General features: G+C 33.0%; 6 protein-coding genes and 2 long non-coding RNA genes across 13 annotated transcripts in view; 5 read left to right on the plus strand and 3 right to left on the minus strand.

Moving 5' to 3' along the window:
* The first annotated feature begins 1195 nt into the window (after positions 1-1195).
* LOC133688871 (uncharacterized) lies at positions 1196-1898 on the plus strand. Its single transcript, XR_009841216.1, has 2 exons — positions 1196-1376; positions 1503-1898. It is a non-coding gene; the product is annotated as an uncharacterized LOC133688871 (long non-coding RNA).
* Positions 1899-2977: 1079 nt separating this feature from the next.
* Positions 2978-6075, minus strand: LOC133688166 (putative leucine-rich repeat receptor-like serine/threonine-protein kinase At2g24130). The gene is made up of 2 exons (XM_062107566.1): positions 3531-6075; positions 2978-3378 (listed from the first exon to the last, which is right to left on the minus strand). The coding sequence occupies exons 1-2, from the start codon at positions 6073-6075 to the stop codon at positions 2978-2980; spliced, it is 2946 nt and encodes a 981-aa protein (XP_061963550.1).
* Positions 6076-24646: 18571 nt separating this feature from the next.
* LOC133690132 (DNA-directed RNA polymerase 3, chloroplastic-like) lies at positions 24647-36279 on the plus strand. Of its 3 annotated transcripts, none has more exons than XM_062110328.1 (19): positions 24647-25627; positions 26228-26431; positions 26604-26737; positions 27110-27179; positions 27671-27729; positions 28003-28120; positions 28831-28944; positions 29301-29432; positions 29743-30159; positions 31020-31070; positions 32129-32199; positions 32350-32434; positions 32619-32771; positions 33045-33119; positions 33230-33319; positions 33761-33808; positions 33903-34017; positions 35003-35106; positions 35497-36279. In XM_062110328.1, the coding sequence occupies exons 1-19, from the start codon at positions 24830-24832 to the stop codon at positions 35605-35607; spliced, it is 2949 nt and encodes a 982-aa protein (XP_061966312.1). In that variant the 5' UTR covers positions 24647-24829; the 3' UTR covers positions 35608-36279. The 3 variants fall into 3 exon arrangements, 2 of the variants coding, with proteins under 2 accessions (XP_061966312.1, XP_061966313.1); XM_062110329.1 differs by having other exon boundaries at positions 32350-32419; XR_009841395.1 differs by lacking the exons at positions 35003-35106; positions 35497-36279 and having other exon boundaries at positions 33243-33319; positions 33903-33996.
* A 2322-nt stretch (positions 36280-38601) lies between these two features.
* Positions 38602-39630, minus strand: LOC133688544 (mitogen-activated protein kinase kinase kinase 20-like). The gene has a single exon (XM_062108053.1). The coding sequence runs from the start codon at positions 39628-39630 to the stop codon at positions 38602-38604; it is 1029 nt and encodes a 342-aa protein (XP_061964037.1).
* A 1279-nt stretch (positions 39631-40909) lies between these two features.
* LOC133688534 (uncharacterized) lies at positions 40910-44926 on the minus strand. 3 transcript variants are annotated; one of them, XM_062108042.1, is made up of 5 exons: positions 44498-44926; positions 44067-44140; positions 43874-43989; positions 43663-43731; positions 40910-41495 (listed from the first exon to the last, which is right to left on the minus strand). In XM_062108042.1, the coding sequence occupies exons 2-5, from the start codon at positions 44068-44070 to the stop codon at positions 41250-41252; spliced, it is 435 nt and encodes a 144-aa protein (XP_061964026.1). In that variant the 5' UTR covers positions 44071-44140; positions 44498-44926; the 3' UTR covers positions 40910-41249. The 3 variants fall into 3 exon arrangements, with proteins under 3 accessions (XP_061964026.1, XP_061964023.1, XP_061964025.1); XM_062108039.1 differs by having other exon boundaries at positions 44436-44926; XM_062108041.1 differs by having other exon boundaries at positions 43874-43977; positions 44436-44925.
* A 1659-nt stretch (positions 44927-46585) lies between these two features.
* LOC133689222 (uncharacterized) lies at positions 46586-48036 on the plus strand. 2 transcript variants are annotated; one of them, XR_009841276.1, is made up of 3 exons: positions 46586-46866; positions 47195-47275; positions 47499-48036. It is a non-coding gene; the product is annotated as an uncharacterized LOC133689222 (long non-coding RNA). The 2 variants fall into 2 exon arrangements; XR_009841275.1 differs by lacking the exon at positions 47195-47275.
* A 3673-nt stretch (positions 48037-51709) lies between these two features.
* LOC133689580 (autophagy-related protein 11-like) lies at positions 51710-58483 on the plus strand. The gene is made up of 5 exons (XM_062109490.1): positions 51710-53557; positions 54672-56349; positions 56767-56987; positions 57390-57603; positions 57832-58483. The coding sequence occupies exons 1-5, from the start codon at positions 52614-52616 to the stop codon at positions 58246-58248; spliced, it is 3474 nt and encodes a 1157-aa protein (XP_061965474.1). The 5' UTR covers positions 51710-52613; the 3' UTR covers positions 58249-58483.
* Positions 58484-69552: 11069 nt separating this feature from the next.
* Positions 69553-71395, plus strand: part of LOC133689035 (uncharacterized) — a 3003-nt gene continuing 1160 nt past the window's right edge. Inside the window, exons 1-3 of the mRNA XM_062108741.1 lie at positions 69553-69783; positions 70267-70648; positions 70903-71395. The exon at positions 70903-71395 is cut by the window's right edge and continues 224 nt beyond it. Coding sequence (XP_061964725.1) covers positions 70282-70648; positions 70903-71395 — 860 coding nt within the window. The 5' untranslated portion in view covers positions 69553-69783; positions 70267-70281. The remainder of the gene's footprint in view (positions 69784-70266; positions 70649-70902) is intronic.

The raw sequence follows: 71395 nt of genomic DNA on the forward strand, positions 1-71395 counted from the left end.
TGTTTTTTTTTTTAAATTAACTTTTTTTTTAATTTTATCATTTTATATTGGGTTATTGGACTTTGAGTTTTGTGGTTTTTTTTTTTGCTTTCCATTCTACGAGGTATCCCAATCTCATATTATACCATGTTTTTATCAAGTTAATCCAAGTTAATTTAAATTATTATTATTTGAATATTTTTTTTATGTTAAAATAATTTAACTCGACTTGTAGAATGACGTGCAAACAACATATATATATATATATATAGATGTTTTACATGTTTGTTTAATAGCCCAAGTTTCTCTGTTAATTAAACATCTATAGATAGATAGAGACCTATGAATAATGTTAGTTATGGCAATCACTATCATGGAGCACCATGTCACATTCGCCTTCCTCTTTCATGCACAAGGAGTATTTTATGTAGTCTTTTTTGTAGCTAGTGGGTTATCATTTGCAACTGCTTTAGAACTACTTATTCGACCCGCCTCTACAATGTGATATGACCAAGAATAGTGAATGAGCTTTGCAGTTTGTGGAAGACTTCTTTTTATGTGGAAGAAGGTAGTCCAAGTGAGGAAGCAGAAATCATGAAAGCTTTTGCTTTTTCTTTCTCCTTTTTCTCTCATCTTCTTTGGGAGGTTGGTTTTGTTTATGTCTGAAAGTTTCTCATTTTTAGCAGTAGAGTTTCAATATTCAGACGACCCGTGCATTATAATTTCAATGGTAAAATTGTCTATGAACTTCCAAATTCAGGCCAGAATTTCAGTTCATCTCAAAGACTTTGTGAGGATTGGGATAGATTTGCTTCAATCTTTGACTAGACATGTTATACTTCAGAAAACATGTCTTGTAGCCTTTGCATGATAGCAATCTCCGTTGCTTATTTCTGCAACCGCAGTTCATTCCCGGCTGTCTGTCTGTAGATGTTTTAATAGCTACCTAACCCCATGTCATTATTGCACTAATGCTCTACAAGGACTTCAGTTTCAGTAGGTCATCTCCTGGGATATTTTATCTTGGACTAACAATTTCTCCTGTGGATGGTTCACAACATGTGTCCATGAATGAGTAAAGAGACCTTTTATTTACTGAAACTTAAGGATACAAATATATTTACAAATTAAGACCACATGTGCAGAAGATACAAGTGAGGTTTTTTTTTAAAAAAAAAATTATTTGTATGGAAGAACTGCCTCGTTCTCAGGAAAATTCTGATGTCAAATACCATCTGGCATTAATTATGTGAAGTTGTTGAAGGAAGGATTGAAATGGGAGGTGTAAGGAACCCAGTCAGACTAACTGGTAAATTACCAGTCAAGATAAGCTGCAAACCGAGTGGAATATTTGATTTGATAAAATTATGCTCCAGCTTTTCAAAATCTTTTTCGAGGTATGGTCTATGAGATTATGTGGAAAACTTCAAAGAAAGAAACACACTAGTTTCACCTTGATATTTATTTATGACTCCTTCCAGTATGTGCTCCCATGTGTAATGGTGTTTCAGCAAATTTTGCAGAAAATGAATTCATAGCATACGCAACGGGGACAGCTAACTGGCACCTGAGATTTACTAGGCATGGTTGCACCAGACAACGATACCAGGTTTATATTGCAGTTTCAGAAATGACCATTATTAATTTTCAGGCCATAATGGTGGTTCTGGCTAGGACTTTTAGTGCCCAACTATGAAGTTGCAGCTTTCACCCGTCACCTTTGGCCATCATACGAATATAGAGTTCGAGATAATCATAGGCCTTTGGAGATAGAATTCTAAACTCAATAGTGCTCCAAAGATTGTCATTTTTTCCAAGTTCTGCAAATATCTGTTTCATTGGTAACAGTTCTAAGTTACTAACTAGTATCAGCAGACTCTGCACCAACATCTGCAACTTTTTTGGTTGCTTTGCTAGTACTGAGAGGGAAGAGAATCATTGGCCTGCTGAAGTCATGTTAAAAAAATTGTTTATGCCCACCTATGGTTTTTCCCATAGATCTCATTATAATAATATGGAAATAGAGGGAGAAAAAGGATAGAGGAGGTGATGGTAGGTGCATGAATTATGATGGATGGTTAGCCAATTTACCTATTAGAGAAAACTATAGCAAGATATTGGAAGTTTGTGCAGGCACACAACTTAGTTTATTAGAGATTAGGACGGTGGCCTAATTCATATCACATTGCACATAAATTCGGTCTCCAGGACAGTCTTGGATGTTTACGCCCTTATGTGGCATCCCTATTTGACTTTGTTATTGATTTGAGTTTCTTTGTTAATATTTTCCCAGAGACAATCTAACCTACTGCAGCAAGCATTGTGGTCTAGGGACTCTCTCCCTGTTCTCACGTTGAAGTGATAAAAAGGTCCCGAGTGCTTTTTATGATTAATATGGAGGTGAGTAATAGGCTTATTATAATCTTCCACTTACTTCTCAGTTAAGGCAAATCCATATCATAGGTAGGCTAAAAGGGACCCTAGTGCATTTTCTTGATTATAGAAATCACTGTATTGCTCACCACAAAAAGAAATGCTGATATTTTAACAGAGAAATAGACCAGCAGAACAAAGACAAAGGTTGAAGCATCAATGTCTGGTTCATAGTTGAACTATGATTCAGAGTTCACAATCGAGTGAAATCTATTAAGAAATTAACAAATCAAGGAGGTTTTTCGTTGGTTGTGATTAAAATATGACTGACAAAAGCAAGGAATATTTTTCCAGCTTAAAGAATCCATTGGACGGTGAAAAGAAGATGTTCTTTATGCTTTGACAAATCTGTCTGATCTTTTCACCTCACCACGAACACTATAGTTATCAGTATTGAAAATGATCCTACAATACACAGTTGCGAGAAGGTCAAAACTTCGGCAAATTGCTGATCAAGATAGCTATTGTATTGAATTAAAATCAGACTTGGTTACCATGAAAATAATCAAACAAATGAATACAATGATTAACAGTTTCAGAGGCTACTTTCAATGCTGTTGCATAATTAAGCACTGGCCTTAGGATATGCTTCGTCAATCAGCAGGGGGGGAGGACTAGAGAGATACTGCTTTAGGCTGCCCATTTCGTTGGCTACTTCTAGCATGCTTGGTCTGGTTGAAGGATTGTTTTGAGTGCAAATAAGACCAAGCTCAATCAATTCCAATATTACATCACTCCATATTTTGTTATAGTATACCGGCATGCCAGATGGAGCAAACCTAACCACTGCTTGATCAACTATGGGCTTGACCTTGTGGGGATAGTGGCTCTTAATCCATCCATGCAAGCTAGAACCTTCATGAAATAGAACATCTGTGGGGCGCCTTCCAGTTATAATTTCTAGCAGGAGGACTCCAAAACTGTAAACATCTCCTTGCGTTGAAGCTCGCTTTCCCATTCCGTATTCTGCGTTAGATCAAGTTGACAAGGAAATTAATATACATAACACGGTCTTCAAAAATGTTCTCTCTTTCCATGAGGAACATTATAAATCATTTCGTAATTAGAAATAATGAAATAATACTAATACTACGTTGTTGCAGAAACTAAGTACATACCAGGGGCAATGTAGCCGACAGATCCACACAGCAATCCATCAGTTGAGCTAAAGGACACTGAATCATCTGTTGGATTACTGTCATCAGCACCTTTAATCAATCTTGCGATTCCAAAATCAGTTACCAAAGCTGTCATGTCTTCATCTAGAAGAATATTGCTTGGCTTGAGATCACAGTGAACTACTCTAACAGGAGAATAATGGTGCAAATAGGCCACCCCTTCAGCCACATCATTACATATGCACACCAACTGAATCAAATCCAACCCTGTATTTAGTCCATGACTTGGGTATAAATGCCTTTCCAGGCTCCCATTTGACATGAGAGGAAGGACAAGAGCCTTAAAATCTGGCTTGCTGCATATTGTGATGATCTTGATCAAATTTCTGTGTTTGGCTCTTTTTAGGACTTGGCATTCTCTTTTGAAGCTCCCTGAAATTTCTCCTGCTGTCTTTGTATCCAATACCTTAACAGCTATCCTTGTGTTGTCTTGAAGAACTCCCTTGTAGACATGGCCAAATTGGCCTGAACCTATCAGGCTTGAAGCGCTAAACCCCCCTGTAGCTTCAATGAGCTGTCGATATGAGATTCTTGGATGCTTGAGGTCTTTCGTTTCTTTGTCCTCATCTTCCAAGTCACCTCGATTGAATATCACCATTTGCCTTCTGAATTTTGACCTGAGAGCGAGGGGGTATGCAAATATGCATAATAAGGTAGTAACAAACAAAGACAGGAGGACAGGTAAAACAAGTGAATGATGAGCATGTTTCCTCCGGCAGTTGGGCATGCCCTTAATTTCACCGCAAAGGCCTTCATTGCCTAGGAAAGAATCTATCGTCAGAGAAGAAAATGCCCCCTTGTTTGATGTGTTTCCAGAGAACTTGTTGAAAGAGAAGTTGAGATGCTTGAGAGTTGGTGATGCCTCCAGAGAATGTGGTATATTGCCACTCAATTGATTTGAAGATACATCCAGTTCCTTAAGATAGGGTAACTGTCCTATTGTAGCTGGAAGAAGACCTTCTAAGACGTTCCCTGAAAGGTTCAGATGCTCTAGTGCAATGCAGCTTCCAAGTTGTGGCGGGATCGAGCCAGAGAGATTGTTGGAAGATAGATCGATTGCTAGCACCATGTCCATTTTACTTAGCTCTAGTGGTAAAGGACCATGCAAGTGATTGCTTGACAGATTCAAATACAACTTCAAGCTCTTGAGTCCTGCAACTTCACTAGGAATTATCCCAGAAATCTTATTTCTAGAAAGGTCTAGGATCTCCAAATTGACACATTGTCCCAAGCTTTGTGGTATGGTTCCTGAGAGCTGATTTTCATAAAGTAAGAGTCTCCGTAGCTGTGAAAGGTTGGCAAAACTGTCTGGGATGGGGCCCGTGAGTTTGTTTTTTGACAAGTCAAGAAGCCCCAAGTGGGAAATGTTAGCAAGAGCTGCTGGAATTTCACCAGATAGTGAATTGTTTGACAAATAAACCCTCTCTAGTTTTCCCATACGACAGAGTTCTAGGGGGATGGTACCATTCAAAAGGTTACTAGACAAGTTTAAGAGGGTGAGATTGACAAGGTTTGAAATGTGAGGAGGGATAGAGCCATAAAGAAGATTCTCATCTAGATGAATCTGTACAAAATTGGTAGAAAGATTACCGATAATAGGAGGTATCTCTCCGCGAAGGTTATTTCCGGCTAATTCAAGTTCTTGAAGGTCAGAAGAATTCACTAAAGAAGCAAAAAAGGGCTCAAGATTGGTGTTACCATCATGGCTAACGAAGTCATTGTAAGACAAATAGAGGAACTGTAACTTTGGCATTTTACGTACAATCTCTGATGGCAATTCCCCAGTCAGCATATTTGACTCCAAATCGAGCCATTTAAGATTGGTGGACTTAGAAAGGGCTCGAGGGACCCGACCAACTAGTCTATTCGACCAAAGCAAAAGAAACCTCAAAGCACTAAGTTCACATTCATTCTTCAAAGGGATTTTTCCAGTTAAAGAATTGTTAGAAAGGTCCATATACTCCAAAGAAGAGGACCCATTGCAGAAAAGTGGCGCAGGAATATCACCAGCAAGCCTGTTACTTCCCAAATCAAGATATACTAATTGGTGAAGAAATCCCAACTCCTCGGGAATGTTTCCTCCGAGAAGATTCCATGATAAACTGAGCTGTCTTAACTGGAAAAGATAGCCCAACTCTGCTGGAATATGGCCTTCAAAGAAGTTCCTTGACAAATCAAGAACCAGCAAAGAAGAAAGATTCGCAAGAATCGGAGAAATCCTGCCGTGAAGTGACAGGCCACTAAGGTCAAGCTGTATGACACGATCACTAGCATTGTCGCACCTGACTCCTGTCCAGTGGCAAACGTGATTGCTTGAAGAGTTCCAGCTCTCAAGTGCACCTTCAGGGTCTAATACAATACCTGACCTGAAAGAAAGCAATGAAATTCTATCCTTAACAAACTGGGGACTTTCTTCCCCAGATACCACTACCAAAATAATGATCAGACAAAGGAAACTAAACATGGAGAATTTACAAGAACCCATATTGATTCTTTTATCTCTTCGATCTAGAGAGAGTCAGAAGACAATGGTTTCAAAGGTAGGAGGAAGCAAAGAGAGGGAGTTAGTGGAAAATGAGCAATCCACAACCATGGCCTTAAGATGTTATATAGCTTTGACATGTTCAGTATAAAGGAGCTTTAGGCTTTGCTGGCTAGATAAATTTCTTTGTGCCTAACTGCCGTCGAAGGTGTGAAACGTACGTTTGGAGCCTGTACAGTTGACTATGAACGCAGCGAATAGCGTACAAACATGTGTCCACGTGAGAAATGACACATAAGCAATGTTACAAGGTGTATAGTGTTGGTGCTGTACGTGTCAGCTATATGCCTAACATCGTAACACCTTGTACTTCGCTCAAATTAGTGGATTATTGGTTGTAATAAGAGAGAGAGAGAGAGAGATAATCTTAGGTTAATAGAGCATGCTAAAGGGATGGTGTGGCCTTTGGGGTGATTAGGATTTTGGTACATTTGTCGGCTAGATAATGGATTTGAGACAGAATGGAATGTGGACACCAAGATTAAAAGAAGCATGATATGTCGTTTATGTGTCTTTGATTGGGTAATATAGCAGTAATTGATGTAATTTACAAACTTTTAAGGATAGCACAACATGCAGGTAGATAACCCTGAAGGAAAACAATGATGCTTCTGTATGGTATTTGAAAGTTATAAACTCAAATTCAATGTGTTTAAAAACTTACTTAAAGGTCTAAAAATCTATTGTTTTTAGCAATATGTCCTAGCCTAGTTTTAATAGACTCAACCTAGAAAAAAAACTCAATTGTCATGGGCTCGGTCTTGGAAAAGAATTCAGTTTTTATAGACTCAACTAAATTTTGGATCTTACTATCCCTACACTTCTAGTTGTATAAAAATTTTCTAAAAAGCCTACCACATTTTTATCGCATTAATGATTATATTAGAAATATTTATCTCTCATTAATACATATGTCAAATATATTTTCTCTCATTAATGCATGCGTAAGGAATATTTATCCCTCATTAAAAATATCAGGGTAAAATTACACTCTAGTTCCTTCTCTCCATAAACAGACAAGACTTATAGGCTATAGATACCTTATGAATCCTTCAAGCTCTAAGTTTACAATCTTCATTCTCTGCTGCATGCATATTTTCAGAACATCTTTATCTAAAATATCATTTCCTTCTCTCTCTAAAAAAATATTTAAGCATCTGAGAGTCCCCAAATCTATCAAAAATAACCTTTTGCAGGTACCATCCAATAGCCACTTTGGCTTATCAGGCACCAAGTACCGGCTGTCAACCATCTTAACCAGAGAGAATGGATCAGATTGCTAGAATCAAGAGATTAACCGATTATCCAACATATAAGCCTTACTCCGAAGTTACTTGAATTATTTTGGATATTATTATTAGCGTCGTCTGAGGTAAATTGAACAAAAAGTTATTTCATTCATGTTTCTTAAAAGCTATTTTCATAACTAATGAAACCCTAACACAACAGTAGCAATACCAACAACTATGTTTATGGCAATACCAACGACATGTTAGTGGCTAAGCCAACAATTATGCCTAAGCTACACCCCGCGTGGCTATGCCAGAGGTTCCATCCATAGCTACGCTTACGTGACTATGCCAACAGCTATACACAACTACACTCAGAGCGACACCCATAACTATGTCTATAGTTATGCTTATGACTACGTCCATGGCTACGGTCCACGACTATGCCCCAAGACTACGCCCACAAATAATTTTTATGACGGCTTGTACACTCTAAAAGATGTCACCAGGACTTGAGGGCTTTGATGATACACAAATGGTAACATTATCCATTGTAAATATATTCTCCCTCACTATTGTTAGGCCACAAACCTCTCACACTTTACCCATAACCTTTTAAGGATGGGATTGACTCAATCTTTGTAGTGCGATAACACAACTCTTCTAAGAAATGATGGATCTGAAGCCTTTCTAGTGTAATAGCATAACTCTTATTGAAAGGGATAGATATGAAGTTTTCCTAGTACGATTGCACAAATATCCTTGGAAGGATGGATCTTAAGCCTTCCTAGTACGATAGCACAACTCTTATTATAAATGATGGATCTAAAACATTTCTAGTGTGATTGCACAACTCTTCTTAGAAGGGATGAATTTGAAGTCTCCCTAATGCGACTGTATAAGCCTTTTTAATGTGATAACACAACTCTCATTAGAAAAGATGAATTTAAAGCCTATCTAGTGTGATTGTATAACTCTTTTTAGAAGGGATAAATCTGAAGCCTTCATAGTGCTATTATATAACTCTCATTGGGTCTATCCTCTATGCCCTTTATATATTTTTCTAAATATAGATATCGATATGGGTTTGTCGCCTCTGTCCCTTAGAAATATTTCTAAGTATAGGCGTCATCATGGGTTTCTCCTGGCCACTTAGAAATCTTCTAAGTATAAGACTCACCCTTTTTTGATCCCCCCCAATCACTTATAAATTTTTGAAGTATAAGGCTCACCCTTCTCGGGTTTATCTTAGTCTCTTAGAAAATTTTTTAAGTATAGACTCACTATTCTTAGCTTTTCCCTCTGTCCCTTTGAAATTTTTCTAAGTTTGAGCATCGATATGGGTTCATCCTCTCCCCCTCTTAAAAATCTTTCTAAGTACGAGCTCCTCCTCTATGGGTTTCTCCATCTATTAGAAAAACTTTTCTTAACATTGGTTCCTCTATAATTCCCCTCTATAGAAATTCCTTTTCAACTATGGTGTATATACATATGTGCTCTCTAGTATATTACCTAGGGTTTCCACTTCTCTTCTTATATGAAGAAAATTCAACAAACTCATTATACCACGTATTTTTACAAAGTCTTTGGGTATAAATATCACAAAGACTTTGGGGTTACTGATAAACCCCAATTTAGCAGGCCTAAAAACCCCCTCGAAAGCCCAAAAACCCACAACCTCAGGCAACGTGCTCGGGCTCAGCCTAGGAGAAAAGACCAACCCTCATAAGTTCAGCCTTGAAGAAGAACTCAATGTCATTAGCTTAGCTTAAAGGAAGAGCTCAATGTCATACACTCAGCCTAGGATAAGAGCCAAATGTCATACGCTTGATTAGGAAAAAAGCCCAGCCCTCATGGGCTCAGCCTTGGGGAAGAGCCCGATGACATGGGCTCAATCTAAAAGAAGATTCCAATGCCATGAGCTAAGCTCAAGGGAAAAGCCTAACCCTCATGTGCTCAGCCTTCATGAGCTCAGCTACATTTTGGATCCTATTTTCCCTACACCTCTAGATGTATAAAAAATCTCTCAAGGGGCCTACCTTATTTTCATTGCATTAATGATTGTGTAAGGGATATTTATCTCTCATTAATGCATATGTTAGGGATAGTTTTTCTCATTAATGCTTGTAAAAGAGATATTTATCCTCCATTAAAACTATCAAGGCAAAATTACACTCTAACTCATCCTATTCATAAAAGGATAAGGCTTATAAGCTATAAATACCATATAAATCCTTAAAACTATATATTTTTAGAACATCTCTCTCTAAAATATCACTTCATTCTCTCTTTAAAAAAATACTTAAGCATCTGAGAGTCCCTAAATTTATCAAATGAGATCTTTTACAAGTATCATCTACCAACTATTTTAGCTTATTAGCTTTTTTAAAAAAAATACTTAAGCCTAGGTACCGGCTATCAACCACCTTGTCTAGAGAAAATGGATCAGATTGCTAGAATCAAGAGATTAACTGATTATTCAACATATATATCTTGCTTGTAGTCTACTTGGATTTTTAGGGATATCATTAGGAAATGAAATTTACGTATTATATTTTTATCTGCAAATGTTATTTAGTGTATCTATTGAACTTTTCATCACTTCTAAAGGAATAACATACTGATTAGACTTTTTTGTCTTTTGATTTGGTTAACGAAGAAAAACATGAAGAAAAGTAATTGCTCATTTATATAAAATTAAAAGTATTGGCATGAAATAATTAAAGTGGATGGATTCTAGTTCTTAGAGCTTATCCTTGTTTTAGACAAATCTGTTATGTTGTGTTTTGAACTTAACGATTAAAGATATCATATAATGTTATAGAACAACTTCTTTGTCTCTTGTTTTAATCCTAGACTATATATAGGAACTTATGTCCTATTTACTAAGTTAAAAAAAAAAAAAAACTAATATGCATCAAGGTTTCACTGTAGTCCTAAACTCATTGTATTATGGATTGAAATGTGGAATGACCAATTTGTCATTCATAAAAAAATCATTTGATTGTCAATTAGGAGTAATACAGTTATTTCACACGGTACATTAATCATCATCAGATTGATTAAGGACAACTAGATCTTTTCACATTTTAAAGCATAATAAAATAACTAAATTACTCTTTAAAGCAAAAACTATTTAACTACCGTCTAAGGTTTTTTTTTTTCATTTGTTAAAAGCATAATAAAATCACTAAATTACCTTTAAAAGCAAAAACAATTTAACTAACGTCCATGGTTATCTTATATTTTCATTATGAGTTTTTCTTTTTATTTATAATCAAGTTGTTTAAGGGATAATTTAATATTTTAATAAATATAAAATATAATTTAAAAACAAAAACGGATGGCACACATAAACATTTTTATTTAAGGTAATTTATAAAATTCATTTTTTAAAAAAAAATTTCATCATCCTTTAATTTCTTTTTTAATCTGTCAGATCTGGTTTCCATTCTTTTGATAACTATTTGTTTTATTTGAGATAATTTTTAAAATTCTATTTTTTTATGATTTATCCTCATTCAATTTTTTTTCCTATCAAATTTAATCCACTTTCTTTTGATTGCTATTTTTGTTACTTTGATATTTTTTTAAAATTGATATTTTTTTTCCTATTCTATTCTTCAACATTAAATTGGTTGAAAATTGAGCTTTTTAATTGAGTTTAAGTCTATGATTTCACAGGTTACAATCTTTAGAGATTAACACAAGTTTAGGAGACTTGTTCGGGTTTACTTGTTTTTTTTAAGCTTATTTTTTTTAATTTTATTATTCAATATTTATTTAATTGGAGATTAGGATATATTTTTTTTCTTTTTCTATAGTATTTCTCACTAATTTTAAAAATAACTCGGGTTATATTGAGATTTTTTTAAAAAAATTTTGTTCCTTGTTAAACTTATTTTTTTAATTTTTTTCTAATTAAATTAAGTTTATTGATTAAATATAAGTATGAGATGCTTACTTCATGATATTTTGTTTGGTTTGTTTTCCATGTAGTTGCTCTTACGGCATGTGCAACCTCTTTTAGTGTCCTCGTGCAGCTTTTCATAGTGGCATTAGAACCGTCTTGGTGAACTCTTTCTGGTAATGAAGTGTTATCCATATCGGAGCAACGATGAGTTTTAAACAAACCTTTCTTTCTTCTCCTTCTAAATATAATATTAACAACTCATTTTTTGTAGTTAATTATTTTTATTTTTTTATTCACTTTATTTACTATTGATGACTTTTTTTTAATCATATTATTAAATTAACCGAGTTTATTAAACAAAGTTAAGCCAATGACCTAGGTCTTAGATTTTTCTAGCTTTTCGAAAAATCTTGACATTGTTTGAACATCGTTTTTTGGTTAGGAAAAATTTAACTCAGATCACGGCATAGCATTGGCTACCTATCTAGTTAATACTAACATATGACTTGACCTAGCTAGTCCATGTCTCTACCGTGTTGCGTATGGCTAAAAATAAAATAAGGTCAATATGACTTCATTTGATTAACTCATTTGAGGTTAATCTATATTCACATACTAAAAATACTAAAAGTTCTTGGCATTTCACTATAACAATGGACATTAAAATGCTTTGGTCTTTTTTAATTTAGTCCTCGAGTTTTTTTTTAAGTTCAAACTTAGATTATTTTTTTCAATTTCATCCTTCAAAATTAGATTTAATGGATATTAGACTTTATAATTTATTTTAATTTATTTTTTATAGTTTATTTTGGTCTCATGAACTAGATTTGACTAGTTAACCCAAGTTGACTCGGGTCATTTTTCTATTTTTTTTACTTGATTTTTTCTCAACTTCATCCTTCAATGTTAGGTTGATTGGGAATTTAGTTTTTTATTTTCTTTCTATGAGATTATTATAATCTCATGACTCGAATCGCGAGTTTTACGGGACAGTCAGATTAACTTGAGTTTTTTCTTGAGTTTTTTTTAATTGATTTTTTTTTCAATTTCATTATTTAACATTGATTGATTAGGAATTTGATTTCACATTTTTTTTTTTATTTTCTTCCTATGAAGTTATCTCGGTCTCATGATCCAGGTTAACAAATTAACCTGGGTTAACTCAGTGCATTTTTTTAATTAATTTTTTTCTCAATTTAATCTTATAACATTACGTTGATTGAGAATTAAACTTCATAATATTTTTTTATTTGCTTTCTATAGGGTTATCATAGTCTCATAACCCTAGTCGTGGGTTTGCCTAGTGCCTTGGGGTTTTTATTTTCTTTTTTTAATTGATTTTTTTTCAATTTCATCCTTCAATATTGTGATGAATGAGAATTGGGCTTCCTAAATTATTTTGATTTACTTTTATATGAGATTATCTCGACCTTATAGCTCGGGTCACATGTGTGGTCTATTAACTCAGGTTGACTCATGTGTTTTTTTTAATTATTTGTTTTTTTAATTTCATCCAACAACATTGGATTGACTGGAAATTGAACTTTATAATTTGTTTCAATTTTCTTTCTATGAAGTTATTCTAGTCTCATGACTTAGCTTTAACAGATTAACCCGGGTTGACTCAGCTTATTTTTCATAATTGAATATTGTTTTCAATTTCATCATTTAATATTGGGTTGATTAGAAATTAGGCTTAATAATTTTTTATTTACTTTCTACAGGGTTATTGGGGTCTTATGACCTAGGTTGGGGATTTGACAGGTTAGCCTAAGTTAATCGGAGTAAATTCAATATCTTGTCGTCTCAATATTTTTTTTAGAAAAAGATATTGCATTGAATTTTTTTTAATCAAACTACATTTATACCAGTCATTCAGAATGTTTTTGGGCTTGCAAAGTTGACTATATCACATCAGATCAGCCCCAACATAGTTTAATTTTTTTCTGCTAGAAAACATGTTAACAACACCTGGATATTTCTTCATGTTTAACAAAAATCTAATTTGACCCTTAGTATAATATGAAAAATTATCTAGTTACTAGCTAATTAAAGGCTCAAAGCTACTTTCATTTGCCAGCTATAGGAAAACTTCAAATTTAATTTTTAATTAATTTATTGTTTTTGACAAAAATCTTATTCGACCCCGTTTGGAATTAAGGTTAAACCTGCTTTTCATCAAAAATTGAATTTTTATTTGCTTCAAATTAAGTTTTTGCAGTGTTTTTTTATCGTTTAGATTTACTGATATCAAAACTAAATTTTAAATAAAAAAATATTATTTTGATGCATTTCCAAATAAAAAGCACTTTAAAAAACGATATCTACCACACTCCCATACACCTCAAAGTAACTAAAGCTAGCTTTATTTTCAGCACCTCACTCCATTACTTCCATCTTATTCTAATGCCCGTGGATAAAGAAAAAGCTTTCCATCAAGTCCTTAGAAAGGGCTTACCAATTTAATTTACTAGAGAAAGCCAAAAAAGCCAAAATTTTAAAACTTAAATATAAATCCATTCTCATTGTAGCGTTGGCTGGTGCATGGTAAAAATCCTTGTGTACAGTACACATATATTACAAGTTCGAATCTTTAATTCCTAAAAAGCATCGCAAAGCCATAAAGATATAGCACAAGCAATCTCGTAATGGTTGTTGAAATATGTTCTTATTTTAGTTCAAATATGAACTTAAAGTATTTAACTACTTAAATAAAAGAGATCAAACACCACTAAAAAAATTAGAAAACATCAACATAATATTCCATCAGTAAGTAAACATGATTTTGTCTGCGATGTAAATGGTCGATAGAGTTACCGATGAACACACATTGTCGATCAAAGTTTGGTTGGGAAATTGATATCATTCGATGATTATGTAAATGTCTTAAATTATCGATAAAAGCATTGATGGAATATTGACACATAAAAAATGCACCAACAAGATTTGATCGACCATTCTATCGATAACTAATAGCAATGAAATATTTCATCGCTATACTATTGAAAAATTGTTGATGGATCAGGCGAAAAAATTTCATTGCTAACTTTATTGCTAAATCCATCAAAGAGTCTAAAATATCTTAACGATTATGTGACTTTATGATGAAATAACATCCCTTTTGTCGAAAAAATCATCAATGTATTTGCTTTGTCCATTGGTGATTTCATCAAAAATCTAGTAAAAAAAATTTTTGTTTGTAGTCATGCAGGTATTAAATCAAAAAACAACAAAAAAACACAATAAAACCAACCAAACACTATAAATTTATTGAACATTCAAATTTTATTAATTCAATATTCATTACAATATTAATTTTGCAACAATAAATACAATGTTATACAAATAAAGGTGAAGGTGGAGGTGGTGAGGAGGAATCCTGAGCTAAATGGACTGAAATGAGAAGGATAATGTGAAGACGTATATTCCATCATTTTCTTTAAATTCTGCCTACTTTCTTCTTCTAATATGGCATTCATTTTTTTTTTTAATTTGGCTACTTGTTTTTAAACCTGTTCTTAGACCCTCGACTCAAATTTCAGCTTTGATTGACTTGGCCTGGACTATTTTTTTTTTAGAGTATGAACCCGCCTTATTTCTCTAGCTAATGTTATAGGCATCCCATATACCTGATTCGTATCGGGCCTATCAATTGCTCTAGCCTCCAACCATAATTAAAGATCATAAGGTGGATGGGTGAAAATGTCTTCTCCATGTTTTCCAAACATTGTAACTTTGCATCTTTCCTACAAAAGAAAACAAAAAAGTAAATTATAATTAAAAAAAATAGATGAATTCAAAAAAAAATTACAACAAATTTTTCATCTATTTCCCCTTATCCACCTTACTTATATGAGTCTCCTTATATAACTCCATCGGTGTAGGCTCATGCCCAGGTTATTGTTCCTACAAAATAAATATGTTGTAAAACAATATAACAAGTAAACATCCTATTGAAAGATAAGAAAAAATAATTTCAAAATTTAACCAAGCACTTTGCATGGTTGACAAGTGGGAGCAATCTGCTAGTGCGCATGCTTACTGAATCATGTGTTTCGTTATTTCAATTTTGTGACTAAGATCGTGATCGCCTTCTAAATTATTTTGATGCTAAAAACTCTTGGAACTTCTCCCAATTAACCTCTATAACGTCACTCGATCTATACTTCTTCCATACCTCAACGTCATCAAATCCAACTTGATTTTTTGCATATTTATGGGCATTATATCATAAATCTCATAACCTGGTACGAAAACATTTGTTAAATATACTTAAAATAAAATAAAACTATAAAATATTTCAATAAATTAACTTAAAATATAAATAAAATGCAAAAAATAAATGAGTTTGCTTACTTTGTGTATTGACAATCGATGCTGACATTAATACTAATAGATGTAGATGAGGGTTGGGGTGGCCGACATTGTGATAAATGGAGGGGCTGGTTTCTAGAGAGAAGAAGAAGAATAATAATGAGGGGAAGAACTGCCTATTTCAACATATTAACATTTGCCAACAAAAATTTTTCGTTGACAATTACATTTGTAAATCCTTATATGTAAAATTATCGATGGGTTTTTAATAAGTATTTTTAATTTTTTAATTTATTAGCTATTTTGTTAGCCGATTAATTGTAATCCATCATCAATTTTTGTCAGAAAATACCGATAGAAGTTCTCCATCGCCATTTCCATTGGAAATTAGCAACGAAAATTGTTTTGACAACATTTCTATTACTATTTATTAATTTTCTAGTAATGAAAGAACAACAAAACAATCCAGTTATTTCCTGGATTTTCTGTGTGTCATGCGTATTAATGTTAAAGCTAGCTAGGTCACTAATATGTTCATATATAAATTCTCATGGTGATCAAGTTGCACATAAACTATAACATAAATGCAAGTTAGAGGAGCCATAGATAACCCAATAATTTTGTTCACAAAGTAAGATTTTACCAAGACTAGTTCTGATTTAATTATACTAAGCACATTCAAATGTTCTTCATCAGAAACTGAAAAACAATAATATGCCATGGAGTGTGCTTATTGTGGTTTTTATTATTATTATTATTAATGTAGGTGTCCAGGTCAGCTTACATGCATCTCGATTAATCTCACGGACCCTAAAGTTAACGACTATGTAAGCTTCCAATAGTCTTAGGGCTTATAAAACTCAAACTGATAATTTTTAAAAAATAAATTTAAAACCTAACTAGTTAAACTATACTTCTCATGTTGCTTAGAGTGGTTCTTTAACCATGCAAGTTGCATCAATATATTATTAGACTTTAACAAGTCTTCTTTTTCTTTTTCTTTTTCTCCCCCCTCGGCATAGTTTCTCTGCTATCCACAACTTTATGATCATTTTTATTCTAAAAAAAACCACCTTTCCGTAAAATATTTTTCAAAACTACGAGGAATTTGACTGTTTAATTTGTGTCAGCAGACTCTTAATTAAGCGTCCGCCGTTGTACTTGTGTTCTTGCTGGATTGCCTTTATAATGTCGGCAGTATCTTCTGATAATATTAATCCTATGTCCCTGGTCAGAATTCAAAACATGTCTTTCAGAAGCTGAGCTTCATGCCTTTTCTTTTTTGTTAATAGCATAAACTAGTTCCATGATTTTTAGATATTAGAATATTTTTATAAGAATTCAAAGTAGATGCTATAGGAAAATAAACAAAGGCATAAACGTTTTTCTTGTTTTTCATGCTTTTAATTGTAATTTATAAAGCATTGTATGCATAACAATCATTTATAAAAAATACCATTAAATTTTAACTGCTTAGAATTTATCATAGTTTTTAAACCCGGCCCGGCCCGGCCCGACAGGTCGACCAGGATCCGGCCGATCCAGGGTTGGAACCAGGTCGGGTTGAAAAAAAAATAGGGGGAGAAAAAACCCGGTGTGACCCGTTGACCAGATCAAAAACCCGGTGTGATCCGTTGACCAGATCAAAAACCCGGTTACAACCCTTTGACTTTTGTTTTTTTACTAAAACGATGTCGTTTTGAATTTTTTTAAAAAAAAATAACCCGAGCAACCTGATAACCCGGTTAAAACCCGGAACTCAAACCTTAAACCGGACCAAGTATGAAAACTATGAAATTTACACATTTTAATCCACCTACAAGAAGTTGGTTTAAGCTTCTTTGTATTTTTTAGGCAAAAAGGTCCCTTGGTCTATACTTAACCAAGTTTGTCATTAATTTTAACTTTTTAAGAGAGGCACATGTCAGCTTTCCATTAGTTATGAATGAAGAGAAAAATGATTAAAAATTCAAAAATAAATTAAAATAAATTGTTAAACAATTTTGCCAAGTTTTTATTCATTTATAGGAAGAATGTTTTTAATGTTTTTTTTTTTATTTACATTGGATTTTCTAGTATATTTTAGAAAGACAAAAAACTAAAAAAAATATTACAATTTTTTTATTTTATGCATTAATTTATGGTTGAATTTTTTATTTTTTAATTTATATCTAATTGTTTATTTATTTATCACTAAAAAATATTTTTATTTATTCTTACTTTTGTTTTTACTTCATCAATTAAGGATAGAACTATTGATTTATTCGTGAAACATGATTCAATTTGTGTATATTTCATAAACATGATTTTCAAGTTTAATTTTTCATGAAAGTTTTTATTTTAGATGTTTGAGATTTAATAATTTTTTCAACATTTTTTTCTAATTTTTTATTTGGATTTTGAAAAAAAATAAAAACTTAGCAAGAAAAATAAAAAAGCAAAAAAAAAAAATCCAACATAAATTAATAAAAAATTAACAAAAATATTTTTGATATTTATGTTGTTTTAAAATAAATTTAAAATATTCTAATGTAAATAATAAATTTTAATAAATAAATAAAAGGTTGGAAAAATTTCCTAGCATTTTATTTATTTTCTTAATATTTTTTTCCAATTTTTAATCAATTGTTTCTAAAATTGAAACCAATAAGGTGATAGATCTACCCCTCTCACTAAAAAGTGAAATTAATGAAAAATTAGGTTGATTTTAGATGAAGGGACCTATGTTACTTAACCGACCAAACCATTATAGAAACTTCTAAGAAGCCCATGTAATTGTAACACTTCTCATATTTTACTGTTGACTTATATAATGAATTTTTTTAATTTGGGTTATCAAACTTTGTTTTCTGGTAATTTAATTTTTTTATAGTCAAACTGAGGTCAATAGCTTCAAATTTGTTGAGAAAAGGGCAAGGTTGAAAAATAAAAGATCAAAGTTAAAACACGGAGAAAAAAGATAGCAATTTATAAATTAGATGAAACTTTCGCTTTAATTCTCATACTTTTCAAATTATAAACTTAAAGGCTTCAAGATCGTGAAATTTTAATTTTGATCGAATTTTTTTTTTTATTTTTTAGTTTTTAATTTGAGAGAGAAGAAAGAGAGAGGCTGAATTCTAGTAGAAGAGATAAAAAGTCTTGGTTAACACCGATTTTAGTCATTAAAAAGATTGATTTTGATATTAATCAGTTTTGTTCGATGAGAGGAGTTTCCCCCAAGTTTTTTTTTTCATTGCCTGAAATGATAAATTTGAGCTCATGAAGTTTTTTTTTTATTATTTCATATTGATTTTTGCATCTTTTTTTTTAATCTGGCTTATGGCAGAGGATGGAATCCTAAAAAAAATTAATTTTAAAAATTATCTCAAATGAAACATAGAGAAATTAAAAGAATGGGGACTGAATTTGACACAGAAAAAGATTAAAAGATGATGAAATTTAAAAAAAAAATCCAATTTTATAAATTTTTTTCATATAAAACAAATAGTAGTTAAAAGAATAGGAACAAACTTGAAGAAAAACAAATTGAAGAGCTGCTTTGAAGATTTGAAGGGTCAAACATGGAAATCAATGAGGAGAGAGAAAAATAAAAAAAACAAGAAAAGGTTGTCAGTGCCAAACAAGAGATTCATTGACCACACATATTGTCTAGGTACGGAAAGGCCGTAAAAGCGATTTAAACGCCACCCTAGAAGCCAACATTTGGTAGCCAGGTGATGCCATACTTGTCATCAAAAAGAGGATGACAACGACCCACTCGTTAATATGTGTAACACACACATCAACCATTTTTTTCTAATCATATTTATATTTATTAAATTACCAAATAATTCATAAGTGAACCTGATTATAATAAAAAAAAAACATATTGAAAAGATAAAAGCATCCCTGGATGCAATTTTTTAAAAAAAACATTGCTTTTAAAGGTCAAGTTCTGATGAGTGATTGAAATGGGATGAAAAGAAATGAATAAATGATGGAAATAATAAAACATTAGATGTGTAATGGAGAGGATGACTTCTATGAATTAATTTGGAGATATTGATGAAATTGAAAAGAGAATTATGAATTTCAGGTTCAAAATTTGTAATGTCGGCAAAACCGATAATGAGTTTTGATGAATAAAAAAATAATAAAATGATAAAATAATTCCAGGTAATTAGCATGTTAATAAGAAATAAAACATAAGAAATGATAGTACAAAAAAGAAAAGTGATGGTGTAAGCACCAGTAAAAAAATCAGTAATGTTACTATGAAAACGATAATAAACCTGATAAAAAAATAAAAGTGGGAAATATAAAATAAATATATTTTGAAAGAAAAAAGGTCTTGAGTGTTTATAAAAAAAACTGATACAATTTATATAAGGATTGAATAAGAAAATTCAGAGTTTTTGATAAAAAAATCACAAGCTGGCCAGTTTTACATTAACATGTAGAATTTTCAATCCGACTATTATGTTGAATTGAACTTTTCAAGGGATCTATTTACATACTATTAGACCTTGGTTTAAAATCTTGAGTTAGTCAGATTTCAAGAAGCACCCGTGATTGTAGAAGAAAATCGGGTAATCTATGTGAAAAATCTAAAGAGGCATAAATGAGTGGCAAACTTATAATTGAATAACGCCCCTCTATTTCTCGTTAAAAATTCGACCAGCCATGGTAAAATGATGAAAGAATAAAGAGCTTAATAGGGTGAAAACCTTAGGAGAATTCATGAAATTAAAGGGTTTTGGGTGATTTCAAACACAGATCTTAAAAGGAACAAAGAAATTTGAGAGAAAAAGTGAGTTAGAATAGAAAACATAGAGATATAAAGCTTGAAATCAAGAGAGAGAAAGCTTGATTTTGAAAGAGATGAAGAAGAAATTGAGAAAAATGGCTTGAAAAATTAACTTAATCTTGTCATAGGAACTATGGGTAAGTGATTCTTATGCTTAATGTCTCTTGTTTTGATGTGTAGTTGAAAGAACTAAATAGTTAATATGTTATGTGATTTGAGCTAGGAAATAGAAAGTTAAAATATAGATGTTTTATTGGTTAAAATGTGATAATTGATTGTGAATGATATTATTAATGCTTGAAAATGTGTTAGAAACTAAAGAAATTTTATGGGGATTAGATGCCATGATTAGGCCAAAACTTTTAGCAAAGGAAGGATATAAGTTTCTTGATATGGTTAGTTGAAATCATGTTGTATGGTCATGTATAATATTATTAATGTACGGAAATAAGAAGGGAAAATAAAAATCCAAGAAGGTATCTTAGACTTGCTAAAAACTTAGTAGTAAGGGAAAATGAAAATTGATTTGAAATTCTTGATTTAAATGGCTTTGGAATAAATACTTGAATATTAAAAATATGTGTTTTAAGAATGGATCAGGTGAAAAAATCATGAAAAATAAAAAAAGAATCTTAATTCTCTTATCGGGGTGGTTCGACCAAATAGGCCATTTAAAAGAGAGGATAGATTGACTTAAATCATGCATCTAACTGTTATTAAAATGTACTCTTGAACTTAGAAGGTGTTTAAAAGTGTGATAGAGGTTACTTTTTAAAGTGTTTTTCTCTTGAAAATGCATTAAAATAATATATTTTTAGAATTTCTTAAGTTGTTAGAATTATAAATTCTTTAAATATGCATGTATTTATATGAATGTTAATATTTAAAAAAAAGATTGATTGACTAACTACCCTGAGTGGAGCTAGTGATGTTAATACGATTGATTGTCGTGTTATTGATGGGTTATTTATAGCGAAATTCGATAGTTGTTGTATGGAAACGAGCTAATGCATTCATGTATACAGTGTTGTTTTTTATTAACAGTGTGAATTTGATATATGTATATAATGGATATGTAATTATTAAAATGTAAATGTCATGGAAAGATTAATTTGACTAGCTTCCTTGAATGAAGCTAATGGTATCAGTGAGACTGATGACCGGGATATTTGATTGACTAGTTGTTTAAAAGGAGCTAGTGACATCAATGAAACTAACGATCGAGATATTTGATTGACCAGTTGCACTGAGTGGAGTTATTGGCATCAGTGAGACTGATGATCAGTTGCCCTAAATGGAGCTAGTGGAATTAGTAAGACTGATGATCAGAATATTTGATTGATTAGTTGTCTGAAATAAGTTAGTGATATCAATGAAACTGATGACCTAAATGTTTGATTGACTAGCTATGCTGAGTAGAGCTAGTGACTTCAATGAGATTGATGATCAGGACATTTGATTTGACTAGTTGCTCTGAGTTAAGCTAGTGGTGTCAATGCATCTGATTACCGAGATATTTGATTGACTGTCTGATTTGCCAATGTTGTAAGAGAATAATTGCATAAGACAAGATGTTGATTTATATAAAAAGAAGGGGTATGTATATCTTTAAGGTTTATGTTAATGGACATGAAGGATGGAGGAAAAAAACTAAATTGTGTGAAAGACCTCACAGGCTAGAGGAACCCATTTAATAGTTAAATAATGAGAATATGAGGCATGTTAGTAAACACAACCTCAGAGTTTTAGAGGCTAATTGAGCAAATAAATCGTATTTATTTATGGGTTGAGTTTAAAAGGGCTTTGGTATCCCAAATGATATTGAACCAATAATGGTTAATGACCTAGATGTATTAAAATGTTGGTTGTTTCAATAATGGGGTTAAGTGTGATTTAAGGCTATTTTTATAGTGTGATGTATAAAGCTTAAAATCTATCTTTGGAACAATATTGAGGATACATCAAAAGAGTTATTTGACTGCTTAATGAAAGAATTGAGGACTATTGTAGGGTTATTGGGCAATAAATGTATAATATTTTAAAGAACTATTGAGTTAGTTTTTAGGATATTGTGCTGGCAATTAAGACATTGATATAAGAAATAATAAGAGTGAGATATATAGATAATATGATAGACATTCCATATTCATTGTGTATAGTCAACTACTTGTGATATTGATTTAAAAACTATTGGGAATTGTAGGATTAAACATATGATCGTACATGTTACTTAAGGAACCGTGTGATGCATACTTGTGGGAGGGATTTTCTTCCATCTTGACATGATAAAGGTAGATAATTTCACAAATAAATATCATGGGTAATAAACCTCTAAGAAGAGATTTAGGAAATATACCTTGTGATGGTCACGAGTACGAAATGTGACTTCAAGTATGAAAATACACTTCTAAATTGTCCTGGTAGTAAAATGGTAGTAAAATATATAGCATGTATGTTGAATTAGCAAGTATGTATAATCCATTGATGGCAGTATCAAGACAATGGAAGTAAGAATCAAGTAAAAGGGTTTGTACAAAAAAAAAACGTAATAACCCGATATAAGTTAAGAAGGAAGGGGTGTTCGCTAGTATATAGCCAGAGTATCTAAGGCATGGTTATAAAGTATTATTTTGAATCTTACATAAAGCATAGTATTGTAAATTACTCAGCATATCTTGCCAATTGATAAACCGGGTAGAATGAACTAATTGATGTAAAGAAAAAAATAATTATGTGTGTATAGGTGTTGACCTGGAATGATAAAGTAAATTGATATATGGATTTGATATTAAATGATCGATGTCATTGTATTCTTATATGATATATATTTGATTTTAGGTGCTTCTCAAGAGCAGAGCAATAGATTTCATATATATCTTTTTAGTTTAAGTAATGATAATGTAATGATAGACATGCTAGATTTTTTTTTAAAATGAAATAGGATGCTATTCTTTTGGTGATGTACACGAAATTAATATTAGTGATGCAAGCAACTTAACTTTTGCTTTCTATTATTATATTATAATTCAACATTCAATCTACTCTTGTATATTAAATTAATTATATATGTAAATAAATTATAATGTTTCTTACATACATAATTGTTAATGTTATTTATTGTAGAGTTGTTTTGTATTTAAATTATGAATTGGAATAGATAATTTGATGATGTAATGATGTCTACTCTTGATTTGTGTTGTGAATTGATAAAGTTCATGATAATTGAACAAAATAAGATCGTGATGATGATATGTATGTAAATGTCGATAACTTGGGAATATCCTGTTTTAAAGGAAACCTATCATAATTTCAATAGAGATTTAATTGACCTTAAAGAATTAAGAACTACGAGAATATGGAACTGTAATTAATTTGAAAAAAAACTACCTTGCTTTTCATTAAGTTCAAGGCTTAAAAACTTTTAGAATTGCAAGCAGTTATAATACCCCTAGACACAAATTTTAAATTTTTTTACTTTAAAGATAATTTTGTCATTTTAATGTTGTTTTGAAATGTTAAAAGACCGATTTATCCCAAATTAATATGATAATAACTAATAGATCTATATAAAAAGACAATTTTACCTTTAATAACTAGTTATATAGGTTTTTTTATGAGAGCAAAATGATCATTTTATTATTTCAATCCAGAATAGTAAATATTTTGGTTTACAATGAATGTCAGAGCTTTTTATTTTTTTTATTATAAAAGTTAATAAAAAAAGAAACCTTTAGATTTTCTTATTTGGCACCCTATTTTCAATTTGTTCTAAGACAAAAAAAAATATGTATTAGTTAGATCTTTAATGTTTATATTTTTCCATCCATATTTGACATACTTCTAATTCTATTTTTAGATATTTTTTAAAAGTGTTTTGACTTGAAAAAAATATTAAGTTGATAATTTTTTAATGGTTTTAAAGTTAGAAATAATATATATATATATATATATATATATATATATATATATATATAATTAATTTTGATTTATTTTGAAGCAAAATACTATTTACAAAAAATCATGCATCACAATTACAAATACCTTCTTAATATGAATATTTTTATGCAAAAAATAGTGTGTGTTTTTTTTAAGAAAATCGATAGAAAATACTAACCAAACTACAGAAGGCTCAAATAGACCGATTGAGAACTGTCTACGACTTCGAAGGACTTGAAAGATAAAATATTTTTGTGTACTATATTAATAATTTGATAATACATTAGGGTTTAATTTAAAGTTCCCTAAACAAACAAAAAATTGGATACTTGGAGTATGCATTGTTTCATTACGGAAAAAAAAGTAGCCTGCTTGCTGTATCTGTGTGGATGGGCTGGTAGCTATTGAGGTTTTAGAGAGGTCTGATTTTCATAGAAGTTGAGCTCTCTCTGTTCCCTTGTCTTCTGCCCTTCTAAACCCAACCTTATCTCCACTCTCTCTAGCAGAAAAAAAAAAATGGCTTCCACAACCCCTTTCTCTATTCAACACCCAACATGGACAACATCAAAAACTCTTAAATTTCATGAACCCTACAAAAACCTCCATTTTCTCTCTAACCCATCTTCTCATTCTCTTTCCAATCCTTCTCTCTCTTCCTCTTCTTTCCCTTTCAATCCCAAACTTTCTATCCTAAACCCGCCACTTCTCTTTCACCCTTTACATGATTCTTCTCATGACCGTCTCCTTGAAGACTTTGAAATCCCCACCATTAATAACCACCAAAAGCTTGAAACTTTGATCAAATTTGACCAAATTGTGCATGGAGAGTCTTCCAAAAGAGTTTTTATTCGAGACTCGCCTTGGATTTCAGCTCTTTATTGGAAGGGTACGCGTAAAATAGCCAATAAAAAAGTGAAGTTAGAGTTAAAGGATATTGAGAAGAGGAAGTATAATTTGTTAAGGAGGAGGCAAATTAGGGAAGAGACCGAGGCGTGGGAGAGAATGGCTGAGGAGTATACGGGGTTAGTTAAGGAAATGTGTGAGAGAAAGTTGGCACCTAATTTGCCTTACGTTAAAAGTTTGTTCTTGGGGTGGTTTGAACCATTGAAAGAAGCTATAGAGAGGGAGCAGAAACTGGAGAAATCCAAGAAGCAGAAGTCGGCATTTTCTCCCAATATTGAATTGTTGCCAGCTGATAAAATGGCAGTCATTGTTATGCATAAGATGATGGGGTTGGTGATGGTGGGGCATGAAGATGGGTGCGTGCGGGTTGTCCAGGCTGCGGTGCAGATTGGTATAGCTATAGAACAGGAGGTGAGTGTTAGAGTTGCTGTATTTGGTTCTCATTTCTAACTTATCATTGGGATGCGTTTGACATAATTATTTGTGCTCTTGATTTTAGGCTGGAGGGTATATGGTTATTTAGCTAAAGCTGGGTACGTAATATGCATATAGTGTCTTGTTAGTTGTAGGGATGTGGTTACCATGTTGAGGTACTATTTAGATATTCTGTTTGAATAATGCATCTTGGTGTTTTTAAGCTTAGATACATGTAGGAAACATTAAAGTAGTAAAATTATTTTTAACATGCAAAATGTTACTGATATATAGTATATTGATAAAAAAAAAAATAACACCACCAACTAGAAATGTGATGATATATATTATAGTCCATGTTTGTAGACAGATTCAAGGTCAATTAAGAGTTAAGACTTGATGTTAGGTTCGAGTTAGGTTCGAGTTAGGCTTAAGCTTGATTTTATTTAGATAAACCAAACTTGAAAAGTATGAAACCTGATAACAGGCTTAACTTGAGCTACCCATAATGAGATGAAAAGTTACCCTGCAAAGTCTATTTCAAACATCAAGCTTGATAATTCTATCTCTGAGCTACCAGTTCTCTGCCTCTATCAGGTTAGAATTCATAATTTCTTGGAGAAGACCAAGAATCACCAAAGGAAGAAGACAATGCATGATGTTCAAGAGAGTATGGACAAGGAGAAGGAGATGCTCAGGAAACGTGTAAATAGTTTGATTAGAAGGAAAAGGCTCATGGAGGTCCAAAATCTGGTGATACAGGATGAAACTAAACCTTGGAATCGAGATAAACAAGCTAAGGTTTGTAGCCCTCACCATTTCTTTCAAAAAGGCGAACTGGGCCCCTTTCTCTATTTAGTTTTGATTACTTTCTGGATTGAAGTTTTTTCTTTCTGTTTTTGGTTTCGCCTTAACTTTTTTCTTTCGTGTCCTTTCCCCCGCCTAGTTTCTAATGCACAATATAATTTTGCAGCTTGGAAGTCGTCTAATAGAATTATTAACTGAAACAGCTTATGTACAACCCCCAGTTGACCAGTCAGAGGGCATTCCACCAGATGTTCGACCTGCATTTAGGCACATATTTAAAAGTGTAACAAAGAATCCAGGGTGAGACTTTATTTTCTATTCCCTTTTGTAAGCTATTTTGTCCAAGCGCTCCCTAAGCAGTAGGTAATTGTCCAGTGTATCATCCTTATACATATCAGTTTAGGGTCTTCTTAGGGAATTGGTTGCGTAAATGAGCACTGGCCAATATATGATTTTTAGGTTCGTCATCTTGGTTTCTGTTTGACCATTGACATTCAAGAGATGCCTGTATGGTTGATTATTAGTCCATAAAATTTATTTTTCATGTATGTGGCTGTTTGTCATAAGTTTCTTAGGGATGGTTAACAGTGCATTTTTTTTAATTTGCTTCTAATCCCCCAACCCTTCAATCTTGGTTCCATTTGTTTATGATTCTCATTTTTATCCATTTAGGCAGAAAACTGTGAAGAAGTATGGGGTTATAGAATGCGATCCCCTCATCCTCACAGGGCTTGATGGAACGGTGAGTGAAAACAAAACATCTCTTTCATTCTGAACATGAGGATTTTAGTCTACTTAAATTTAATTTTGATTAACAAGGTTATTCTGCAGTTACCTACCCATTTAATCCACCAATATAATTCTCAACAAAGTTAATGCATTTCTGTTACTCATTTCCATATTTCCATGCTTCTTGTTTTTCTTAGCATAAATGTCAGCAATGCATCCAAATGATCTTACCATAGTTCATTTGACATCTCAAGTGTGTTTTTTGGTCCCTTGGAAGAAAAGGAAAATGGTTTCTGGTGGTATAACTTATCACTTACTTGGTGTGTAGTTCTGGTATAACTGTTTTCAAATCTTTATTTTGACTCCACTCAAAACATCTCATACGTATACTCCTCTATGAATTTGGGGAATGGGTGCTAGTATTGAAGATATTAAATGCATATCTAATTGTGACTTTTAGCCTTAGGACACTCTACTAATATATGCATCTATGTTCTGATGCAGGCTAAGCACATGTTGATTCCTTATTTTCCAATGCTGGTGCCTCCCAAAAAATGGAGAGGGTATGTATGAATCAGAGATGATAGATAATGTAGATATCTCATGCTCTTTTTAGAAAGATTGTTGCTATCTTCTTATGAGAGGCTGCTAAGGTCCATAGATATTGTCTTAATTATAAAATGGAAGTACACAATCTTGACTGACCCTGGCATGCTTTACCTAGCTGACTTTTTTCCTTTCGAAAAATAATGTGAATATGGACTGCACATGGTTTCTCTGTTATTTTGAAGCTGTTCAAAAGTTTTATAGGAGATTTATATTGAAGCTCCTTGCAGGTATGATAAGGGTGGGCACTTGTTCTTGCCTTCATATATCATGCGCACTCATGGATCTAGGCAGCAACAAGATGCAGTCAGGAGTGTTCCTGGGAAACAGATGCAGAAAGTATTTGAGGTGAGCGATGCTTATTTTGGTTCCCTCCTTGCTCATTTTGTTTCTACTCTTGCGTAGAAAAAGAAGGGTCAAGCTTGGCTGGCTAGAACTTGTGCATTTGTTGTGGACCAGCTGCTAGGTCTTGAGCATTTGCCAAGTGCACACACTTGTCCTGCTTCATGATGATTAAATAATTAAAGCACATGATCCAAAAATACTGAACAAATAAAAAGTTTAATAATAGATCAGATCAACAGGATACTGAAAGATTATGTAATATCCTAAAATAAAAATACAGTTTAATGAATTTAAATGAATTGTCCTGGGATTGTGTTAATGTAGCATATATACACAACCAATAGTTTGATAGTGTAGGTTGTTCCATTATTTTTACGATAATTATGTACAACATGTTCATTCAAATATTAAGACCATCAAACTTGTGCTGTTGAATCTCAGTTCCAACTTATGCTTTGAACTCACGACTGATTTTATTTTAGAGTGTGGCATTTTTTTTTATATGAGAAGTGTTTATATAGAGACGCTTCCTGTGCTAAAAGATGACATTTAATCTTGCCAGTTAACTGAAATTTATGCCTGGGTCCAAAGTACGCTGGTTGAGATTCCTTGTCTAATGGCATGTTGTTAAGTTTCAATCAAGCCACTACCATGGTTTTGTTCTGATGAAGCTGACATATGACTTTATTCCTTGTCTGATGTCACATAAACAGGCCCTGGATACACTCGGAAATACCAAATGGAGGGTGAACGGAAAAGTGCTGGATGTGGTGGAGAGGATATGGGCGAGTGGTGGTAACAATGCAGGCTTGGTCAATCGAGGAGATGTGAGAACTTGAAATTTCACTTAATAATTTCTTGTGCAACAGTTGGTTATGTCAATTGCATGGGCAATGGGATCATTTGAAAGTTAGAACATACAGTATGCAACTATTTTGATGGGTTCTACATTCATTTAGTTTACCTGTGATAATTTGATTTTGTGATCCTTGAAATCTCATAGACCACATGATTCTTGTGAAATAATCTGTCATGCATTAGGAATCTCGGTGGTTGGATGTGATGCCACAAGTAAATTGTCCTTTAGTCAATTACCAAAATAAGATCTGTTACTTTCTTATGATATTAATTCACCATTTAAACAACTTGACATATATCTGAATTGTACTTAATTGGGTTTCAGATTCCTATACCAGAGAAACCATCCTCAGATGATCTAACAGAAATTCAAAAGTGGAAATGGAGTGTGAGGAAGGCAAAGAAGATAAATCAAGAGAGGCACTCTCAAAGATGTGACACTGAACTTAAGCTTTCTGTAAGATCTACTTCCTTCTCAGTTTTCAAATTGACAAGATGTCTGATTTCTGTATGCTGCAAGATTGTGTTCTTGATTGAATTGATTCACTCATAGAAACAAAATGCTGGTGAGTTCTTATGCTCAACAATCAAGATATTGGTTTGATTGACAATCTTTAAGTCTATTGCAATAATTTAAAGTTTCTTACTTCATATTCGCTTAATTGCGCTGCGCTCGAGTAATCAGATAAATGTTGAATTTGCACTTCTTGCCTAATAACACGCATATACAGGCTTTACATTTCATTTCATAACCATGGCTTATATAGGTTGCTCGAAAGCTGAAAGATGAGGAGGGATTTTATTATCCTCACAATCTTGATTTTCGAGGCCGCGCATACCCGATGCACCCACATTTGACTCATCTAAGTTCCGATCTTTGTCGAGGAGTTCTTGAATTTGCAGAAGGAAGGCCATTAGGGAAGTCTGGGTTATGTTGGTTGAAAATACATTTAGCAAACTTGTATTCTGGTGGGGTTGAAAAGTTGTCGCATGATGGCCGTCTAGCATTTGTGGAAAATCATCTAAGTGAGATATTTGATTCAGCAGAGAACCCTGTCAATGGAAAGCGCTGGTGGTTAACAGCTGAAGATCCTTTCCAGTGCTTAGCTGCTTGTATTAATCTGTCAGAAGCCTTAAAGAGTGCGTCACCACATACTGTCATCTCCCACCTGCCAATCCATCAGGTAAATCCTTCACCGTAAGCAAATGCAGCAAAAAGAAAATTTGCTAAAAAATAAAAATAAAAATAAAATACGATAAACACATTTTTGAAGGATGCACTTCTTTTCAACAATTGTGGGGAAAAATGAAATAAACATGCAAATATTACCTGATTGTGCAAATATCTGCTTTCCCGCTTATCTGACAGACTGTTGTTGCCATTACCTTTTGAAACCCGCTCTCCTAGTCAATTTGAAAGATTGTAGTAGAGAGCTTAGTTGTCACTTAATTATTAGGATAATAATTTCTATTAGAATGAAGTAAATTTAGATGAAAACTGTCATTTCTATCACCAGGCATGAATCTTCCTTCAGATTTTTTTTTCATGTACTTAGGACATAAAAGTGTATGATTTGAATAATTGATCTAAGCCATTTTCAACATGGCTGGATTTGTATGGGATAAGAAGTTTGAATTAATAACCAATGCCACGTGTGCAAAGCTCTTAACTGTGTAATGTTTCAAGAGCTTTCACAGGAGTTCTCTTAGTTGATAATTTAGCAAGATTGTAGTGCCTTACTTCCTGAGTTTTGTTTCTTTCATCTACTAAGTGGACGTCTTGTACTATTTCTGGTTTTGTTTCCTCACTTCTATTTGTTGTTCTAAAAAGAACACATTTCTTATGCAATGTGACCATGGTATATTCTCTTATTTAAAAACTCGTGCATTTGCATTATTGATTGATTTTTGCTCATATATTTTAAATCTTATGCATGTTGTAACTTTTGTTTAAAAGCATCTGGATACACAATTGTTTTTTAGTTCTACTTCTGAAAAAACAAGCTAACACAGAAACCTCCCTCCCTCCCTTTACTTGTTATAGGATGGCTCATGCAATGGTCTACAGCACTATGCAGCCTTGGGAAGAGACAGTGTAGGTTTACTCTTTTCTTTCTTTCTTCTTGCATCATTTTAGAAAATAAGAAAACAATGGAAAAATTCGTAAGTATTATTTGGTTGAAATGCCACCCTGGTAATGTTATTTTGTGCAAGAAAAAACCAAAATGATGCCATTATTGACCCCAAAACAACACCCCTATCTGGGTAAAATGACATCATTTGGGTTGACATTTGAAGGGAATGAAAGTACTTGGGCGACATTAGACCATAATTTCAAATGTTTTACTTTAACTCTAAGGTAATCAGAGGGGATTTTTTTTTCTAAAACAATACAAATTGCTGTACTCATTATGATTATATAACCACTATTTGGTGTTAAAAAAAATTGGTAATCAGTTAGGGTCTACCTTAACCCCTTTAGACTCATTTATGTTTCATGAAAGCAAGTTTGGATACAGTACATGAATCGCCTCTCTGTTGTTATTGCAGCATGACGTTATAGGCACTTTCATTGTCCTGTTACCGTCTCCTTTAAAATGATTGAAGATACCACTTTCTGGTTACAATGCCTTTAAGAACAGAATATTAAGAGCCGTAAACTTTATGTGATTCCTGACCCTTACATGTTAATCATGTGTTCATGTTGCTTATCACTAATTCCTTTAGCCACCTTGGCTGTGTACTTTTGTACCAAGCTTATTCTTCTCCCATCTCTAAAAATGTGGAATGCTGAAAATAACCAAAATTGAAGTTATTTCTCAACCATTCTGCTGATTCATTCATAATTTTAAGGCATGCTATCCAAAATTTGATTGATCAAAACTGCATCCATGAAGACCTGAAATCCTTGTCCAGCCTCTCATGATCATTTATGATCCAGTGGTATTGGATATAATAATTCCACAATGATTAAATTTCCAACTATTCTCTCTGATGCAGGGAATCAGAATTGGTTTTAAATAGAGTGCTGTTCTTAGGCTGTGCAATGCACAATAATTCATATATTTTCTTGCATTTTGAATATACGCATCTTCCACTTTTCTGGTTGATTTGAACTGAAGTTATGCATTCTCGTCTTCTGATGTTTTCCAGCAAGAAGCAGCAGCAGTTAACTTAGTTGCTGCAGAGAAACCTTCAGATGTTTATTCAGAAATTGCCACTAGGTATTGTAATTTTCTCTACAGAACATTAACATGTCGTCAACTATGAATTTATTTTTGCATGACTGTGTGTGTCTTTATTGCACTATTTGTATATGTGCATTTGATATTTATATTTGCACAAAATGAGACTGATGAGATTTTTGCTGACAGGGTCCATGAAATAATTAGAAGAGACAGCAATAAGGATCCTGCTACAAACCCACATGCTTTATTAGCCAAGGTCCTAATTGATGAGGTTATTCTTCCTTTTCTTACTTTGATGTTTGGATTATCAACTTTTTTTAGATAAGAGAAAATTGTTCCAAAGGTGAAAGGAACTATGAAGAGGATAAGCCATCCTCCCACATACTGAAGCTTGATGGATTATCATTTACTTCTCAACTCCTTTTGACCAAATCTAACATTTTGGAGCTTTTCAGGTGGATCGCAAACTGGTTAAACAAACAGTGATGACTTCAGTGTATGGTGTCACTTATGTTGGGGCACGTGAGCAGATAAAAAGAAGGTTAGAGGAGAAGGGTCACATCACAGATGATAGAGTGCTCTTCAGTGCAGCCTGTTATGCTGCTAAAGTAAGCATCCAGATTCCAGCGTGTTTATAAGGAGAGTATTTTGCTGTTCTAGGATATGGTAAAATTAATTGGACTTGATTTCTAGAAAATGTCAATGAAAAGTTGATGACAGTATCTAATGTCAACTAATTTGAGATACTCTAATCCAGATGTATTTTAGCTATGTGTAATGTATGCTGTGGATTACATGTTCATCTCACTGTAGGCACCTAAAATTGTGAGGTGATCCTTACCTTGAATCATTTTCAAATTTACTCATTAACCCTTCCATAGGTGACATTGACTGCTTTAGGAGAGTTGTTCCAAGCTGCACGTGATATAATGGGCTGGCTTGGTGATTGTGCAAAGGTATGTCTCCGTCACATTTGGGAGTGAAATTACATGGACCACCCTTATATTAATTAATAGTAACATTTTATTCAAGTATATTTTATTGCTTGACCATGAACCTATTTTAGGTTATTGCTTCAGAAGATCAGCCTGTGCGGTGGACAACTCCACTAGGTCTTCCTGTCGTGCAGCCATACTATAAGACTCAACGACATCTTGTAAGTATTAAATCCTTGCTGCATTTTTTTGTTTATTAGGTGCAGGCTGCTATAGATTAATATTCCAGTACGAAAGGTTCCTTGCTTTCATGGTGTTCTCACTTTACAAATGTTCATTCGCTAAACTCTTTATTGCTGGTAGAGGATATATGAAATGGCTGGTTAAATTATGACAATAGGTAGGATATTTTTTGGTCATGGTAAAGATCCTTTCACTGTTGGGATCCTTTACCACAGCACTGGAAAAAGTTTGTAGTGATCAAACCATTGGTTGGCTATGAACTCATGCCTTGCGATTATGACATTAAATATCACAAGAAATGAACGGCATGATATTTATGTCAGTTTTTTCTCCTGCACAAAATATGGCATGAAATTTATGTCCTCTGCATCCCCACTCTCTCTGTGTAAACAGTCAGGTAACTAAATTTGGTGTTGCAGATAAGAACTTCACTTCAGGTTTTGGCCCTGCAACGGGAAGGCAGTTCGGTAAGCTTTACTCTGTTGTCTTGCTTTCATCCCCTCTTTCCTTTCTAATATTTCATGCACTCACATTTAAACATTATCATACTATTACTATCAGGTGCAGGTTAGAAAACAGAGAACTGCTTTCCCTCCAAATTTTGTGCACTCGCTTGACGGCTCACATATGATGATGACTGCTGTTGCATGCAGGGATGCTGATTTACGTTTTGCAGGTTTGTCTTGCAGTCTTTAGTATATGAAGCTTAAACCTAGTGAATAGATTGGAATTGACATATTGTCATGGTGTAGAAGACTAGAAGCCTTCTATGTCTTTGATGAATGAAGAAGTTGAAGAATGTCTTTTTCAAACAGTCCATGTAGAGCTATTATTTATATCATTACCTTTTATAGTTGGGTTAACTTTTTGTTCAAGTTTCAACTTGTTCTGTCTGTTGCAAACAATATGTGGTAGGAATTAATATTCTACTGTTTAATGATAATTGAAACTTGACTGATAAACTGAACCTTGACATATGGTTTGAACTTGGCAAGCATTTAAGCCATTTATTTTATTATGTCCATTAAGCTCTCAAAAGTTGCTAATTTAAGCCTATTAGAATATACTTTTTGGGTTGATTATGATGAGAAGTTATCCTATATTCTAGTAACTTTGATACAACAATGAACAATTAATGTAATTCTTCATATCTCTGTAGCTAAGCCAGCTTACCCCTACTACATGCCCGAGTTAATGTTAGTTTTTTCATTGGAGCTTTTTTTGTGGTCTGCTAATTTTTGTGAGTTTACTGCTACTATGATGGACCTAGTTCTTCAAGTCATCCTTTCTTCCCTTTAACTTTGATTTCTTTTGAACTTATTCCATGTTACCATAAGTGCAAGTCATTGCATTATCAGAAAATCACATGTATTTATCCGTACTAAAACGTATTCAGAGTGTTATTATTCATCTTGTTTGACTTGCACATAAATGTGCTATGAGGCATTCTGGATAAGAAATGTTTACTTGTGAGGCTATGATAGTGCAGTTTCAAATGATGGTAAATACTCCTAATAACTTGAGTTGAGAAACCAGAAGTGTTACTCAAGTACGAATGGTAATGTGTATCACATTTAATTTTGTCATTGTATAGTTTCCAGCTATCATAACACTATCATCTGTAATCCCCACATCCTTATGAAGTGAATCTCCTTTTGCAGGTGTTCATGACTCTTTCTGGACACATGCAAGAGACGCGGATTTGATGAATAGGATACTGCGGGAAAAATTTGTGGAGCTTTATAACATGCCAATACTTGAAAATGTGAGTGCAATGGCGTGTGATGACCCAGTTTTTCTCTCTGACTGGCATGACCTAATAAGCGAGCATTTGTCATTGTCTTCAAAAGGAACTATGAATTATTGTGTCTTCCTAACAAGTGATTTTGGAGGCTATAAACACTGAGTTGATCTTTAAAATGAAAGAACAATTAACAAAAAAGAAAAGGAGCCTCAAACATGCAACTTAACTAGAATGCTTCTATATATGAAATGGCTTCTCCCAGCTTCCCAGTAGCCAGATAACTGCTTGGCATTAGTTTTTCCTTTTTGTATTTCAAATATAAATCAACTCAATTATGACATTGTTTCATTTATTTATTTATTTTTATTAATAGTATTGTTGACCTGTATAAATAACTTGGATTATCCTCAGTTACTTGAAGACTTCCAGACGTCATATCCAACATTGAAGTTTCCATCTCTGCCTGAGAGAGGCAACTTTGACTTGCAAGAAGTTCTTAGATCTCCATATTTCTTCAACTGAATATTCATCAACTGTAAATCTGAAGCATCATATTGGCATATTGCTACCTTTGACCATGAAGTTGTCAAGAGTTTCAGGCATATTGTGCAGAATCAAGCCGAAAGTTTGAAGGACAGTAAAGGTGGTGAAGAGATACCTGGTGCCATCGGCGAGTCTATGATCTCGAAGATTTTCAGAAGAAACGCCCTTGCACTGTAATTATGCCAACCCAGAAAGGGTCATTCCTAGCACAAAAGATGAAATCACCCAACGGGCTCATTCCTGTATGCAAAGAGGGAAACTCTAGATATGGTTGGATTACAAGAGTGTCAGATTTCTATTCATGGTTAATTTCTGGAGACCAACTTAGATGGCTACATGATTATGTCATTCTAGCGAAGATATATAACCAGATGATTAGTACTTGCGGCTTCTTTTTTTTTTTTTTTTTTCCTTGTGCTGTGAGCAGATCACGAGAAATTAGGTGATTTGATTGTTGTAAGACCAAGTAAATCTTATTGTCCTTGATTCTTTTTTTCTTTTAATCATGTACCATTTCTTCTGTAGATAGACAAGCATAGGAGAGAAGAGCCTGTTATATAGCGGGACCAAGCTCCATGTAACATTCACAAGCTGCTTGGCAACCCATGTAAAAGTTTTCCCTGCATAATGGAATAAAAGTTTGTTTCATCAGAGTAGATTGTTTGCTGCCCTGAAAATGGGTTTGTTTTTATATTTCTTCTTGTACATGACTGTGCTCTGCGTCTGCCATCTCTTCACTTCAACTGGAAAAAGGGAATGGAGTTTAATTTTAAAGACTACCAGTTCTTCATTCTGCGGCTCTTACTTTGGAACATTGTTAATCAACATGATGTGGTTTCAAAAGCATCTCTTGGCAGTTTTATCAGAGATGATTCGTTAAAACTATGCTTATAGGATTTTATTATCCGAGAAAAAAAATTATGAGCTGTGGTAGACAGCTGAAATTCAAGAAGGCCACGTATTAAACACTAGAAAATGCTGCCAGGCAGCCGCAGTTACTACTACTATTTTCATAATTAAAAGAAACTGAAAAGGCTACTGGTTTCACTGTAGTGTTATTTATTGTTAGTAGTGAAGTTTTTTTAAAAAAATTAATTTGATTCTCAAATTTTTATTTTGTACAATTGAGCAATTTTGATCTCAAATCTTGCATGGTTTTTTGGGGAGGAAGGATTGAATTAAAAAATATGGATGTGAAGTGGAAAAATTCGGTAAAAATAGATGACGGATTTAAAATTTATTTATAAAGTTTGTTTGTCTTTTATTTTTTCTAGTTATTAGGTCACCAATCTCTTTAATTCTAGAAAAATTATTTTCCAAACTAAATTTTTTTTTTCAGTTTTTTTTTTTTAATGGGAGGAGAGAGGTGGCTCGCCGAATTCTAATGTAGAGAGAATAAATTGTCGTTGCGACGATTCTAACAACCAAAACGATTAATTTTTATATCAAATGGTTCCATGTGATGAAAAGAGTTCAAATTAAATGTATTTTTTTTATCTTAAAAGTGCCTAAAAAAACATATATAAGCTCAATAAGATTTTTTATTTCAGATTGATTTTGATTTTTGAGGCAGTATTTCTGTGTTTTTAAAGGTTATGAGTCAGTTTAAAAGGGTTTCCAATAATATTTTCTAAATCTTTTAAATCAAAAATAAATTAAAAATAAATTTTTAGAGAAATTGACCGATTAACTTAAAAATAATAATAAAGGTCTATGCATCTGAGCCTAACCTTACAGGCATGCGCACATGCCTTTTCTTCATGGGCCAGGTGTTTGGCCTGACTTACTAGGCCCAATAATGCCTAACATTATTTTTTTTAATTTTTTTTAATTAAAACTTTTTTATATCCTTTCTAAAAAATCAATTTAAGTTATTATTTTACTTCTTTGTTACTTCTTTTGCTTATTTAGTTTTTTAAAATAAAAATTATTTTTTAATTATATTGAATGTGTTTAATTTTTGAAGAGGTTAATATCATTTATTTTTTATTTTTTATATTTTATATAGATTAAATTTATTTTAAAAAAATAAAAATATTAATTTTTTATAATATTTTTAATATGTGCAGCCTTGTATAATAATTTTTTTCCTTTTATTTTTTTCAATAAATTTTATGTGTGTGTTGATTTTTATTACAATTTAATTTTAATAAACAAATTCATTAAACACAACGAGGTAAATAACCCTTGTTATAATATTAAATATTTTGATCTATATTTGTCTCTAAGATTTTTCAATTTTATTTTTATTTATTGTTAATGAAATTTATTTTTTTCATTTCTTTACACAGATTTTTTATTTATCTAATTAGATGCATGCATAAGTTTTTTTTATTTATATTTAGAAATTTTTTATGTAAAAAAACATGTTGAAAAATTTTACATGTTTATTTTTTTATAATGTATTGATGTGTTTTCAATTTAATTCTTATTTTTTGAATTTTTAATTTTTTTTTCTTGACTTTTTTTATAAAAATTTTATATTTTTATTTCACCATTCAATCCAAGTTTATAATGCATTGTTTTTTTTTATCATTATTTTTTTTATTTGGTTTTTAATATTTTTATTTTTTTCAATTTAACTTAAATTAAAAATTTATTGTTGCTCTTTAATTTATTTTTTATTTTAATCTTAATCTTTATTTTTTTGATTTAATCTAGTTATCCAATTTCTTTTATTTTTTTTAAATCATAATCGTTTTCTATTTGGTTTTTATTTTTATTTTTTCAACGTCTCGCGGTGCCAGCAATCTAGCTATATCCAAAAGGAGATAGATGTTATAGCATAAACATGAGCTGATTTAACAGAGACAGAGCAAACCCTTACTGTACTATTCTCATATCATATTAACAATACTACATTAAATCCTGCGGAACCTAAGTTACATTGTTTACTGAAAAGATTAAAAAAATCATTGATAAACAAATAAGAATCGTCATCAAACACAGAGAATCACTAGGGTTTCTTCACCGCTAACCCACCGAAAGAAATGGGTGTTCCAGCAACTCGTCCGCAGACCATCTCTGAGCAGCATTCCTTACAAGACACTTCCCCAGGAAATCCTTGGCATCATCAGATATAGAACTTGGTATCTGAGGCAAATCCTGACTGTCGCCTATCGTATACAGATAACCTGGAACGTCCATGCGAGGCCACACAGGTTTACCACTCAACATCTCCACCACAGTGCAACCGAGTGCCCAAATATCTACACCGTAATCATACCTCTTCTCTTTAACCAATTCTGGCGACATATAAGGATATGTCCCAATCAGATCATCACCCCAATTCTGATTTTCATAAATGGACATTGCCAATCCAAAATCTGCAATTTTTGCAACAAAACCCCCACTCCTTTCTTCAGTACCAGGCACGAGCAAGATATTGCCTGGCTTCACATCGCAGTGAATATACCCGCGACAATGAACGTACTTCAGGCCTTTAACAACATCTCTTGTATATTTCCTGACGTCAGACTCGGGTAACCCAGAACCTGACAGTTTAATCTGACGATGTAAACTGAGCCCACAACAAAACTCTAAGAGAAGGTTGTAGATTTTTTCTCCCTCGCAACCCGTGTCGGTAATTTCATCTCCGTAGCACTTGATAACATTAGGGCTTGCTTTAAGATCGCAAAGAACCCTCTTTTCATGCTTGAGGGTAGACGCGTTTTCTAAAGTAGCGGATTTTACAGCAATTTTATCAGGAAGATCACCATCGCTTGTTGTTGTTGTTGTTGTTGTTGTTTTTCTTTTAGCAAGAAAAACAGAACCATAACCACCTTTACCAAGTAGGCAACATCTGGCCCAAGTAACCCCAGGGCTCGTTTCCAAACTGCATCCAGCAGCAGCTTCTTTCAAGATTTCGAAACAAGTCCCTCTCTTCATGATGGCATTGCGTCTCTTCATCATAGCACGCCATTTTGCATCACGTCTTGGTTTCTTGACGGGTGCTGTGGAAGATGACGACGAAGATGTTTTGTTGATTTTTTTGGCTGCCATGTTAACAAAACTCAATAACCTTTTTTTTTGTGTGTGTGTGGGCGTGAGAGAGAGACAGAGAGAGAGAGATCGAGTAATTAAGACGCTATGTTTCCGTTGGATTGGAGAGTATGAACCAAATCCTGGCGAGCCTCGGATTATAAAGTTTACAAATACTTCAAGTCGGTGCTGTTGTGATCTTTGAGGAAAAAATGGATTTTTTTTTTTTTGAAATAAAAGACTATCAGGTTAAGAATGATCAACGCTGGTCAAGGACCATATGATTATCTTTTAACATTACAGGGATTAAAAGATTCTATACTGGAGAGCTTTGCCTCATGCTCGATATATAGGAAAAAATTAATTCAATCAGGGGAGTGGGGAGAGATGGACATTCTAGTACGTAGCCGGTAGTGGTAACAAACATAGGATTTCACAAGAAAAAAAAAGGAAAAAATTATCCTTTGTTTTTTTAGTTTAATCGTGTTTTTTTTTAATTTGAAATTTTTTAAAAGTTCATTATTGAAAGAAAGATAGCAAGAATTAATCTCCCTGTTCTTCACACATTAATTAAGTTTTGACACTCAACTTTGAAGCTGATACATTAATCCCAACGGAAGATTGGAATCCATGCATGCATCTGCTGTGGAGAGTGTTTCGAGCATCCCTCGGCATGTATAAAAGAGTTGATAGAGCATGGGAGCTCTCATGATAAGAATATCACTCTCAAAGGTAATAAAACAATCGCACCCATAGCTAGTGTTTGAACCAGTTATAAGACCCATGGAAAGATCCTCGAACTTCATGCCATTTTTCGTCTTTCTAAAACACAGAATTATGGGTTGACCAATCATGGTAAACAAGAAACAAGTTTCAATCTCCAGAGGTTTCCCTAAGAAAATCCAAGAACAAAAAAAAAATGGAAGCGACGAAAAATGTGGATTCACAAACAAGAACAGCTTGGAAAATAATAGAGAGCACTCAAGGATTAATAATCCTATATATATTACGAAGTCAAGCTAGCACAATTGTAATGCATTCTCCATGGGGCATGTACAAGCAAGGTGTAGTCTTCAAGATGACATCAGAAGAAGACGATGAAAAATATCTCAAACAAATAGGGAAAGCATGCAGCATCTCGCCGAGGCCATCATCAAATGGATGAAGGTAAAACTTCAACAAGGTCAATAGATTTGTTTTTATGTTTTAAAAGGGTTTTTTATTTATATTTTTTTATTTTAAATTAATTTTTTTAATGATTTTAAATTATTTTGATGTGATGGGCTATATAAAAAATAAATTATTTTTTAAAAAAAATATTATTTTAATAAATCAAAGCTAAGCCACTTGGGATATCAGTAATGATCAATGATCAGCTTTACACTAACATGATGTGACATTGCTTCATGTTCACATGGTTATGTTGATAAACTGATGTATCTGACATGTCATGAAAGCAATATCTGCTGACTTAGAAACAGTAGGTTGACTTCTTGATCATCGTCTCGGTAAAGTTCCCCACGAAAACCTACTGATAACAATCCTCCTCATCAATATATGCATAGCATATAGGCCTATAGCCCGGTGAGAGCACCGCAGGTTGACAAGGGACAGGCAATTCCGCAGTCAAGGGGTACAATCTAAACGCAAAAGCTTGCAAAGGCTTCCTCAAATCCCCTTTTCTTACTGAATTCTATGCTCCACCCAGCCGCTCTACTCGCATTCTCTGTTCGGATCCTCATCGTTTCCTCATCTTCTAAATAACCGTGCATGTCTGGCCCTCCTCTGAGAGGCACTGGTTGTGGAGCAATGCCTGTTGGCCGAGGCTGTCCCCCAACAATTGTAGGAGCATACTGCCCAGCTCCAACGCTTATGCCCTGGGAGCTCTGGCTCGAGAAATAGACAAAATTGAAGTTAATCAGGGGAGAGGGGGTGAGACGGGCATTCCAAGGAGTAACAAATGCATGATTTGAGACAATAAACAAACTTTCCAGGTCTGAACTCAACCTTGAAAAAGGATAATTACTTCTGTTCCAAAGCGGCTAACTTTTCATCCCACTTGCCACATATAAAACAGGGCAATTTTTATTTTTATCTCAAGAAAATCATACTGCTTTTGCCAATCATCAATATAAATAGCTAGATTATTTCATATTTTGACAATGTTGGACTACACTTACATAAATTTAAGTTCCAAGTCTGAACTCCAAAAAGAATATTAATTCAAGGGACTTAACCTGATAGCATCCTCTCCTTCAGAGGGATTTGTTAACATATTATCGATATGCAAATATTTAATTAGGTGCTTTTGACCACAAGATTGTAAGAGTCAATTACGAGCAACACAAGTTCTCTAACCCATTAAAATAGTATCCTTTCTAGTAGGAGATGGAAAAAATCTCACCATTGAAGTCATATTCATAAGCTGTGTGGATCCTGAAAAGCACTCTTATTGCTACCTGGTGACCCTTATAACAGTAAAGAGCTGTCCACTCTTACTTGAACAAAGTTGTATGGACAAATTGTTGTCTCCTTCAACTTGAAAAGGCACATTTGGATTAAAACTATTTTGGACTAGAATCAACTCAATGTGGTCTCTCTCTTCATTTTTTTCCAGCAACTAACTTAAAAAGATGAAAAACTAAGCCAGCCTTTTTTTTTCCACCACTCACTACTGGTTTCATTCTGGATTAAAGATTTCACATACTATCCTAAGCTATATAATTACAATCTTAATAGCACTGTGGGTGTTGATCATTAATTCGAACTGAATTCAAAATCCAATCAACCTCATACAGCACAAAGCAGAAAGTTGAAGTAGTAATGTAGGAGTGATAATTAGTAGAGTGGTTACTGTACGAGCACCTTTCATAATTATAGCAGTAAAATTTGTGTTGCACTCAAATCCACTGAGGATCAATTCCAAACTAATTGGGTCAATCACATGGAGCTCCTCCAATTAGTGCATTTATGGATTATAGGTCTGTAAGCTATCATGAAGCTTATTTTCCTTTAGCTCTTTAGCCAATGTTATTTTTTTTGCCTACCTCTCCTATCTGGCTCCTCAATCCCACTACTTTAATTAATCACTCTTTCCCCCTAATGCATCCAGAAGTTGATGCCAGATATGGCGAAACCCAATCACATGACTCTCCCTCAACTTGTACTCAAACAATGCAATCATGTCCTTCCAAAAGGCACTTCTTCTAAACTGGTCCTTTCTTGAGTTCTCACACATCCATCATAACATCTTAGCGATCCTCATTTATGAACTCACTACACCACCAACCTCCATATCGTAGAATAGCCAGTCTAATTGCTGTTAGCATATGTTTAAAAAAGTAAAGATTCCAATCACACAACAGAACTGCATTAATTTAACCACCCCACTTTGATTCTTTGGTAAATGTGCTCCTCGATGTTCCTCTAGATTCATATGACAGAAGCTAGGTATCAGAAGTAGACAGAGTCTTTACTCTTTTGGGGCTCGAGAAGCCCTTCTATTCCTGGCATAGCATAAATCTTGCTGTTACTTCACCCCTATTATTATGCTTGACTTGACAGCTTTGAACTCCACGGTATTCCTCTTTAACTCCAATCTTTGTTCACATCCACAGTTACATACACAGAAAATAGCTTGCATAATTGCATATGGGATATGATTTAGATATTGCCTGAGGGATTTATCAATAATCAAAAAATAAAAACCTAAGGACTCAACTTGAGAAGTAAATTTACAGTCAGACATGCAGATGAAATATAAGTCACAGAGAACAAGCTAGAATACACAAGAAGCAAACATCATTCTGAATTTTAACTATCTGTACAGGCTACTAATTTCAATTTCCAAGATCAGAAGGCCCATCATAAATAGATTAACCTTACCACAAACAACAAACTAAAATAAAAAATGTGAAACCAAATCAAACAACTATGAAATTGATAATAGAATAGGAAGGATCAATAAGAGCCTTCAAAACAATATTTTTTTTTTTTTAAGAAAACAAAGATATCCCAAATAAAAATAAAAATAAAAACTCATTATATTCTCACCCCATCAGTATTATCAGTTTGTGCAGGAGGCCCCTTGCTTGCCGACATAGCCAAGGCTAATTCTTCAGCCTGTTAATCAGAATAAAAGGTTACACCTAAGAAAATCCTCACAAGAATTATCTACATATTGTTGAAATCCTGATATGTGGTGCTGATTTCACCTATTGCATTGTTGCTTTAAAAGTAAAAATAAAAGGATTCGTGAAAGTACCTTCCGAGCGTGATTAATCAATATTAGATCCGCATTTTCTTCTTGATACTCTGCAATTTTTACTTCAGTAGCAGCAACATCATCTCCAGCAACCAAGTTAAATACTGTCACGAGACCTTTTCTCGTCAAGATAATATCTTAAATTGAAAACAATCCTTAAAATTAATTGCGATAAAGGGGGGAAAAAACTCACTCATATCCTCTACTTCTTCCAAGTAATCATTGTATTCCCTCAACGACGGAAAATCATCTTCTCTCTTATTGAATCTATAAAATAATTCAATTTCGAATTATGATCTGCAACATATATGCTAAACAATACTGCTATGGACACATTGGAAGCAAGAAAGTAAAAACCAATCACATTACAAGCTGATGCAAAACTGTGCATGAAAAGGAAAAACTCTCATGTTATTAAACCTCATAACTGATTACATGATGCTGATGATTGAAAGACAAAACAAGTTTTTCCGTAGAAAATCATTTAGTTCACTACTAAATTTAAAACGCGAAAAGAACAGATAAACAAGGGCAACGAAGAAAACCCAGAAAGAAAAATTACATGCTAGCAATCCTTCTCCTAACCACTATCTCCTTGTTGTGGGGATTAATATTGGAGACTACCATATTTTCTGAAGGTTCCCACGAATCAAGATAACAGAATCTAGCACAAGAAATTATTCTCTTAGATCACAAGAGACCCATGGAAGCAAACATTTCGTATTTGAAGGGTTACTGTCGCTAGAATGTGCTATGAAGGTGAAGATTTCTTGAGCCGTTGATGGCCGTTTTGTCCTACCGACACCAAATCTTGAACCTCCGATTAGAATCACAGCATGGCTAGCAATTTTGTTCGTGGTACAGACTGGAGAGGTGAGACAAGGGGACGAGGGAGGTTTCTGAGCCTGGCGAAACGGCAGTGTTAAGGAAACTGGGCAGGAGTCAAGGATTTGGGTTGAGGGCTACGGGCTGCTAGTTCGAACTGCGAAGGCTCTCGTTCTCGTACAATCTTTTTGTTGTTAAATGTTAGTTTAATTAGCAATTTTAAAAATCCTTTTAGGTTAAACATGCCTTGCCTCATTATTCTAAACAAATAAATTTAAACAAGTATCGGCTATTGGGGATTTGATGTAATATGTATTGATGTGATGGTAGGGTTTACTTTATTTAAAAATAAAATAAAATAGATCGACTTAAAAATTACATTAAAATATCATTCATTGAAATGATACTTGTATATATTTTTTTATTGTATTATGCTAATATTATTTTACTCTCATACCTTAGATAGAAGATTTACAGTATATTTATTTTTTAGGTATCTTTTATGGTTATGGTTTTAAAAAAAAGTAAGTTTTAAAAAAATATGGTTAGGTGTGGTTAGTTGAATTTAGATACATGTTTGGTAAAAATTATGGTTGAGGTTTATATGTAACAAAAAACATGTATAAAATATTTGGCACTTATATTTGGAAGTATGGTTGCGGTTGCTTTTTAAAGTGCTTTTTATTTGGAAATGCATCAAAATAATTTTTTTATTTTTTTAAATTATTTTTTATATCAGCGCGTCAAATTGATCTGAAAACACAAAAAAAAATATTAATTTGAAGTAAAGAAAAAAATAAAATAAAAATTCAAAGTTTTTCAAAAGCGTTTTTGAAACACAAAAACAAATAGCATTTTTTAAAACTCAGTTAAAAAAACATGTAAAAACTACTTCACAAAAACTACGTTTCAAACTCAATTTTTTAGTGGACCTCACAATATAAAACACAGTTTGGTGTATTACCAAACACCTTACCATGCTTTTTGCAATGCGAACGCAAAAGTTAAAGGTAAATAAACACATAGGTTTACATAGTTGGCTAGGATTTCTTTTTCTTTTTCTTTAATTTTTTTTTAATTTTATTATCTAATATTAAGTTAATTGAAAATTAAATTTTATAATTTATTTTATTTATTTTCTATTAGTTTATAATGCCCAATAAATCCTATGAAAAAGATGATTTCGCTTCAATTACAACTTTTGTTAGTTTTTTTTAGAATGATATAAATATCATTTCTTTATTTTAATGAAAAGTATATATTATATGTTTTGGATCACAATGTTTTACAGTAGCCTTTTAGTTTTATTTTTCTAATTATAATTGACCTATTTCTTAGGAATTATATTAATATTTTAGTTTATTTTCTAATTAGATATGAGATTTAATTTACTTATCAGTACTGGCATATATTTTGTATTGTCATGTAAGAAAAAAAAAAGAAGTTTCTTTTTATATAAATGGTATAATTCTTTTTAATTTTGACAATTAGAATATTTTTAAGATAAGACGGCATATTTAAATTTCTTTAAAATAAAATAATATATTTTAATGTTCATTAATAAAGTCCTCTTAGAATATTTTTTTCTCAAATAATTTATTTCAATATAAAACTTATGGATAGTATTTCATAGATCATGTAAAACAAACTCAGAAGTAGCTAGCGGGAGTCATTTTCTGATCAATAAAACAAGACTTCCGGGCATGGTTGTTAAAAATGCGTTTTAACTTGTAAAATCGTACGATTTTACGAGTTAAAACCCATATAACGTGTAAAAACGGAGGTAAAAATCAAAAAGTATTAAAATCGCATAAAACCAATTTAAAATCGCATAAAATCGTGAAAACTCGTAAAAACGTTAAAAACGTCACGTTTTCACGACTTAACCAAAATGTCACCGGACCGAATGCAAAATTAGAAATGCAAAAATTTTGACTTTGTCCTGTCTCACAAATTCACAATCTCTTTTCTTTCCCAATTCCCACCCGACCAGGCGACCACCCTCACCCTACCAGTGACTTCAAGAAATCATCCCCTCTCTGTCTCACACTCTCCCTGCTCCCAGTCTCCCTGACTCCCTTCCCCTTTTCCCTTTTCCCTTTCCCCTTTCCCCAGCAAATCAAGAAATCATTTCCCCCCCGATCCGGAGCGTTCCTGGCGAGACGAAGGTAAAAATTGATTTCCAATCCCAAGCTTTGTTTTTTTCTGTCTAATGGTATTGATTAGAGATAAAAAAAAAATGATATGGGTATGCTGTGAAATTCACTGTTTATCTTCTGTGTATTCTAAAAATTAGTGGTTTGCTTCTGGGTATTCTAACAATGGTTTACTGAGCTTTGGATAAGCATTTATGCTAACTTGTACCTGCACTGCCAGGCTATTTACCATCAGCCAATTCTATTTTCTAGGCTAAAATAACATAATTAGACCAATTTTCAGACATTAAAGGATTGGTAATCAATTACAGCAAATTAAACAGTTTGAGGACTTGTATAGGCAACTTTACTGATGGAAAAAGGACAAAAGCTAACGGAGGAAATCACAGTCACCATAAGTGCAAATGGGCTGAAGTAAATGGTAGATTTCTGCATTTTTCCCCTAGTCATTTTTTCACTTCAATGAAGCAGCTAATGACGTTGGAATCCATTAAAAAGAAAAAAAGATTTGATAAGAAAATCCCATTCAAAGGGAAGGAAATGGAGCTTGGCACTTTGACTGGCGATTTTAATTACAAGCAAAGCCAGATTTCTTTTAATGTTCACCTATGCTCTGTTTGATCTTGCTTGTTTTAGTGTTGCAGATTCTGTAATTCTGCAATCTGCATAGACAACGATCCAGCAAAGCAAGGAAGCAACGAAATATTCTAATTTTCAGGATTGTAGGTATTATGTAAATCCAAAAACTGCAAACTTTAGGGTAATTGATTCACCTGTTTGGAATGCCTTAAAATGAAGTTCAACAGCAGCATCTTGTTTACCAGCCTTAAAATGGCCATCTATTAATGTTGCATATATATAAGCATTTGGCATGATATTTTGGTCCAGCATCTTTTTCATAATACGAACAGCTACATCAAGCATTCCTTTCTTTGTATAGCCATTTATTATAGAAGAATATGTGATGACATTTGGAACAACCTGTTTCCTCTCCATTTCTCGCAACAGAGATTCTGCACCATCCATGTCTCCCAACTTGCAGTATCCATCGATCATTGCTGTATAGGTAATGTTATTTGGAATACAATTTAGCTTTGCAAGTGAGCAAAACATGGCCTCCATTGGATCATGTATAAACTATTATAATTTTATTTGAATTATGTATTTTAAGATGTTTGGATATTGTATTGTTTATTTTACTTTTATTTGAATTATGTATTTTAATGTGTTTGGATATTTGTATTGTTTAAAATATTTTACTTGTGATTTTATGATTTTAGTTAAAATATTTTACTTCTGATTTTACGAATTTTAGTTAAAAATTTTTACTTCTGATTTTACGATTTTACGATTCGAGTTTACGAGTCGAGTTTAAATTAAATGTTCCGTGTCGTATTAGAAAAGCGTTTTTGACAACCTTGTTTCCGGGCATTATCTATCACAGCGAGTGACTATCAATTTTCCAAACAGAACGACTCACCGGTCAACTCATACGCCTCCTCCTTGACTTCCCTGTCTGCCGCAGAGTAAGACAATTAAGATTTTATCTTATTTCCTGCTAATTACAAGCACGAGGGTCACATGGGCGGAGCTGGTCCATTTCTCAATTGACACGTCCGTTTGTTTAGTTTTAAATTTTGTGTTTGCGGTATAAAAAACACAGTTAGGTATTTGATAATACATCAAACTACATTTTATATTGTGGAGCTCATCAAAAAATTAAGTTTAAAACATAGTTTTTGTGAAACAGTTTTTACATGCTTTTTTAACCGAGTTTCGTAAAATTCTGTTTGTTTTTGTATTTCAAAAATACTTTTTTAAAAATTTAAATTTTTTTATTTTTTTCTTTGCTTCAAATTAATTTTTTTTGTATTTTCAAATCATTTTGATGAGCTAATATCAAAAATAATTTTTTAAAAATAAAAATAATTATTTTGATGCATTTCTAATTAAAAAACACTTTTGAAAAACAACTACAACCAAACATTTTATTTATGTTTTTTGCTGCACATAAATCTCAACCATAATTTTTACCAAACACATATCTAAATCTACCTAACCACACTTTTTTTTTTAAATCACAACCATAAAAGTTACCTAAAATACAAACATATTCAGGATGGTGAAGTTTTTTGTCACTGAATAATATAATTTAAGGATAGATTTCAAGGATTTTTCTATAGATATAAAATATGTTTATTTTTATGTTTTAAAAATGTTTTAGAAAAAAATTATTTTTTTTAATTTTTTGTTTTAAATTAATGTTTTATGATATTTTTATATTTTTTTGATGACTTATGCTAAAAATAATTTTTAAAAAATAAAAAAATATTATTTTAATATATTTTCGAGCAAAAAAACACTTTGAAAAGTAATCGGTACTACACTTCCAAATATCCTCATACATGACTGAATCCTCACACTTTCATGCCATGCATTACCAACCTCGTCTCTTAGGCTGTTTAAGAATGTTATGCAACTACTTTTTAAAGTGTTTTCTTGTTTAGAAATACATTAAAATATTTTTTATTTTTTAAAAATTATTTTTTATATGAACGCATTAAAATAATCTGAAAACATACAAAAAAAAATTAAAATAAAAAAAATTAAATTTTTTTAAATATATTGTTAAAACATAAAAACAAATTACATCTAAAAAAAAATAGCAGTTAAAAAGGAATGCGATGAATGTTATACTTATCCAGTCATATTTATTGATTTTACCAAACAACATCGTTGAATGTTTCCACTTACATCCTTCCATCCAAACTTTCCATGCAAATCAATTGAATATCCCATTGATCATGACAACTCCTTAATGTCTTGTTAAATTTACAAGGAAATAAACAAAATTGATAGTGAGAATTTGAAATAAAATAAACTTAAATATAAAAATCTCAATTTTTTTAACTTTGGTTTTACACGGATTAGATCTTTCTTTCTTTTATTTTTATTTTTATCATCTTATAGATTTAAAACATGTTTTGTTTTTTAAATCCCGTGTCTACATGGGATTCGATTTTTCCAGCATTTTAGTTTAAATTGATTTTTATTTTTTCATCATGGACTTTTAAATTTTAAACAATAAATTTAATAAATTTGTAAGAGCCTGTTTGGGAACGCGGTGCAAACCGCGTTCCCTCAAATTTTAATTTGTTTTTTGTTAAAAATTATTATTATCTATGTTTTTATATCGTTTGGATGTACTGACATCAAAAATAAATTTTTTAAAATATAAAAATATATTATTTTAATTGAATGAAACAATAGACGGAGGACAATATCAAATTATCAATAACAAACCTATAGATAAAGGATTTTCTCAGCAAATCTCGAGGGAAAAAACATAAAAAGAAAATCCAAAAATACAACACATTTTTATTTCACAAGAAACTGATGGAAGCAGATTATCATAGCTCTTGCAAAGAAATTACAAGGAAATAGCCATGTTCGCCCTGGCTTGAGGACAAAGTTTTGCCTCATGTTCTCGCTGGGCACAGAACGTGTATATGAACAAAGCGAGTCCCTATCTGAGCCTCCAGATTGGACCACTAGCCTGTTTATTGCATGAACGCCTAGGTGAAATCCGTTTAGCCTGGTCAACAATCTACATTCCTCCTCCTTGATTGAGATTTATAATGGTTGTTGTTTTTTAAAATATATTTTTTAATATATTAAAATAATATATATTGTTTTATTTTTTAAAATTAATTTTTAACACTGACACATCAAAATAATAATAAAATATTAAAAAAGAATATGATTACACAGTGAAAACAAACAAAATTCATTTGATCCTTCATCTTATTATAAAAATAAGAGATATTTAATAATAATTTTTTGAAGTTTTTTCACTTGAAAATATATTAAAATAATATATTTTTTTTATTTTTTTTGATATTAATATATTAAAACGATAAAAAATATAAAAAAAATAATTTAAAAAAAAAACAATTAAACTTTTAAAAACATAATACTAAACAACCACTTAAGAAGTCCAACTTCATGCTATATAGGCGAACTTTGATAAATTATATATGTTACTCAATATACTGTCCTTATTGCTTCTAATTCTTGGAAGCAAAAATTACACTGAGTGTTTGTTTTTGCATTAAAAATATATCTCTTAAGATTTTTATTTTTTAAAAAATTAACTTTTTAATGATCTTAATATATTTTAAAATAAAAAATATTTAAAAAATAAATATTATTAAAATCTAAAATCAGACATACGTATGAATGCATCCCTAACAGAATCCCAATATAAAATGTCTTCGTGTTTGTCTTCAAACAGCTTATATGGGGTTTCGGGGCTCCAATTTGTGATAGGAACTTGTACTTATGGATAGACGATCTCTCTCTCTCTCTCCCTCTCTGGTTTTTTTTTTTTTTTTTTTTTCAAGTTAGTCTCGAACGAGAATGGGGAGAGAGGATTCAGTTTAATGATTTTGGATTCATTTTATGATTTTAGTCCTCTATGTTCTTTTAACTACAGTAAAACCCCTAATGTTTCATGATTTTAGATTCAGAAAAGTCATTATTGCCTTTCATGGTGGGTTTATGCATTCCAAAATTAGAAGCAGAGGGGCTGATTTGATCAAATTTATTATAAAAGGGCCAGCTAAACAAAATCACATAATTAGCGGGCACCGTTTCCCCAAAGTACAAAATGAACCAAAAAGCTACTTATATCACCAGAAAACAAAACTAGTCATTAATTAATTAATAATTAATTGATCAGGACTCAGGAGAGTCTTTAATAATAGGAATAAGGAAATAATAATTAATATATAATAAATGATACTAATAATCTAGTCTCCCCCTCCAACGATATAAAGCTGCTTGCTTTTCTCTCTTCTTCCAAACTTATTGCAGAGAGAGAGAGAGAGAGAGAAAGAGAGAGCTCCTCTGCTGCCCTTTTGTGAAGGTTCTCTTTGATTTTATTTTTTTTTATTATCTTCATCACCATTTCTCTTACTACTTTTATATATTCAACCAAAAAAAAAAAAAAAAACTAACACCAACAAAATCATTGGAAAAAAAAAATACTTCTCAAAGAGGCTTCGTGGAGAGAACCATCGTTTATAGACAGAGAGACACTAAAATTCCTCTTTAGTCTCTTAACGTAACCACTTTTGATGCCTTAATCCTCCACTTCGATCTTCTCTCTTTGGAATACGTTAATAAAAAATGTGTCTTTTGATTTTGTCTCTCTGATTTTTCGCTGTCCTTTTTCTTCTTGGTATTGTGAGAGCAGATTTCTGGGTTTATTTAGTGAAATGATTCGTGGGTTTATTTGATTTTGGTGATGGGTCGGTGATGATTTTGGGTTCTTTTGGTGTAATCATTCGTGGGCCCGCTGTGATTTTGTTTGCTTGGAGGAGTTTTGAGGTGAAAAGTTGCTGATTTGGGGTTTTGTGGAGGATTTGAGGCTAAAGGTTGGGGCTTTTTTTCTTTGGGATAAAATCTCTGGTTGGTGTGGTTTCATGGTGGGTTGTTAAAAATTGGTGCTTTGTTGATTCAATCTTTCTGGGTTTATGGTATATTTGCTTGCTTTGCAGATTTCAGTGGACTGGTAATAAGGTAGGAATAAAGCTATAACAATCTGGAAATCCCCCTTTGGGTTCTAAGGGATTGAATTGAATCATTTTCGTACAGTCAAATGGTTTTGGGGATTTTTTTTATTTAAATTATCTCTTAGTATTGGCGTTTCTTGTTGGATTTTATTTTGAGGTGTATAATTCTGCTCTAAAGATAAGATGAGTTCAAGCATCACAGAAGGTTTGGTAAATCAGACCAGGCTTGTAGTTCATATAGCAGAAAATGGTCATTCACTTGAACCTGGTTGTGATGAAACAACGCCTGTGGAGGCGGTTATGCGTTATATCGAAGAAGTTGCTGGGATTAACTTCAATGACCAGCTTGTTCTGTGTTTGGAAAAGAAACTTGAACCTCAGCAGCCGCTTTCTGCTTACAAGCTTCCATCTAGCGATGGGGAAGTGTTTATATTTAACAGAGCAAGGATGCAAACCAATCCCCTTCCCCCTCCACTCGAACAAATTGATGTACTTGAAATTGCAGACCCTCCACCACCACCTTCTTCGCATGACCCCCATCCTTTAGATGATGCTCCAGACCCAGTTTTGAGGATTTTGCCTTCTTATGAGAAACAATTTAGGTACCATTACCATAGGGGCTATGCAATTTATAGTAGAACCCAAGTAATGCATGAACATTGCCTGAGGTTATTGACGGAGCAAAAGGTTCAGGAGAGGGCAATGAAGGTTGCTAGGATTAATGTGCAGCAATTCTACAGGGCAATTCTTCAGAACTACTCAGAGTTCATCAAGCGTTATACACAACAACACAGGATACATTTAGATCTCTTAACAAATTTTGAGAGAGATTTAGAGAAACTGAGATCGATCAAGCTTCATCCAGCCTTGCAATCTGATTCACGGAAATGTTTAGTCGATTTTGTGAAGGAAGATAACTTGAGGAAGGCCGTGGATAATTGTAGCCATTCACATAGGCAGTTTAAGAAGAAGGTTTTAGAGTTTAAGCAAAAGTTTGGTGATGTAAAGCGCAAAGTGGAAGAATTATTTTCTTGTGGAGCTTCATCATCTATTAGGAATTTAGATCTTGCCATCAAGGAGCGTCAGCCAGCCATCAATGAAATGAAGAGCATAATGCAGTCTTTGAGGTTGGTTGACTTCAATTTCAAACATTTGAACTGCCTTCCTATTTGTTAATTTTTCTGTATGATTTTGTGCTTGTTAAAAATTTCTTGATTGATGCAGTAAGTTGAATTTTATGAAGCATTGCTGTGATAATACATCTTAGCATTGTCAAGGATTGAGTTTATAGCTTTCCCTGTAATTTCTGTGATATAGCTGGTTCATTGCTATGCCAATCTTATCTAATTCCTGGCCTGAGTTTTATTTGCAAGTGATGAGCACATAGGAACACATGGTACGATGGCTGCTCAGTGGTGATTGCATTCAATATTAGTCACTAGTCTGTCTTTTTTATGAATGATATTACTTGGATTTTTGTTCTTTTTCAAAAGTAGTCCGTGTGTTTTAGATCTTTGATTCCCTCGTGGCCAGATAAATAAAAATATTTAAATGTACTCGCAACCTTTTCTCCATCTGATGCCTGTTGTGCTGTTGAATATTTTGTTAAAGACAACCTGCATCTAGATTCTCACCTTAAAGGACAATAAGAGTAGCAGTCCAACTTTATGCTTTGGCTCAATGCCATTGGCCTGGCAATTTTTGTTTGAAGTAGGAGCTGGTCATAAATGAATCATGATTATGGACACGATTCACTTCTAGATTTCAATTTCAGCTGGTGTGTGTGTTTGGAAATTTTAAGACATTCAAGTGAGTGCAATAACTTGATTGAATCATCAAGTACCCTGTTGGTGTCCACAAACCTTGGGAAATAAGGAAAAGATAGAAAACCTAGAATTCACTAAGCTAATCCCTCAAAATCCAAAAGATGCGTTTCATGAATCTTTGAGAACCTTAGTTTCCTGAAATCCACAAAAAAACAGAATTCTGAAATTCAATTTTTAATTCTTTAAATCCTGATGGTTTTAAAGAAGCAAACTCCCTACTAAAGTAAAATATCAAATGGTGCTAATATGTTAACATTAATAAGTTCCCAAATCATAATTTTTTTGTCAATACCAATTTACAAGTAAAACCTAAAGTTTCTGTTTTTTCAAGTCATACTTATTGCTGCAGTAGTTAGGCTGGAGGAAGATAATGTACATACCACTGATTGATGGCTGTGAACTTGTATTAATGCAGAGACGATGTAAGCACGGTAAAGAAACTCGTGCATGATTGTCTGTCATGCCAGTTGTCCTCCTCAACTCGTCTCCATACTGAAGTTTCAGCCCTGGGTCTTATGTATGATGTCCATGAAAAGAGTCATTTGCCCACAATGCTGGCTGTTTGTGATTTAATTTCGAAGCTGCTTGGTTTTTGCAAGGATAAGAAGAACGAGATGAACATCTTTGTGCATGATTTCCTACAAAAGATCGCCTATGTTACTTTCCTCATGAAAGATGTGAAGTTAAGGTTTCCTGTTTTTAGAGAGGCAATGTTGTGTCAGGATGATATTTTTAGGGACCTAAAACTATTCCATGGGATTGGTTCTGCATACAGAGGCTGCCTTGCTGAAGTAGTGAGAAGAAAGGCTTCTATGAAACTTTACATGGGCATGGCTGGACAACTGGCTGAGCAGCTTGCTACAAGGAGGGAGGATGAGGTTAGGAGACGGGAGGAGTTTCTGAAAGCATACAGTTCATATATACCAAGCGATATATTAGCATCAATGGGGTTATATGATACTCCTAATCAGTGTGATGTCAATATATCTCCATTTGACTCTAATTTGCTTGACATTGACATCTCAGACTTGGACCGTTATGCTCCTGATTATTTGGTTGGACTTCCTTCAAAAAGTGACAAGACTGCAACTTTGAAAGGCTCATTGTCTATGTCTAATGACAGTTCTCGCTCAGCTGAGATGGAAGAAATTGGTGAGGGAGCACTTGAGAAAGATTGCTCTGAGGAGCCCCTCGAGGGCTGTGAGTTGTTAGAGATTGCTGGAACTAGCAAGATGGAAGTTGAGAATGCAAAACTGAAAGCTGAACTAGCTTCTGCAATAGCCTTGATATGTTCCCTTTGCCCAGAAATTGAATACGAGTCAATGGATGAAAGTACAGTGGGTAGTCTATTGAAGAATGCAGATAAGACAACTGAGGCCTTGCGGCTGAAAGATGAGTATGGAAAGCATCTCCAATCTTTGCTTAAGGCAAAGCAAATACAGTGTATGTCATATGAGAAGCGCATTCAGGAACTAGAGCAGAGATTGGCTGACCAGTATTTGCAGGGGCAGAAACTTTCAAATAGTAAAGATGCATCAGACTATGCTCTTTTGGCTGCAAAGACTGAAGACTTCAAACCAGAAATTTCCAGTGGTGAAGCACCCATGCCATATGCAATGACCTCAGAGCCCATGGATGAGGTTTCTTGCATTTCTAATTCTTTGAATTCAAAGCTGGGGCTTTTCACCAGGCAACCAAGCAAAGGTAGAGAAGGGTTTGATGAAAATATGATGGACTCGTCTGGGATGTTCAATACTCAGTTGGATTCATCAATGGTGGAGCCACATCGTGAAGAGCTGCAAGTTTGTGATAAAGATGGGAAAGGTAAGATGGTGGGACAACTGGGCATGTCACTGACAAACAGTTCCACAGCTGAGAGTATGCCGGAGCCTCTCGATGTCTCTCCTTCAGATGCAGTTGCTGAGCCTAAAGTCAGTGGTGACCATGGAATTATGTTAGAATTGCAAAATGCACTAGCAGAAAATTCAAAACAAATGAGTGAAACTGAAGCGAAGCTCAAGGCTGCTGTTGAGGAGGCTGCCATGCTTACTAGGGAGTTAGAAATGAGTCAGAAGCTCCTTGATGAATCTCAGGTACTGGCACTTCAACTATGTTTTGTAACCTGCAGTTTCTTGGTGTTTGTGTTGCTCTTATGTTTCAATTATATTGTTGAGTTATTGTTCCCGGTGATGTTTCATGTTACCTATATTTAGAAATTTACCATGTTGCTCAACATTATTGAAATTCTTGGGTCATCGTTTTTGTTAGTGCATATGGTTTGATGTTATTTATTGAACTTTCTGTGATGGAAAGGCTTTTTAGTAGACAATAGATTCCTAAAATCCCTAATAACGAATCATTTTCCTAAGTAATCATCTTCCTGCAGTTCTTGAATTGTGTTTGGCTTCGATTTCCTTCTTTCTTTTTCTTTGCATAAAATTTATTATCAAATGCATTTATTAACTGGTCTTAACCTGTACTGATAATCTTAACTTCTTGCTATACAACAGATGAATTGTGCTCACTTGGAGAATTGCTTGCATGAAGCAAGAGAGGAAGCTCAAACCAATCTTTGTGCAGCTGACCGGAGGGCCTCAGAATATAATAAACTGCGTGCATCTGCTGTGAAACTCCATGGCCTTTTTGAAAGACTTAGGTGCTGTGTATGTGCTCCTGGTGGAGTTGCTGCTTTTGCTGATTCTTTGTGTGCTTTAGCTCAATCTATGGCCAAGTAATTTTCCAGAATCCTCTTCATTTTACTTTCTTCAGATAAACTTTAACTCTCTCTGTTGCAAAACTCAGTGCTCCTTGTCCCCTTGCTTTGTCTTGAAATTTGTTGGTGTTGATGGAATTTTGTTTTGAAATAGCTTATCCTGCACTATTTTAGCCTCTTTCCTTTTCTCTCTACATTCAAATATTGATATCTGTTACGAGAAATCTAAAATTTAAGGGTTGCAGGAATTCTTTTGGGGCTTCTTTCATAGTAGTTTCTTATAGAGGTTGGCAGTGACATCAAATTTATATGGTGATTGCTGATGGACTGAATTGCTATCCTTTTTGTAAAATCTCATTTTTTTAAGTTTTGACAATGACAACAGCCATGGTTTCATTACTTTAATTTGATTATTTTCAGTTCCAGCAATGACAAAGATGATGAGGGTGCTGCTGAATTCCAGAAATGCATTAGTTTCCTTGCAGATAAAGTTGGTTTCTTGTCCACACACGGTGCAGAGCTGCTTGACAAGTACCCAAAGCTTGAAGCTGCAAACGAACAGCTTGGAAAAGAATTGGAAGAGAAGAAAGAGCTGGTTGTCACTTTATACAAAAAGCATCAACTTGAGAAGCAGGTATTCTTAAGTTGCTGATGGTGTTCATGCTTCATTTTTGTACTCAAGTTGCCAAGGATGTTCAATTGCTGATTTACTGTTTACGAGCTCCAAAACGTGCTTTCCTCTCTCCCCCCCCAATACCAATTGTTTTGCCCTTTGATGTGCAGGGATCCCTTTTACATGGTGCCCTGTGCTTTTATCTTCTAACTACAAAAGCTTGATATCTTTGTTGATGTTTTTCTACAGGCAAACAAGGAAAGGATATCCTTTAGCCGTTTTGAAGTCCATGAGATTGCTGCATTTGTTCTGAACTCAGCTGGACATTATGAGGCTATCAACCGGAACACCTCTAACTACTACCTGTCTGCTGAATCTGTGGCCCTGTTCACAGACCATCTCCCAAGCCGCCCCAGCTACATTGTTGGGCAGATAGTGCATATAGAACGCCAAGCTGTAAAGCCGTTGCTTCCTACCTCGACGAGGCCTGAGCATGGTAAGGTAGATGAAGTGGATCTTCTGACCACTGACCAAGGGACTGACCGTTTGAACTTCAATTTGGGACCGACTTCCAACCCATACAATCTTCCTATCGGGTGTGAATACTTTGTAGTGACAGTAGCCATGTTACCGGATTCAACCATTCATTCAGCGCCTCCTTCCTGATCCCCTGCTCCAGGCAGCAAGAAGTGATGGAAGAAAGAAAGTGTACATAGATAATAATTTAAAAAAAGAAGAAAAAAGGACAAGTCCTCGTGTGGGAATTGAACTTGTTTTTCCTTCTTGTACAGTTGATGATCCAAATTAAGTTGATTCCCCCCTTTGTATATAAATCTATACTCTCTTCAAGCATGTAAAAAATTAAAAAAAAATTCAGAATATAATCAAGTTTGATCAAGAATTTCATGGACTGTAGAGTGAATTTAACCTTGTTGCAATGTGCCAGGATATGTATAATTTTTTTTATTTCAAGTTTTATCATAAAAAGTAAATAATTTCAAGCATTTTCATGGAGAAACAATTCTCTTGTGTTACCCTATTTTTCACATTTCTTCCTCTACTGCCCTGCCAAAGATCTCAAACAACGCGGCAGTATCAAATTAATAAATAAATCTCTTAATCACAAGTCTATCTCATGCGAACTTCTTAATTGCAAGTCCATCTCTAGGAAACCCTAACAATAGTGGGGTCCAATACTTACAAAGACGCCGAATCCAAGTAAGATTCTTTTAGCTTTTTAATTCTAAATTACTAAAACTTGAAACGACAAACGAAATCTTGTGTTATTTACCCCTCTTGAATTAATTTGACCACCTGCAGCTTCTCTCTCTTCTTCACTTGCTCTTCTTCTCCTCCATTAACATAGTTTTTCTTTATGCATGTGAGAATAGAGCACCAGAAACACTCGGTAAGCTGTTTTCTTTTCTTGTAGGAGCAGTCCATGAAATATTAAAGGACAAAGTATAATATCTGTACGTGTTCTTTCTTTCTTTCTTTCTTTCTTTCTTTCTTTCTTTCTTTTCTTTTCTTTCTTTCTTTCTTTCTTTCTTTTTCGTTAATTACTTGTTAAATTATAATTAATTTCTCAATCTTGATTTTGTACTAGATGCTAAACTGATTATTTTTCTTCCTATTAATTACGTGTAGGTTGGTTTAGATAGAAAAAGAAGTCGTCCAAACAAAGATACAACGATGAAGACGATGAACAGAAGAAGAATGTTTACAAGGAATAAGAGAATAGCCATAGAGAAAGACTATGATATTGATTTGCTTTTGAGCATCGACCATGCAGAGGGCTTAGACAACCCTAGCACCTATCCTTCAGTTACCACCAGGGATTACCGTGTTGTATTTTGGGTTCACCCAGATGATCAACTTGCAACATCTCGCGATCTAGGCTCTCCAGATCCTGTATGGAACCAGAAGTGTCGTATGAAGTTAGACAAGTCCAGGGATTGCAAGTTTTTGTATGTTGAGGTGCTTAGGTATGGATCCTCCTCTGAGAGTAACCCAGGAACCTCTAATGGCATAAGCTTGGTGGGTAGGGCTCAGATACCTCTACCGAACTTGTCAAGTAAAACTGATGGCCGCTATGGACTTGTGAGGCCTAAAGAGGATGGATATAAGGCTGAGGGACACATTACTTTGTCAATGAAATTGGTGAAGATAGATATAATATAACGAGCGAAGGCCAATGATGAAATTATAGCTACAATGACATCTTCTTCTTCTTCTTCTTCTTCTTCTCCAAAACAAAAGGGGTACGCAATAGAGGTTCTCATTATGAATATTGTTTTTTCAGTCTAGGATTAAATTTGATGAGTCTATCAATGTTAGAACTAATTTCTAATATGAAAATATTAGGTTTGAAGCATGTTTTCTTTACGTTTTCGTTCATTTCCCAAAGGGATATCGTCTCTGATCTAGTTTCCATGCATAAATATTAAGCACATCTGGTTTCTCTAATACCTTCAAGGACAAGGAGGAAACAAGTTATTTTAACCACTTTTCAACTTAATTAAATGCTTATCACATTGATGATTCAGCTATAGTGTTGTGAAAATTGGAAGATACTAAATTACAGATGTACACGGCCTGTTAGTAAATGTATTCTACTGTGCATCCATGAGAGACTTTGGCAAGTATTGCTTCTTGAGGTCAGCACAAATGTAATTAAATTAAAATAATCGGAACTGTTTTTGCAATTACTTTGGATACAAAAATTAAGTTTTTTCTGTTGAACAAAAATCTGATAAGAATTTAGGTTCCACATTTATCTTTCGGATGTAGATTGAAATCTCAGACAAATACGTAATCAACTCAATATAATTATTAATTGAAATGAAATCCATATATAATAATCTCGACTAGTAGGTGAGGCTATGAAGAGAGGGGAGATGGGGGAGGGGGGAGGGTTTCTTCTTCAATATTAGGAGGGACTCAACCATAAACATACAAGTTTTATGCAACTACTTATGTCGTCACCCTTGGAGGTTATTTTTTGGTGAGAACATTGGCTTTAATATATATTAGCTTAATGGTAAATAAAGAAGATGAAAAGAAGTTAAAATTCCATGTTGTTGGCAAGTTTCTTGTCAGGGATTTCTTTTTTGCCAGTGTTTTTATCGAGTAACTTATTTTTTTTGATGGAGTAGCTGATGAAATATTCATGCCAAAAAACTAGATTTTGTAACAGTCCTTGTTCAAATAGAAAGTCCATCAGCAACATTAATTCTTTATGGACTATCTCGTCGCCGATTCCATTTGAAATAAAAAAGATTAATTTATGGACTATTTCTTCACCGATTCCGTTGAAAATGCCGAAACTTTATATAATTTTTCGATGAAATGCAAGTGAATATTGCCGATGAAATCGGCGATGAACTCCTAATGGACTATTCTGATGAAATGTGAGAAAACATTTCTAATAGACATTTGATTTTGTTGGTGTTTCAAACTTTCTCTTTGTGTTGTTTAATATTTAAAACCCTAAATGTACTTTTTATTAACCCTCAACTCACAACAACAACATCACTAAAAAAATCTGAAGTATTATAAATTGAATTCCATACACAAACAATAATTTATTAAACTAAATTCCATACACAATTTTTTTAAATAAGAGGTTAAAATTCATAAAATGATGGAGGAGGAAGAGAAAAGAGAGGAAATGACCTTAAAAAATATACACGTACTTGCTCCTATTATATATTCCTTTCTTATGTTAGACATCTTGTTGATGTTCCAAGTTTTATCCATTCAGAACAAGCCCTAGTTGATGTGAGCAATGATTTTTCCTCACTATTTGCATTGTTAAAATGCTTAATCAATGTTTGATATTTATCTATTTTAAGTTTTTCATGCATATATAATAGTTCTTCTTATTTGATCCAACTAAACTTAGTTGTTACAAATTAAATAATTGATAAATATTTAATACTTATAAGTGTTTTAAACCATGTAATAAATTATTCATATTTTATTTTGTAGATTTGATATTCATTAACATTTAGATTATGAGATAACAATAATTGATAATTTTTCCTATAAGGAAGTTAATTGAATTTTTTTTTTGTGAGAGAATATAAGAGAAAATTATTTTAAAAATATATAATTTTATAATTTACTTACTGAACAAAATATGACAATTCATCATAGTTAAATAGCATACAATTATGTGCTTGTTTAGATTTGATATCTGTCAACTATCTACTCACTACATTATTTGATGATGGTCGTCTAAGATGAGAAAATATTGATAAATCCCTACTCGAATATAGGTGACCACCACCATCATTTCTTGTAATACAATTAATTATTGTTCTCAAGCGAGGCTTAAAATAAAATGAGGTAAATGTTGAAATCTCTTCAACAATATAAGCCTCACATATCAAAGTTGCAACATGCGCTTTAGTTTTAACATTTTTCATAAGGTTGAATAAGTAATTGCAGATGAATAACAAAATGTTTTTTTTAATGGACAATTACTAAGGATGCATGCAATCCATAACTTCTCGAGTGGATATATCCATTTGTATAATACATGACCTTAAACTTTTGCCTCATAAGTTAAATGAATGAGAAGATTATTTATTGAGTCAAAGAAGGAGGGGGGAAAGATCATTTCAAGTTTGTAAATTATCTTAATCATGTTGTTTTCAAGCTGCTCCATGTGATTGATATGCAACTTATTTAAACAAATATCTTTTAAAAAAATATTTAATCTTTATGAGTATATCTCATATCCCTTTTGACAATAAGTCATATAAGAAGTTGGAATTAGTGTTTGTATAAACATATAATAGTCATGACTCTTCATTTCATACAATTCATATTCCTCTAAATTCATCAATTTAACTATGTTTGAAGCATATCCATCAAGAAATTATAGATTTTTAAGCCATTTAGAGAGAAGAAGTTGTGCGTCCTTACCTAATATGAATGTGGCTTTGAGCTTTGCAACACAGAACTCATCATTAACTAACTCTATATTCCCACAGTTACAATACATAGCTAGATCTATTCTAGCTTTATATTATCCTTTGTTTTCCTTTTCACGTCCATGACAATATTAAAAATATTGTTAAATACATTCTTTTTGATATACATGACCTTTAAATTATGGCGGATAACATTAGTTTTCCAATAAGAAAGCTCCTAAAAAAATACTTTACTTTATCCAATTGTGTTTCACACCAAAACGAGAAAACTTTTGCATACCAACATGAAAACTAAATATAATGCCCTTATACCGTGAGATTTTATCATACACTTCTTCACCTAATAGTGCCGGTGGTGTAATATTCCTTTAAACATTATCTTTTAAAAAGTCTTTTCTATTGTTTCTAAATCGATGATAACTTGGTAAGAATCTCCGATAGCAATAACAAAAAGAAGTTTTACCAATTTTGATTAATGTAAATACCTTATTATTACCCATATAATATAAACAAGTTAATTTTCCATGTCCTTCTCAACACAAGAAAATCATTTATAGTCCACATCAAAGTTGTTTTCATGTAAAAATTCTATTTTCTTGAGATATTATACCTTAAAGCCCTGACTGACCACAATGGATTTAACTCATCAATCAATGGTTGAAGATAAAATCTATATTCATACCTGAATTGTAAGAACCAAGTATGATCATAGATAAGATCATGAATTCCAGTTTCATACATATCCCTAAGAGTAAGTTGTAAATTGTTAGAATGATTGGCCAACAAGAATATGATGTAGTAAAAGATCTAAATAAATAAAATCCATTTGTATACGAGCCAAAACATACATTCTACAGTTCCATTAAAAATTAAGAATGCGCCTTATTAAACTGTTTCCAAGCTTCACCATTGAAATAGTGCACCATGACTTCATCAACTTCATTATGTGAATGATACCATGTCATGTGCTCAATCGTCTTCAGAGACACAAATAACCTTTGCACTCTAAGAGTGATTGAGAAGTATCTTTTTTTTTGTATTTGATAAATATCCTTTCTCAACCATTATTATCGAGCATGTTGTAGGTTTTGCACTAGGTAAAATTTATATGTTCACTATGGTACAATATGCAAAAGTTTATGTATATATCAATTTTTTAGTATCCTAAGTCATAAGGTTTTATCATGAATTTTGTAGCATATAAGTTATATTCTAGCCTTATTCCCTTTAGGTAACATGTTTTTACCCATTCATTTTCCTATCATAACTGGCCTCACTCTACCTATAATTTGACTTAATGGTAAACAATTAATGATAAATTTATTATGAGTTGTACACACATTCCATAATGGTTCACCAAAAACTTTTAAAATTTTAAAAACCTAACTGCTTCTATATTTGATTCTTCTTCTAAAATTTAAAAAACCTAGTCGTCCAGGCTAGGCCAAAAAAGGTCCAGCCCAACCTAGTCAGGTCAGGTCGGCAGGAGACCCTACATACCATTTTTTTTTAAAGGTGGGTTAGACCTAACCCAGCCATCTAGGTCGAGTCCAGCCCAGGATCGAATAGTTGCTGGCTCGAACCAACAACCATGCTAATTATTTGGTCATTGCATGAAAAATCATGTAATAACCAGATTGGGGAAGGGGAAAATAAGAGAAGGACATGGCATAACCTTGCTTGGCTGGAGGCAAACAATTATTGGAGTCATTCCTGGTGTTATAGGGAAGATTGAAGCGTGGTTGACAGCGGTAACCACAATTAAAGTGTTGTAAAGGAAGTGGCCAAAGTTATTGCCGAGAGGGGGGAAAGAAAAACTAGGCAAAAAGATGGTTTTTTCTTAACTTTGGCTTCTTAACTCCCCTCCTTCAGAACATGAAATCCACATTTATTTATAGGATGTGGAAGAGGGACACTTTGTCTTTTTTTGGAGACAAATCTTGGCCTTGATTTAGTTGTGAAGAATCCTAACTGTTGGCTCAAAGTTGTCATAATGGCCTGAAAAAGTTGTTGTAGAAGGACTGGCTGAGTTGGGTACTTTGGGGCGGTGCTGAGGTTGCTATGATGTCAATCGGCTAGAAAGGACCATACTAGGGTGTAGTCAGACGTCAGGCTATCATTTGCATGCAAGTTTTGTCAAATTTGATGGAGAGATGAAGCATTAAATGCCTTGAAAATGAGGACACTCAAGCAATTTTTTTTTGCCTTAAATGAGAAATAAGATGAACAATCACCAAACGATACGTCGTCAGGTCTTTTTCTTATTGTTCAAAATAACGTTATTTTGGACTTTTTAGGGTTTTAATTTAGGGTTTTGGCCAAAGTTTAATTTGGTTCTCCATCTTTTAGTTTCTTTCAATTGCAACTTAATTGATCCTAAACTTCTAATTTTATGCAATTTTTCCCTTATTGAACTCCAATATCAACCCTGAATTTCAGTGCCTTTTTCACATTAGTTCTTGGTCCTGGATTTATGTAATATGACCCTCAATTGACCATTAAACTTTCAATTATCTTCAATTTCACTGATGATTTCAATCAATTGAGTCCCCATAGTTCGACACATTTTGCAAAATGATCCTTGATTGTGAATTTCTTTAATTTAGCTCTTAATTGACCCTAAAACTTTGATTTTTTTTATTTTGCAATTTTACCATTGATTTGAACTGATTAACTTTGTAAAAATTAAGTTTGGTCTCCTAAAATTTTAATTTTCTCGATTGAGCTCAAATTGAGCTCCCAAACTTAATATTTACCAATTAAGTCCCTAATAAAATTAATTTGACTCATTTAAAGTATAATTAAGTCATTGCACCTAATTAAATTCTTTTAGTTGGACCCAAATTAATTCTTAAACACAATTAAACTTTAATTTGGTCCATGATTAAATCAAATTGACCTATTAAATTATGTCATTGGACTTAATTTCTATGTAGATTTGTTCAATAATCATGTAACTTGACCTTAAATCTGTATTTTCTCTCCAATTTTGAGTAAAATATGGTACAATTAGACTCCTGATTCCATCTTAAATTACAGCTTGTTTTTTTTTTTCATTTGAAATCCTCCCAACTTGTATTTGCCAAAATACTAGTCTTCTTGTTATTATTATTTATTTTTTGATTTTTTTATTTTGGAAAGAAAGAAGATGAATTTGGGGAATAACCCAAAAATGAGTTATGATATGAGGGATGCTTAGAACTAATATGCAGGTGCTTGTTAGATGACATGTGTACTAAACTGACCTACATGAGAATTTTTTATAGAGAGATCACTTATGTTTCTAGAAAGGCTCATGTGACATTATGTAAGTGATCCTTAGACTTGAAATCACTAAGTTATCTTATATAGAGAATGTACTTATGATTTGATCCTGCCTACACGTTGCTTAATTAAAGGTAACAAATGAGAAGATATTGGGTATAACATAAACTATATAAAGATATTTGAGTAATAAAGAGAGAATTCATTACCCTAGGTGAATTAGAAAAAATATTTCATCTGTTCTCAAATAATATTGATTATGAAATCCTTGCCCAATGGAGAATGAGATTTAAAAAGATTTCAAATCTTATTCAAAGAATCAATTGTTATAGTATTGAGAAAAAAATGATTTAATAAAGCAATCATACTCTATGCTATAATGTCTAAATCAGAATATTATTGATGAAAGAATAATAACTACACTGAGAAACTAGTCACTAAAAGGTTAAATTAAACCACTTATGATTGTCTTGATATTTGGAGGATCACGGCACGTTGCTGGATATTATACTTGATTTTAAATATAAATCAATCAATTGTTGAATTGAAAATAAATTAAATTATTTAATTTACTTAATCTTATTTTATTTAGGATTATGATTTATATTTGAGCCAATGTATTATGGAATTTAATGGGTCACACACATAAGAATCATTGGTCAAAAATTAAAATAGAATGATTAATCAAGTATGTCTTGGTTGTAAATAAAATTTTAAAATTGAGGACTAAATATAATTAATACAGTGGATTACAATTCTAGAGTTAGAAAAAATCAAATAGGGACTTGATTGAATAAGTTTATAAATTTATCATGAAATAATATATGTGATATTGTTTAAGAGGTGAATTGATATTTTGTTATTCATAGGATTTTCCAAGTTTTCTTATAAATAGAATGTTATGCATTTTATTTTCCGTATAGTGCTCACAACAGAGAAAAACCATGATGGTTACAGAAATACAAAAGAAAAGAGATAGCACTAAAAAATATAACAATCTCTCTTCTAAAAGGATTTAAGAAATTTCTCACTAGTTAATCGTGTGGGTTACCAGTAGAGACTGAAACTTGGACAACTTGTGTTTTACGATAATCCGTCTTAAAGTAATTATTCAAAGAAAAAAATTAAAATAATAATCTAATTCTTAGATAATCTTTATATAAACCCTAAACAATTTTAGATTTCTTTAAAAGGCAATCTTCATCTATGACAATGAAAAACTATGTCTACCTTATTTTTAAAAAATAGAAGAAAATCTATGCATTTTAGCATTTCCTTTTGCTTTCAAGATCCTGTCATCCATAGAAGGTAACGGAAGATTTGTCGGATTCATCGAAATAGCAAACTATTCATGAAAAATATCGCGCATCGCTCTTTAAAGCATTCTAACGTATGCCGTCTTTGATGATTTCTTGTATGCTGCGCGCTGCCGCTGCTTCTTCTTCCTAAGCTGTTTTGGGGGCAAAAAAGCTTCAGTTTTCGAAGAGGGACGTTGAGATCTAATTGAGAGCTCCTTGTTTCGGTATGTCAATTGTCAGGTACGTAAACTTATTTTTCCTCCCCTGTGTTTATTGTCTTCGGAGAAATGTAATATGCTGGGTATACAGGATCAGAAGTCTGAATTCATGTGAAATATTGCAGGTGGTAAATGGTGAGCAGGAAGCAATATGTGTGGATCAAAGTTCGGGATTCGATGGATGTGTGGATTATGTTTGCGGATTGTGGCCCTTTCAATTGTGGCCACTATCGCTTACACAACCCTCAAACTTATTGTCGAGACAACACGTTCTGCGTCGGACCAATCCAAATTAATAGCTTGTTTCAACATCTTTTTCCTCATTATTGCAGCCCTTTGTCTTCTTTACTGTGCTGCTGGAATTTTTGCAGCAATCTTCCTCTCTATCAGAGATTGTGCAGACGATGTAATGGCCCTCCTATTTACCAAAAATAAGATTGCTCCTTCACCTTCACCCCCTACAACAGCACTCCAAGATGACCCACCCCCACCTGATCACGATCATCTTCCCGTTTAGCCTGCCCACAAGTTAAGTCATAGTTATATTGTATCATGACTTGCTTTTGTTTTTCTTCTTCTTCTTCTTCTTCTTTATCATGTTTTCGTGGAAGTAAGTTTCAGCCGAGAAAACAAAACAGTTTCTTTTATCCCTCTCAAATTAGTATGAAGAGGGAAATTTGAGTAATAAGGTTGGGATATTGTATTTTTGGATCTCCCCATTCAATAAAAAGTTACATAAATTGGATTCATGTATGCTTAAATATCATCATCAGATTTAAGAAGAAATTGAATAAAGCTTGATACAAAGATATCCTTCAGTGACATAGAACTCAAACATGAAATTGGTGTTTGGTACCGTGGTAATGTTTGATTTTAAAAATATTTTTTTATCTAAAAATATATATTAAAACATAATGAGAAAAAAAAGAGTTATTGATTGATTACATTTTAACAACTAAAATGGTTGATCTTGATTTCAAAGAGTTCTATTTGACGATACATGTTTTTATCATCATCTTGCTATAAAAAGTAAATTGGGCCTTGAATTTTTTTTAGTTTTTTTTAGTTTTTTTTTCTAATTAAAAATTGTTTTGGGGTTAGATATGTGTTTATTCAAGTTTATGAGAGCGTTTATTAAATATTTTTAAGTTAAAATAAATTGAAAAACGAGTTTGTAGATCAAAATTAAACTATGCTATGACAACATTTCTGGTCACCAAAAACTACACCAACATATGGCATTTCATCTATTTTGTGATTTTAAATTTGTTATCCTCATTTAAAATAAAAGATATTCTTAAAACTTTTTATGATGACTTTTATTTTTATTTTTAGTAAATAAAGTTCTATATTTTATAGAAAAAAATAAAGGAAAGGTGGAATTATACTAGAAAATGAAATTTAAACTAGCAAGCTTTATAAAAAATTAATTGTTATATAATTAAATAAAAAGATTTGAAGGGCTCTCCATAAAATTAGATAAAAATATTTTAATCTATATTTATTTTTAATTTAATTTTTAATTAACATTAACAAAGATAATAACCTTTTGAGTTGATTAATTGAAACAAATTCACTATGTTAAACAAATTGAATTTGTTTCAATTAATCCAACAAGTAAAGAATGTGATGGAGACATGTTTTGGTGAACGCGCCAGTGCAACATCAACTCATGTCAATTGTATGTTTTTATATATTATGGTATGAATATAAAACACTTCGCGAATAAATAAATAAATAAATAATACTTTTAAAATGATTTCACTGATGCATTGAAAACTCAAATAATATTTTTATTATTTCAATTTAGATTTTTCTCACTCTTAATTTTTTTTTAATATTTATTATTAGTTTCTATATATTTAAATTTCATGACATCAAATTAATCAAATTTAACAATATATTTCACTTTAATAATAATCCATGAATATTATTAAGGAATAATAATACGTGATAGTTAATATTATTATTTATTTTTTTTATTTTTATTTTTATTTTGACAAACCACCATTATCAATTTACCATACTTATTATCAAAATATTTTTATTTAAGGCATCTACTTGAATCTTTTTTTTTTTTAATAAAATAAAAGAAAATCTCTATATTAGGCCTGTTGCGCTAACGGCTCCAATCCAATTACAAGAACACCGTAGACCTAATCCAATGACAGCTGTCCACGTAAGAGACGGCTAAATTGTGGACCCCAACGCCAAACTCTATATATGTTGCCGAACCCTCCTCGCATGTCTCTTCTCCGTATTGAGGTCTGTTCAAAGAACACAAAATCACAAACCTAATAAATTACAAGAAATTAAAGTGGCCTGCCTGCCTGCTCCATGCTTTAATTCTTCTTCATCTTGCTCCGTAAATTTCTTTCGATAATAGAAAAGAGAACCCTTTAATTTTCTGTTTCAAGAAATTTACTTGGCAAAATTCTTTCCATCATCAAAATTAGCTAGTCCTCAGGATTTTTGTAACAGGTATTTTTCTTTCTTCTTTGTGAAACCCTTCTGTTTTCTTGTATTTTTAACGGGTCTTTTAGGATTTTCAAGAATTTTTAATTTAAAGAAATTGGGTTTCTTTTTTCAAGAATCAGAAGGGATGTTGTGGTGCAATATCTTAGGATAATATTACTGTTCTGCATAATTTCTAGGTAGTCTTTAGTGTCTTAAGACTCCAAATTTGTGCAGAATTCCAAGAAAAATCTGTTATAGATGATACGGATATTGATAACCTATTACTTCATTATGTGATTGGAAATAGCCAATCAGACAACATTGTTACCTACCTGTTTGTTTATAGCCTTTGTAACATGATATAATCAGATTTGAATCTTGTTAGGGAATCATATTTCATTGCTGTTATTTACAATTCATAATTTTTCATGCATGCCATGCCATATGTTTTAGTTTTGGAAAGCAGTGTTTGAGTGATTAATGTTGAATTTATGAATGTCAACGCAGGATTCTTTTTCTGCAATGGACATTACTCATGATGTCAGGACCTGTACAGCCAACTTGAATTGTGATTGTGAGCCAACTGGGTTATTGTTAGGAGTACATGGTGGTACAAAAGCTAGATATGTAAACAGGGATTCACGAAAATGTTCTGAAATCCGTGGAACTGCATCGAAACTTTCTCGTCGAAGAGACTCTACTTTTCCAGTTGAAAATCAGGGAAAATTGTATAGGATAAGTTCAGAAAATGCAACTGAAGCAAGAACCCCAGATGAACATGGACTACAGAATGAAAATATCAAGGCAGCTGGGACCTCCCAAACTGTATCAACCTCCGATTATGTTGCTGCTAAGGCTAAAAGAAGCAACGGCCTAAAAGTTCGATCAGGTATTGTACAGTTCGACCCTGAAGTGTATGGTAATCTTTGCATAGCTAGTCATCAGTACTGGTTACCTCTTATTCCTAAAGATTCTAACTTTAACTGATTAGAAGATGATAATTCTTTTGGCTGAATCTTTCTTGTGCTACCATGTCCTTGACATTTCTTGTGAATATAGGAGGTTGAAGCTTTCTAGTAGTGTAAAAATCTATCTGTGGAATTTTCATTTCTAAATGAGCATTCTTGATTGCGGATTTTGCAGGTAAATCAGGCCTTGCTCAACCTCATCAGCTAACTCAGAACAGCAGGCACTCTGCAAAAGCTGCTAATGATAATGGGAATCCAATGCGACCTGTCAAGAAAAGTGGAGATAAATTACCTCCAACTTCAGGACAGGATTTGGGGGTGAAGGCTAAGATAGTACCTCTAAAGCATTCATCTAAACCATCTTCAAGTGCTTGGAAAGTAAAGGAAAAGAAAGAAACTTCAAAAGAACCATCTAATTTGTCTCCGAACATGAGTTCATCCGATCAAGTTCATAGGGTTCAGCCCACTCAGAAGGGAAAATGTTCTGCAGGAGCTGTTAAGAAGAGTAGAAACCAAATACAAGCTGTTAAAAAGAGTGGGAAAAAAATAACCCCAACTCCCGAGCAGGAAAAGGAAAAGAAAGAACCTTCAGAAGGTCCATCTAATTTTCCCACTAAAATAAGCTTGTCTGATCGAGCTCACAGGGATCAGCCTCTTCAGAAGAGAAA

This window comes from Populus nigra, chromosome 3 (genome assembly GCF_951802175.1).
Source record: "Populus nigra chromosome 3, ddPopNigr1.1, whole genome shotgun sequence".
NCBI lineage: Eukaryota > Viridiplantae > Streptophyta > Magnoliopsida > Malpighiales > Salicaceae > Populus > Populus nigra.

Bases quoted from the DNA above. Each gene is read 5' to 3' on its own strand.
- LOC133688534 (XM_062108039.1), bottom strand. From the start codon at position 44,500: ATGGTAGTCTCCAATATTAATCCCCACAACAAGGAGATAGTGGTTAGG. The intron at 43,732-43,873 runs GTACTTTCACGA...TCTGATTAACAG, and splicing joins TGATTAATCACGCTCGGAAG to GCTGAAGAATTAGCCTTGGC. The intron at 41,496-43,662 runs GTGAGAATATAA...TTCTCGAGCCAG, and splicing joins AAACTGATAATACTGATGGG to AGCTCCCAGGGCATAAGCGT.
- LOC133690132 (XM_062110328.1), top strand. From the start codon at position 24,830: ATGGCTTCCACAACCCCTTTCTCTATTCAACACCCAACATGGACAACA. The intron at 28,945-29,300 runs GTGAGAACTTGA...ATTGGGTTTCAG, and splicing joins GCTTGGTCAATCGAGGAGAT to ATTCCTATACCAGAGAAACC. The intron at 32,200-32,349 runs GTATTGTAATTT...TTTTGCTGACAG, and splicing joins TATTCAGAAATTGCCACTAG to GGTCCATGAAATAATTAGAA.
- LOC133689580 (XM_062109490.1), top strand. From the start codon at position 52,614: ATGAGTTCAAGCATCACAGAAGGTTTGGTAAATCAGACCAGGCTTGTA. The intron at 53,558-54,671 runs GTTGGTTGACTT...GTATTAATGCAG, and splicing joins AGCATAATGCAGTCTTTGAG to AGACGATGTAAGCACGGTAA. The intron at 56,350-56,766 runs GTACTGGCACTT...GCTATACAACAG, and splicing joins AGCTCCTTGATGAATCTCAG to ATGAATTGTGCTCACTTGGA.
- LOC133688166 (XM_062107566.1), bottom strand. From the start codon at position 6,075: ATGGGTTCTTGTAAATTCTCCATGTTTAGTTTCCTTTGTCTGATCATT. The intron at 3,379-3,530 runs GTATGTACTTAG...GATCTAACGCAG, and splicing joins TGTCGGCTACATTGCCCCTG to AATACGGAATGGGAAAGCGA.
- LOC133688544 (XM_062108053.1), bottom strand. From the start codon at position 39,630: ATGGCAGCCAAAAAAATCAACAAAACATCTTCGTCGTCATCTTCCACA.